The sequence below is a fragment of the Telopea speciosissima genome, chromosome 4 (genome assembly GCF_018873765.1).
Source record: "Telopea speciosissima isolate NSW1024214 ecotype Mountain lineage chromosome 4, Tspe_v1, whole genome shotgun sequence".
Lineage (NCBI taxonomy): Eukaryota > Viridiplantae > Streptophyta > Magnoliopsida > Proteales > Proteaceae > Telopea > Telopea speciosissima.
Genome location: NC_057919.1, coordinates 20,062,430 through 20,134,518, shown reverse-complemented (window position 1 = coordinate 20,134,518; position 72,089 = coordinate 20,062,430). Strand labels below are relative to the sequence as shown.

The 72,089-nt window shown below is 38.1% G+C and overlaps 3 protein-coding genes, 1 long non-coding RNA gene and 1 other non-coding gene across 6 annotated transcripts; 2 read left to right on the top strand and 3 right to left on the bottom strand.

The window, feature by feature from the left end:
• Positions 1-4,665: 4,665 nt before the first annotated feature.
• On the top strand, positions 4,666-17,844 carry LOC122660246. Of its 2 annotated transcripts, none has more exons than XR_006332654.1 (3): positions 4,666-4,963; positions 7,682-7,941; positions 17,222-17,844. It is a non-coding gene; the product is annotated as an uncharacterized LOC122660246 (long non-coding RNA). The 2 variants fall into 2 exon arrangements; XR_006332653.1 differs by having other exon boundaries at positions 17,068-17,844.
• Positions 17,845-18,766: 922 nt separating this feature from the next.
• Positions 18,767-21,159, bottom strand: LOC122660245. The gene is made up of 2 exons (XM_043855465.1): positions 19,823-21,159; positions 18,767-19,707 (listed from the first exon to the last, which is right to left on the bottom strand). Exons 1-2 carry the CDS (start codon positions 20,766-20,768, stop codon positions 19,214-19,216), a joined length of 1,440 nt encoding a protein of 479 aa, XP_043711400.1. The 5' UTR covers positions 20,769-21,159; the 3' UTR covers positions 18,767-19,213.
• A 12,387-nt stretch (positions 21,160-33,546) lies between these two features.
• On the bottom strand, positions 33,547-33,628 carry TRNAS-AGA. Its single transcript has one exon. It is a non-coding gene; the product is annotated as a tRNA-Ser (tRNA).
• Positions 33,629-47,702: 14,074 nt separating this feature from the next.
• On the top strand, positions 47,703-56,141 carry LOC122660583 (ethylene-responsive transcription factor ERF010-like). Its single transcript, XM_043855953.1, has 2 exons — positions 47,703-48,213; positions 56,132-56,141. The coding sequence occupies exon 1, from the start codon at positions 47,732-47,734 to the stop codon at positions 48,182-48,184; it is 453 nt and encodes a 150-aa protein (XP_043711888.1). The 5' UTR covers positions 47,703-47,731; the 3' UTR covers positions 48,185-48,213; positions 56,132-56,141.
• Positions 51,013-65,066, bottom strand: LOC122660581 (CBS domain-containing protein CBSX1, chloroplastic-like). Its single transcript, XM_043855952.1, has 8 exons — positions 64,773-65,066; positions 62,421-62,508; positions 62,276-62,340; positions 56,368-56,416; positions 55,225-55,277; positions 51,629-51,744; positions 51,413-51,470; positions 51,013-51,304 (listed from the first exon to the last, which is right to left on the bottom strand). Exons 1-8 carry the CDS (start codon positions 65,007-65,009, stop codon positions 51,230-51,232), a joined length of 741 nt encoding a protein of 246 aa, XP_043711887.1. The 5' UTR covers positions 65,010-65,066; the 3' UTR covers positions 51,013-51,229.
• Positions 65,067-72,089: the final 7,023 nt, after the last annotated feature.

Sequence of the window (72,089 nt, the reverse complement as noted above, 5' to 3'; positions counted from 1 at the left end):
GAGTACTCATGTAAGCCACATTCCCATACAGAAAACTGTTTCCCCAAAAATAATTATGTATGCACATGCGTCACGTCTCATATCTCATGGTTTTTCCACGACTTTTATGTGTCGCTGTCCACTAAACATTTGGGAAGCCCTAACTTTGTGTCTTCCTCAAATTTGGATCCTCTACTTTTCTAGAAACATTTCTTTGAAAGTTTTTTTCTGATCTGATCAATTACGTCATGCGTATAAATCATTGTCCAAACACTCCTCTTCGGAGAAAGTAGACAAGAAGTCAAAAAGGCCATGAAAAACATTTCTATTTCTCTCCTTTGTTTTTAAAATTTTTGACCAGAGAAAAAAACCAAAATGAAATCTGTTTATTAGGAAATAGGACCAAAAAAAAAAAAAAATTCCAATTTGAAACTTCTCTTCAAAAATAAGGGGGTGGGGGCGTTCGATTTATCTCGACACCACGGCACCACCTCCACTGCCACCACCACTACCACCTCCAGAACCACCTCCACCATCATCAGCGCCATCTCTACCTCCACCACCACTAATCCACTATCGCACCACTACCACTCCCCCAACTTCACCAAAATTTTGGGAAATTTTATTGAAGTTTCAGAAACAAAAATTATTGCGCAACAAACGTATTTTTGTTTCTTTTCTGGCCAAGATATGGAATTTACTATGCGTTATCATACACATTTTTTTGTCATGAAATTTAGCTCAGTATTAAAAATAAAAAAATTTATCTAAAATAAAAATATGACCCAGAAACAAAAGTGTTATCATGCAGGCCCTAATGCCCCATTGTTCCCGATATCCTCTGCACACTATATGACCCTGATCATGGGTGATTGAAAACTGCCTCTTTATGAGTCAAATTGTGCCTTCTGGTTAGTTCACTTTGTTCCCCTTCAATCCATGGGGAAGAGCTTGCTCTCTAAATTTTATGCACCTTGTTACTTTAGAATGAAACGGAAATCGTAATTGGCTGTTTAACCTGAATCAAATTGAAAAATTTTATTCGATTTTGATTTTAAAAAGTGAAATTTGATTCGATGTGGATGTTAGATTAAAAATGTGTGTTTGAATCTAACTGAATTGAATAAAGTGTGGTACGTATAAATCGAACCGGATACATACCACACTTAAATTATACTAAATCTTACAATTATGTGTTTTTGTTGAGTCGTGTGAAATAATTATATACTATGCATTTCTTAGTTGAGTTTTGTAAAAAAGGTTGAAAGTACTAGATTTGACATTGTGGGTTTGTATCTTCATGAGGTTGTAATTTCTTAGTAATTTTATTTGTTTTAGTCGATTATTTTCACTTAAATCGAATTACTGAGATCGTGTACAAATCGAACAAAACCAAATAAATACAAGCCAATTCAATATAGTTACAGTTTTAAGGTTATGAAAATTATTTGATATTAGTTTGATTTTGATTACAATATATAAAAACCAAACCCAAAACTGAACCAGTTGACAGCCTTTACTAGGGTGAGTCAACCCCCAATAACTAGTAACTCTTACTTCTTTCTACCTATCAATTTTCTACAAGCCATGACCATCAAAAGTGACCAGTCAAAGACTTCTAACCATGTCAATTTGGGATATTGTCACAGTCCAATTCTATCAGTTACTGTTGAATTGGATTCAACTTATTATGGAATGTGTTCACACAGTTAGCTTAGCCATCTTGGTGAATGGTTCACCAAGTTGGATATTTTTCACAGTTAGCTTAGCCAACGAGTTCAGATCTGCTATCCACATGGAGACAGGTGAGGACAGATCCGAAACCTCCATGGGGCGTGGGTCCCACACCCCCATGGTGGGTTCAGATCTATCCACACTCATCCCCATGTGGGTAGCAGATCTAAACTCGTTGGGGAGGTCCTTAATCTCCAGTTTTGTTTCTTATGATGTTTCAGGTTTTAACTGCTATGATCAATAAAGAAGTTGATAATCTCACATTCCTTTCGCACATTCTACTCTATTCTAAATGGTTGGACCAAATCAGTCGACTAATAATTAATATTAGTGTATTAGCCTAAAATCTCTCTAAATTAATATTTTGTGAAATTTTTTATAGAAGGTCAATTTTGGTGTGATCCTTTGTAATGTACAACGAGGCCAGTAAAATTATTATAAAATTAATATTAATTATTTTAGTCATAAAATCCTAGTTAGAATAGTGAAACCCACGTAATATTAAATTATGCAAGAATGTGATTTTGGGTATTTTAATGGTTTGAGAATTTTTTACCAAAAATAAAAAATAAAAATGGTTTGAGAATTTTAGCATGTACACCTTAACACAAAATGACGTTAATGAATCAAGTAATTGTTGTCTGTTCATATGAAATGTGAGATCCTAATAAATTAATGGGAATTTTTCACGTATTCCTCTGAGGTATCACGTAATTACAAAAACACTCCTAAGTTTTGGAAAATTTCACGTACCCTCTTGAGGTTCTTAAAAATTAACACATGCGCCCATTCTGTTAGTTTAGGACTAACGGTGTTAAAATAAAGGGGTAGAGTGACAAAAATGCCCTTGTAAGAAAAAAAAATCCTGCATTAAGGTTTGAAAAAAGAGAAGATGAGTTGCAGGTATCCTTCCAGGAAGCTGTTGGTGGGATATTATTCCTTAATTCATTAGGTGAAAGTACCTAATACTCAGAACAGAGATGCAGGTGAGTTGTAAATTGAAAGAAACTATAGAAAAGATAAAAAAAAAGAAGGGGAAGAAAGTATCCAACGTAAAAAGGATTTGCATTGAATTGAATTTAGCTCTGTTTACAAATGGCTTGTACTGAAAGGTACTATTGATAGTTGGTAATAGGTTTCTTCAATTCTAGACCAAATTTTGGTTGGCCAAATTAAGCTTCTAATTTGGTAAAAGAAAAATAAAACTGTTTGAAAGCTGTAATTGAATGCAAGCAGGGTCCCCCCTCCCTTCCATTCAACTAAGGTAAGAATCTCGGAGTGAAGTGATCATGTGAATATTAATTGCACAATGACACTAATTAATGGGGCCACTACTTCACCTTACACTCATTAAATTCAATTTGGTTTCCTTCCACTTGACTGTGAAAGCATTCATTTGAGTAATGGAGGTAAGTGAAATGAAATAAAACTCTTTCCAATAATGTCAAAGCAGAGTTTTTTCTGCAAGGGGAAAGCTACAACTTCAGCTTAAGCAGGAACGGGAAATCAGAAAATACCCTGACCCATGTTGTTGAATGGGATCACTGAAACATAAAAACGTAACGTATTGCAAATGGGTTCCTTTGATAGTCACCATCACTATCAGGGTATTAAAATTTCGATCTTTTTTAAGTTTTTACTTTGAAGAGACTACGAGTCTGAGCTCTTCCGCATTGAAGGCTATGGACCACCACTCTTCTGCTTTGGGTATAATCTCAGAAGATTACAGAATGTCCTTTATCATCTCCAGGCTCTCATGATCTTTCATTCAAAAGAGCACTCTATGCATAAAAAGCTTCTCTTAGCCGTGGTAGGGATCTTGTAAGTTCTCGCCTTTCATTACCATTAAATGAGAGGTAGAAATACTTACTCTTCTTAAGTAGGCAAAATTAGTTGTGGGGATTCTTGGTGAAGTTCTCCATTTGCTTGAATCCACCTTGAAAATGAAAATGAAAATGTTAGAGAGGGCCTTCCTTATGGGGATGGGTTTGGTTTGGTTTCCGAGGGAAAGCTGTATGTGATGGACAATCAACTTCTTCTCTGTTTCGAATTCTAGGAAGGATATTTATAATTCATCTTCTTTTTTTTTCAAATCCTAAACAATTTGGGGAAGATGAGTTGCTTGTTTTTTTCCTACTTACAAAGGCATTTTTGTCACTTTATCCCTTAATTTTAATATTGTTGGTCATAAATTAACGGAATGGAGGCATGTGTTAACTTTTAAAAACCTCAGGGGGACATGCAAAATTTCCTAAAACTTAGAGATGTTTTTGTAATTACGTTATACCTCAGGGGAGGTACATGAAAATTTCCCTAGATTAATTTAATATATGAATAATCAATTCGTAATTCAATTTTAAATATTGAAAGGCCATTTTATTCTATAGATTGTGGTAATGGGATTGAAATTTAAATCTTGTGAATGACAATAAATTCTATAGGAAAAAAGTTATTTGTGTGGGAAGTGACTGACACAGTGGAGGTCGAAATGATCACCCCGCCCATATGACAGGTGGAAATCCACACTCCCATGAAGCTTCTGCATGAACTCTCATTGGTCCCATGCATGTGCAAGGTCCACGCTTCCATATTAAATTGTACATGAGAGGATTTTGCTCCTCTACTATCGGCTGTCCATCCTACCTGTGTGCTTCCTCACACATGCAGGGCGCAACAACGGCCTTTATCCCATCGAGGCAGGAATCTTGGGCAATGGGTAAAGCGGTCATTGCGCCCCTGCCTATGTCAGGAAGGACACAGGCAGGATGGGCAAGCGGCAGTAATGAAGAAAAATATGACATGTGTTGAATGTGATGTATGATGATCTGTCTCTCGGAATTGGTATTCTTTGGTGGAGGTTCAGCTGCTTCGACGCACGTCTACTTGACGAATGAAAAGTCAGCGATCGGAATTTCTCTTCTTCTTCAATGGACACCGTAGCTGTGGGGTCTGCACAACTCTCACTACCCCATAATATTAGGATCCTCCAACGCCAGCGCCACCTCTCGGGGCGGCTGCTTCAGTACCTCCACCGTCGCTCCTTTCTCAGGTTCACCTACCTTAGCAATACCAGCCGCAGCCTCCGTTCGCCCACTATGCTACAAGCCCTCCTCAACCTCAAGATTACGTTCGAACCCTTTATATCGCAGGGCCTCCTGAAGACGTAAAACCTCGCGAGATTTTCAACCTCTTTCGGGAATTCCATGGCTACCAGTCTACCCAGCTCAGGAGCTCCACCCAAAGTTCACAGGTAACTAAAATCCTACCCTACCTCCTCGACTCCTTACCCCTCCACCCTTATCTGTCTACTTTTACTCTACTCACTTTATCGTTCCACGTTGGGTTCGATTTTGGTGTTCAAGTTTACATGAGTTTTTGCAGCTACATTGTGGTTGTACTATTATCTGACCTTGTTGGGCGGAATCTTTCGAGCTCTTGGAGTTAGGACATTTTAAAAATCCTCTTCCTGGGAGTGAAATCACAAAGCTCGATTAATGAACAGAAGGAAAAAGGAAAACGGGGATCCAATTGGGTGTTGGGTATTTCTTTAATTGAATACTAGGTAAACATAAATCAGTAATTGGCCTGCTGGCTTGCCTTAACTACAAATCAATCAGAGCGTAGTTGAATGAAATGATTGAACTACTTATAAATCCGAAGATGTGATTTACTTGCCTGCAATGCTGCAAAATTTGGGCTCATTGAAGCTACCACATTGCAGATATTTGATGCCAGGTGACATTTTGTAAACGTCCTCTCGTGGGTGTCCCGATAACACAACCCTCTAACATTTGATTTTTACTCTTTCTAGCAGACTAAGGAGAATTATCTAATTTACCTTCTGATAAGTTGTTCTAGAATGTGTGATGAACTAGTTCGTTATGTTTTGACTAAACCACGGGTAAAAGAGCCGTGCTTTCATGGACTGTTTGGACATCTAATAATGTCAAAGTTTCGGTCCGCACAATCTAGTCCTAGATCTTGAGTAGTCGAGGAACTGTGTGGTTTTATTGCTGCGTTGTTAGACCATTCAAAGTGGAACGCCAGACCGCTAGGCTGTGAACCATTGTGTTAGAGCATACACCAACCAAAACACGAAAAGAAACAAAAACAGAGCAAGACGACACGGAGATTTAATGTGGTTCACATACCAGTATGGTGTGCTACGTCCACGGGCGAAGGTGAAGCTGTTTCACTATGTAAATCGGAGAAAGTTACAATGGAGAACCCTCAAGAACACCCAAAACGGCGCTTCTGCTCTCTCCCTAAAACCCTAAAATGAAAACCCCAAATCTGACTATCTTTACAATAAAGCGGGTAAAGAATATAAATACTCCTCCATCAGATCGGGTCGGGTCAAGTCCTCCGCTACCATCACAAATCTCAGAAAAAGTTCCATTCGGGTTGCCACCAAAAATGTCGGAACGGGTCATTCTTCCAAACGGGTCCAAGAATTTGAGACATACATAACACATTGTGTATGTAAGATTCAAATGTATAATATTAGATTGGAGCAGGTTTCTAGCACCGATAATGGCACATGCAAAATTGCAGTGTCACTGTGTTTACAACATGGCAGTTTGGTTATAGCTCAACTTTGTGGGCATATTGCCCATGTAGTAATCTAGTTATGTGTTGATTTTCAGTTCAATCTCTGTATTCTGTGTCAGAACAGTGGTTTCAAAATTGTTTAAGAGAGTCAATTCTTTTTTAAGAAGTTGGACCATGAAGAAACAAGGGAAGAGTAGTACATCATACATTTTTGTGTGTCTGCAGCTGCTCTCCTATTTAACCTGTTCTTCGATATTTGGTAGAGTCTGTGTGCTAACAAGAAAATCACGCGGCTGTGAAAGCTAGTTCTTTCTTTTATTGAAATTAAGAAATAACTTTGTTCTTTTGAAGATTTTAGTTTTACTAAAGTGTATAGTTGAAAACACAACATTTTTAATTTGCACGATTTTTTACTTTTGTAGAGGAATTTGTATTTTGCTTGCATGGTACTGTCATTTTGTTTGTTGCTAAGAATGCTAGAGATGCTTGTATTTGGAATTTTCTTTCTTAAGTTAACCTTCTCCTCTCCCCCACCCCTCCCCACCATCCAAAAAAAAAAGTTCCACTTGGAAGATAACATGTTTTGCATTACTACCCCTAAAAAAAAAAAGAAAAGAAAGAAAAGAAGAAGCTGCTATGCTTATAATATTTCTTAAGAGATAGGTGCTGTTAATCTTTTCGTGTATTAGCTCATTAAAACCACTCCCAAAAAAAAAAAGGGAGTAAAATGAATAGAATTATGCCAAATAATGCAAGTGAAACTGCTTCAGTGCTTCTGGATATGTGTGACTTGACCTACTAGTATGCAGTAATTGTTTAACAACTCAGGCTGTTCCCAGAGCCTACTAATAAACAAAGGCTTAATGTCTAGACAAGTGCATTGGTTATATGTTGTGGGCTGTTTCATTTTCTCCATCCCTTGTTGCACACATGATGATCCTTGTTTCTTGATGAATATGTTGATGCTCCTTTGAATTTTGAGGTCACCTATTTGTGAAGAGTGTCTGATAATGGTTTTATATCCTTTTTTACTTAGGATATGGCTTTTCTAAGTTACTGTTTGGCTACCTAGTTCGAGAAAGAATATTTTATCTGAAACTGGCTGAAGAAACTAATAATGTTAATTCTAATTGATGGGCTTCTCTTGGTTTCAATCTTTGTGATGCTATGGTAAAGAATTCTAGTCCTACTTTTGTGGTAGGAAAAAGCAACCTATAATACCATCCTTGTTGGACACCTATCCAGGTTAGTTTTATTTTGGGCATCTTTTTTAGAGAATGCTGTTCTGCATAACACCCTCAGCTTATGGATAAAAACAAATTAGGATCATTGAAATTTTGCATTTGTCTACAATGTTACTTTATCTCAGTTCTCATTGTCTGGTACTGAGAGCTCTTATGTCTAACTCTGGTTGTAGGGACTGGTGTTTGACCTTGAGAAGAAGTCAACTTTGTATATAGATCTTACAAAATTGAATTCAGATCTAGGCGCTCAAGAACAGGTCTATTGCAAGTTGAATTTCTTCCGCTTAAATTACTCATTTTCCTTTTCATTTAAAAGAAAAATCTTCTCCAATGTTGATGCTGTCCTAAAACTAAGAAACAGATGGGCTGGTTCTTCTGAAAAGGAAGTTAGGGGAGGGATATGCTGTAATTCCTGGAAGAATTCCTGACTCTGGTAAGATAATTCTCCACACATGTTTAGAGTCTGAGGAGTTAGTGTTTGCTCAAAGTAGATTATTGCTGACACTATATATATACATATATATATATATATATTTTCCTCCATCTTGTTTTCATGTTTGATATGACATCTTGTTTTGCGAATTTGGGTACTTTTTGTATGTTTGGTTCCCAATTTTTTTTTCCAAAATTTTAGACTCACTTATTTCATTCCACCTTAGTTGTGCATGCTACATTTTCTTCCTTATGAGTTAGTGTCTTAGTCACATGGAAAACACATACTTCTAAAAGCTCACTTTTGCACATGTTTGGCACGCTTGACACTAACAGGTGTTGTCAGCAATATTCACATGCCTGGATTGAGTAATTCTTCTTACAACATAACTGGTTATCCATCTTCGCAAAGGTATTCTGCACGACTTAAGCACAACTTTCTTATTTAAGAGTGATTACTTCTCTGCATAATACGTATAATTGTTGTATATGTCCTATTAAATTCTAGCTGAAAGGTCTATGGCCTGGTAAAAGCATCTAATGCAAGCCCCTGTTTCCTAGACTGTAGTTTGGTACTGACCTTGTAAACAGAAACTGTGGCATTTTTCTAATTCTTTTGCCTATTTTTTCTTTATTTCTGTCATGGGGACTTCGCTAGTGGTGGTGTTGGTGAAATGGGTGCTATGAAATTGGTGAGGCTTACCTTTCAATCTGCAATTAGTTTCCAATTCAATGCAATTATAGGAAAATCTCTCTTTTTTTTTTTTTAATATTTTCTCACATAAAATGTACTAAGATCCATGGTAGTGTAAGAAAGATAAAAGATTATATTAATACCAAATGTCAGTACCATATAGGCAGGACTATGAAGAACAATCAACAGTTCAACACATGATATAAGTAAAATTTTATCTGACTTTGCCAAGTAAAGGATGTTTTTTATTGAGTCTTCTCACTATCACTTGAGGTAAAAGAATACTAGGGGCAAACAGCTAGTTGGTGATTGCCTATAGAAGAGGATGAAACACCTCAAGAGCTTTGAATCAGTTGATATATTCTTGCCTTTGGTCTTGAGCAGACTGTCATTAAACTGTAATTGATGTCTGATGAATAATATTATGAAAAGAAATGTTGATATCTCTGAAAACATAAGCTTGTCCAGAAGAAATACCAGGTTATTTCTGCGTAGGTTCTCTGACTTGGAGATTGATTAACAGGATTGCAATCAATATAGCACTTTGGGCAGCAGCTAATGATTATTCATAGTTTTTCTATGCCACCATGGCTATTGAAAATATTTGGCAACATCATCCTGGATTCTGAATTTGAATTTTAATAGGCACTCCGTCGGTAGCCTGGTTACATCCAGTATCAGCAGCATTATGATTATGGGTAGTTGGGTGGCTGGAGCCTACTTAATTGGGTCCTTCAGGAGAAGGAGATTATGCAAGAGCTAAGATTCTTTCTCTTCATTGGCGTGGACTATGTTCTTAGAAGGGGTTTGACCAAGTGAGCATTGAAGGCTAATGTCATTATGTGGATGAGCCAGTGTTTGATGCTGCCGGTCCCAATCCCGGATAAAGAAGGATGGTTGGTGCGTCAGGTCAGCGGTCGGCATCATAAAAACATTAGCCAAACTCTTTTGTATGGATCCTATAACTTTATATTTTCGACCTTATGCTAGGGCGTCCCTCGGAAGTGATGCATTGCACTATGACCCGGGTGTAGTGAATAGTGAGCAATGGGTTGCCAGGAAATCCCTGTAATTTACACTCCGCTTCGGTGGGTGAGGATTCTCGCACCATGGACAAGTGCGGGTAAAGAAGCTAGTCCAAAAGCATAGGATTAGATTAGTATCTTGGAACATAAGAACTTTAATGGGAGAGAGTTTAGAAATGATAGATATAATGAGAAGAAGAATAATTAACATAACTTGTATACAAGAGACTAGATGGAAGGGTTAAAAACTAAGGAATTAGATAACTATAAACTTTGGTATATTGAGAATAAAAATAATAGAAGTGGGGTGGGAATAGTAGTAGATAAAGATTTAAAAAAGGGAAAATTACACTGCCACCCCCTGAGGTTTGTACTAAATAGAGAGCGACCCCTGTGTTTCTAAATTATACAGCCGCATCTCCTGAGTTCCTACTCCGTTAGTTAAGCGTCATGGTGTTGTTTAAGTTTGCCCTCAAATGACTAATATACCCCTTTCAGGGTATGAGCTTACCATTTTGCCCATAGGGCATCCCTACCTTCACACCCCCCTTTCCCTATTACTCAAATCAGAAAGAGGGTTTAGGGTTCGAAGGAAGAAAATCGTTGCAGAAGAATTTCAAGCTCCAAAGCGGTAGGCGGTGTACAGAGAAAGGCAATCATTTACGTCAAAATGATACCTACGGTGGCGGATCTAGAAAAACCATCTGCAAAGAACATCATAGATATAATTTATAGATCTGTTTTTGTTGTGGATTTAGGGTTTTCTTTTTCACCATCTCGTTGGATTGATTTCTTGTCATGTTATCAGCTGTTTTAAGTTTTCTTTTGTGGAAATCCCATCACTAGACTTTATGAGCTACGCTACTCTCCTGCGTAGGATTGTGTTCTCCAGTCTTTCTCCGTCGTCTTCCTCTACTGGTTCTATGTTTTCTCATGAGCTTATTCTTTTCTGATTGATCTGTTCTTTCCGTTTTCTATTTAATATCAATTTTATATTATTATCGAACCCTTGAAAATTTGATTGTTTGAGAATACTAGGTACTGAAACAAGGCCATTCTGCTGCCTGATATTCTTTATAACAACAACTATTGTTCTACAAAGATCCTGCTTAGAATCCCTCCTTCAATATTGTTCAAATAAGCAGTTTTGATCATAGTTTTTTATTTGAAACACACCACTAGCAGGTCCGTCTACCAGATCTGCATCACTAGTGTTTTGATATCACTGCCTATTTGAGCCCAGTCTTTCTTTGTTTTATGTACTTTTAAAAGGAAAAAAAAAAAAATTAAACGCTTAAATTTTGGGCTGGATAAACCTGATTGATCACTTGGGGAAAGGAAAGTACCTCTTAGTGGAAGAGATAGTAGAAAGATAACAGTTGAAGAAGAGTAAAAGGACATGCTTCGAAATGAGAAATCAGCTGGGATCAAAATATACCATCTCTTACATCGCCCCAAATCCATCATTTTCCATGGAGAATAAATTAGCAAAGAAAGGAATCAGGAATGTCATCTGCGCAACCACTTACGAGTTCTGGTTTGGAAGGAGATCCGTAATACGTGGGGATCATACATACAACGACAATAGACAAAGTCCATATCAAAATCGCACGAGAGTTGCAAAGCCCTACCTTAAGCTCGGCGAAATTGAAGCTTCCACTGGTAATCTCAGTCTGAGGAAATGCAAAAACTCTAGAAAAATAAAGGGAAAAACGAAGGAGCCATGAAGAATCTCTTCCTTCCAATCCTAAACCCTCTGTCTGATTCGAGTAACAGTGGAAGGGGGGGTGTGAAGGTAGGGATGCCCTATGGGCAAAATGGTAAGCTCACATCCTGAAAGGGGTATATTAGTCATTTGAGGCAAACTTAACCAACACCGTAACACTTAACTAACGGAGTGGGAACTCAGGGGGTGCGGTTGTATAATTTAGAAACACAGGGGGTCACTATGTATTTAGTACAAACCTCAGGGGGTGGCAGTGTAATTTTCCCTTTAAAAAATGATGTTGTAGATGTTAAACAAATTGGTGATGGGATAATATCCACCAAACTTGTGTTAGGATAAGAGATAATCAATATAATTAGTGCTTATGCACCCTAATAGGATTAGATGAAAATTATAAAGAAACAATTTTGGGAACACATGGATAGATTAGTTCAAGGAATTTGTCAAGGAGAAAATATTATTATAGGGGTGATCTAAATGGTCACATTGGAAGAGATAGTAGATGTTATGAAAGAATCATGGAAGATATGGTTTTGGAGATAGGAATGAGGAGACTTTAGTTTTAGAATTTGCTATGACTGGTGATCTATCAGTAGTAACCACTTGCTTTGAAAATAGAGAAGAACATTTAATAACCTTCAAAAGTGGACAAATTAGTAGCCGAATAGATTTTTTTTTTTAATTAGAAGGACCAATAGGTTATTTTGTAAAGATTTTAAGGTTATACCTAGGGAGAGCCTAACCACGCAACATAGATCAATAATCATTAATATGTGTTTTAAAATACTGATTGTACGAAATGTGAGATTATTTGCCCTAGGATAAGATGGTGGAACTTAAAAGGAGAAAACCTGAAGACATTTGCTGATACATTAGTAAAACAAGTAAAGTGGGACTTCGATGGAGATACTAATATGATGTGGAATGAGATGACTACTTATATTAAGAATGAAAAAAAAGAGGTTCCAGGCAAATCTAAAGGAAAACGAAAAATTCATCTAAGGAAACTTGGTGGTGGATGAGCTAGGGCAGGCCTAAATTAGCCATAGGAGAAGTGGTGAGGAAAGACATGCATAGCTTAGGCCTCCTACAACTTTGAATAAAACTGAATAGAGAGCAAGGATCCATGTGGCCGACCTCATTTAGTTGGGATAAGGCTATGTTGTTGTTGTTGTTGTTGTTGGTGGTGGTGGGATGATGAAATTTAAGCAATCATTAAGGTTAAGAATCAAGTTTAAAACTTGGCAAAGGACTAAGGATGAGGATTTACAAATGCATAAATTTGCTATAGATGAAGCTAAGAAGCTAGTAGGAAAAGCAAGGACTAAGAAATATGAGGATCTCTATAACAATTTGAGCTCAAAGGAAGGGGAAAAAGAAATCTATAAACTAGCTAATATGAGGGAAAGGAAGAATAGAGATTTCAACCATATTAGATGCATTAAAAGTGATGAGGATATTAAAAAGAGATGGAAAAATTATTTCTACAACTTATTAAATGAAAACAACTCAATTAATAATGTTCTAGAAGATTGTAATAACCATAAAAAAAAAAAAAACCAAAAGTATTAGATATATATGAAAACCTATGGTGTTTGAAGTACAGGAAGTTTTAAAGAAGATGAAAATAGGTAAAACAATAGGTCTAGCTGGCATTCCAATAGAGGTGTGGAAGAGCTTAGGAATCTGTTGAATAACTTAGCTAACTAAGTTATTTAATAAGATTATGAGCATACGAAAAATGCAACATGAATGGAGGAGACTTTGGGGTTCCGATTTATAAAAATAAAGGTGATATTCAAAGCAGTAATAACTATAGAGGAGACTTTGTTTTTGGCTGATGATATTGATTTGGTGAATGAAACAAAAGCAGGGATAAATGCAACGTTGGAATTATGGAGATCGTCCTTGGGATCAAAAGGTTTTAAGATAAGAATAACAAAAATAGAGTATATGGAGTGTATCTTTAGTAACAATAGAACTGGAAGCATGGTTTAAAGTATCGACCGATACGATACGATACGGACCGATATGATGCATATCGATACGTCTCCTTTTTTTTTTTTTTTTAATGAACTATCTGGAATTGTATCGAAATGTATCGACCGATACGGGCTGATACAATACGATACGACCGATACGTATCGATGGTATCGATACGTCCAGTAAAGGGTTCAGTGGATGGTTTAATACGTATCGATACATATCGGCCAATACGGTTCGATACATACCGATACATCACCGATACGTACCGATACCATCGATACATTCTATAAAAAAACCATTTTCACTCACAGACTCGATACAATTCCTAATCTAACGAAAAAATGAAGGAAAACTCTCAACCAATAGTCTAAAATCTTGCATTTAATCTTGTTTTTTCACACTTTTAAACTAAAAAACGAATCAAGGAGTGCTACAACATCATCCTTCGCATCATCCAATACTCTTCAGGACTATAGACGATTACAACATGTGAGAAACTTCATCTTTTATAACAATTTCAATTTAATGCACTTGTTTGGTTATACATTATTCACCATTTTAGGTTTTATGCATGACACTTATTAAATATTGCTTATTTATATTGTTTTTTGTTCCAAAAGTGTATTTCCATGTGTATCTTGACCATTTCTATTGTTCGATACGTATCTCTGAAACGATACGATACGATATGTCTCTTAAAATCACCCGACCAATACGATACCCGATACCAATACTTTAAACCTTGACTGAAAGGGTGGTGGTGAAAATTGATGATAGAGAGATACCGGAAAGTGAAAATTTTAGGTACCTAGGTTCAATCATAAATAAAGGAGAAAATGTTGCATAAAGAATTAGAATAGTGTGGATGAATTGGAGGGGTGCTTCCGGAGTGTGGTCTGAATCGTGTGATCAATGAATCTTTTAAAACTCAAAGGAAAATTTATAAGACAGTTATACGACTAACAATGATGTATGGAGCTGAATGTTGGGTAGTGAAGACACAACTTATAAGCAAATTTAGCATTGCTAAAATGAGATTGTTGAGATGGATGAGTGGTAGAACTTTAAAAGATAAAATAAGCATATTAGAGCCAATTTAGGAGTAGCTCCGACACATGATAAGTTGTGAGAAAGTCAATTGAAATGGCATGGACATGTGCAATGGAGGCCTTCGAATGCTCCAATATGGAGGAGTGATTTGATTAGATTGAAGGAGCTAAAAGAGCCATTGGTAGGCCTAAAATGACTCTAGGAGAAGTGGTGTGGAAATACATGCATAACTTACGGCTAGTAACAAGTATGGCGTTGATTAGAGCTGATTGGAGAAAAAGGATCCATGTAGCCGACCCCATTTAGTTGGGATAAGGCCGAGTTGAGTTGTATTATGAATATCAAATCTCTAGCTACTTTGTCAAACTCCTTATTCCATGGGTAGTCTAGATTGACCAATGAGTTGGTAGATAGCATTGCCCAAGGTACTAAAACTCGGGTCTCGGTACCAACTCGGCTCTTGGAAAAACCAAGACGAGTCGAGATCTCGCCGAGTTGGTGCATTTTTTTTTCCAACTTGAAGCCTCAACTTTGGGTCAACCCGAGATCTGGACCCGAGATCCGAGATCTCGCCGAGATATGTCGAGTTTTGTCCAGTTAGGTAAGGTATTTAAGTGGTAGGTGGGTTAAAATAATCGGTCGAAACCGAGATCCAAACCGAGATCCGAGATCTCGCCGAGATATTGCACTTTTGAGACTCGCAGGTAGTCTCGTCTCGGCTTTTCCAAAAACCGAGAAACTCGGCGAGATCTCGCGAGTTCTCAAACTATGGCATTGCCAACCAAGGGTTGATGAGACCTAGATTATGTTGCAGGATTACTTTTTCTCAATGAACCTATTACAATCTCTATGTTTTCTTGTTTGTTATTGCCTGTTCTATTGTTTTTTTTTTATGACACACTTGTTACCCTGGATGGGCACTTTGGCAGGTTGTATCATCTCGTTCTTTCTCTAGTCATACGTAACAAGGAGATGGACATGTCTGTTGTTTGTCATGGAAGCTTGTAAACTCGACACAGACACACATTTGTTCATGTAAATAGTATTTTTCTTATAAGAGTAAGTAACAAGGAGATGGACATGTCCGTGTCTGTTGTCTTTCATAGAAGCATCTATGATTATGTTTCCTCTTAATGCATATAATATGCTTTCTTTCGGCAAGCAAGCTTGCTTTCTTTACCCATACCTCTTAATGGTGTCCGACCCAAAAGCCTGAACTTCAGGTTGGGAGGCCCTTCCAAGGCCATAAGCCTAGCAGCCGCACACTACTCAACCAATGTGGGACTAAAACCCCTCCCATTCCTGGCCATGGAGCACACTGGCCCCCTCATGGCCGGTGCATGGGTAATCTGCTCTGCTGCCACTTAATGGCGTCCAACACAAAAGCCTGAACTTCAGTGTGGAGAGGCCCTTCCAAGGTCATAAGTTTAGCAGCCGCACACTACTCGACCAATGTAGGACTAAAACCCCTCCCATTTTCTAGCCATGGAGCGCACTCACTTCATCAACTCCCCCCAGCTTTTGGCCATGGGCCCCCACATGGCCAGTTCATGGGCAATCCGCTCTGATGCCATTTAGTGGTGTTCAACCCAAAAGCCGAACTTCAGGGTGGAGAGGAACTTCCAAAGTCATACCTCCAACTTGGAATCTGGCACAGATCTTGCTCAAATTTGACAAATCTTCGATGTAGATGTGTTGTTATAGTCCCCAACATCTTGTTCCAAATGTAGGTGATTTGGTAAAAAATTCCAAATCTAGAGTTTTTTGGGCCTTTCTCCCTCTTAGAGTCGAAGTGCACGAAACTGTCGAAATGGGTTGAAATTGCGACCCATTTTGATCAAAACATGGTATCTAAAGCGTGCGGATGTATCGATTCTCCAAAACGATACCCAAACTTCCAACCGAAACCAAAAATTTTGGCCGAAATGCTGAAATTCCGGTCAACTCCCTCAATTCCTATTGACTCGCGTTCAATTTTGTTTCGGCCTTTGTGAAAACCAATTTTTTTTTTGTGAAATCCCAGTGGTTTTGAATGAGATTTTGAAGTTTGTGTTTGTGTGTGTGTGAGAGAGAGAGAGAGAGAGAGAGAGAGCACGTAGTGTGTACCTTCCCAATATTCATTTGTATCAATATGTTGTATACCAAGGCCTATAATATCCCTAAAGTAGCACAAAGACAAAGAAAGCTAAACCTGAATCCATTGAGTGTCAAAATTTAACTTGTTCAATGTGGATTCTTCATCCACTTATAAGAGGCCAGACAACATTGCATAGATAATTTCTATAGCTCCCTTATCACTATAATGGCCATTGGTAGGATGGTGTATTAGACTAAGTTGGATCACTTTACTTTTACATTCCTTTTATACCATTGCATGATGGGTCATGACATCTCTCAACCAACTTGTGCATTTCTGACGAATTTTCCTACATTAGCAGAGGAATTCATCAGCACCTCATGTTCTGCAAAATACTGTCCCTTGCCCAACACTTTTTGTGGCTAATTTGGGGCTAGCATGATTAGAGCAGGAGCTAACAAAAGTATTTTCAAGGTTTGGTGAATGAACTATTGTTCTATGTATTTGCATATGTAAGCTTGGTATGATTAATTCCAATTTTCTATTTTTTGTATTGGCTACTTTGGTAGATGCCAAACAGGTTTGGAGCTCCAGTTGCATGTACTGTTTTGTAACCTCTACTGACTTGTTTTGATTTGGAAATATCAGACTATTGATACTTCTTTGGCATGTTATTTCCAGATAGTCTCTTAAATGTTGTGCACTGGATTACTTTGCATGCAGGATGTTGATTGTTCTACCAGTGCTCTAAATCATCTTCAATGAACTCCTCTTTGCTCATTACTTGATGGCAAGGGCACGCGCTTGAAATATCCTTTTGAACAGAGCTGGAGCTTCTTTATCAATTCTCACAATTTCTTTCTGGTGTGGTTTCATATGGGTGTTCATTTTTTTCTCAACATCAAATCTATGTATGGGAATCACGAATGGGGTTGCGTACGAAGCCGACATAGATGTAACATAGAACTAGTGAAGGACGTATTTCCATCTACTATTTCATACACTGATGAGAACGGACATCAGAAGTTTATGTGGCAGCATTGGGAGAATAGCTGTTTCATGTGGAAATCAATGTATATTTGCGCAGGTGTAGGTGTATTTCCTTTCTCAACCATGGGATCAGCCTATTCAGTGCCAGTATGATTGGAGTGGCACTGACTGCTCCCTAACAATGTGGTGACATATTTCATTCTCTTGATTTGGTGGGCAAATGTGTCACAGATTTGAGCATGGAAATTATACAGAGGAATATTTTTCCTGTTCTATTATTAGAATTCAGGTTTTGGAAACCAACATTGCTTCTGTTATTGTAGTAATTACTTTTATATATCATAAAATGTTTCCAACGTTGCTTTTGTTATTGTAGTTATTAAGTTTGGAGATCCTAATATGTTTACCAACATTGTTTTTGAAATTGTAGTTATTAAGTCCTGATAAATTTACCAAAATTGCTGTTTCTATTGAATTCAACTAAGCCTTGGAATTCCTAATAATTTTTAGTGCAGAATTGTCGATCCAGGCCTTCCAAGGAAATACAAGTACAACTACTGAGTTGTATCATCTGAGTGAGCCATGGCAATCTACTCTCTATGCAAAAAATTATTGTAATGGATAAGTAGGTGTTGCATCTCCACATTTCATCTGTGCAACAAGGTGTGTGTATATTTTACTTTTACTTTGTATGGAATAAATGACTTTGGTTTTGCAGTTCAACCTGATAGATTCGTTCGAAAACTACATGAAATTGATTCAAATGATGCATTCCTATGCTTCTTTCTGATTCATCCAAGGCTAAACACATACCTCTCTTTAGGGTTTCTATCTGAGCCTCCTGGATTTGTTCTTCAAGCTAGTTTACTGTGTCTTCTTCATTCCCCCTTTTAACATTTGTGTGATAATTATCTTTCGATAGAAGAATGAAATATAGCCAACAAAGGAAATGAGGTACCATGTCCTTCAATTTGTCATCATCTTGATATCTCCTAAGTGGTTGTCTAAGAAACTAATCCCTGATGCTTTCACCAAGTGCAACTGAAACGCCGACTTCATCTGATGGTATCATGAGCATTTTACCTTCTCACAACTGTTAAAGACAACTATGATTTTGGAGTCTGGCATAAGGAAGCACTCCCCCCCGAAAAAAAAATTTACAAAGCCCTTGTGATAAGATGATATCAGGTTCCTTGGCTGTGCTTATATTGTATTGTAGAGTGTAGACTGTACTATAGTTAAACCTCGTAGGCACAGAATGTAGACTGCACTATAGTGAATGTTGTATCTTGTGATTGCATTACAATATTCAAGTATTGAAAATAGAATTACAAGTCTACAACTTGATCAGTAATAAACATCTAAAATATATACAAAATTGAAACCTAAATAAACAAGGAGAGTCAAAATCTGCCGGCAATCCTCAAACAACTTGAATTTGTATCTGTCTGGGAAATTAATAAAACTTGAAGCCAGTCATCGAATCAACTGTAGCAGCTCTTGACCTCAGAGAAAGATGGAAGTTTTTTTTTTTTTTTCCCCTCAGAACTTGTTGAATCCTTGTAATTGACAGAAAAAATTGGCTGCATTCTTGGATTTGGACAACATCTAAACCAACACCAGTGTAGCAGAATCTGAAGTATATAGTTCATGATTCAAGCTAAATTGGATTTGATAATTTAAGGTCGCTGGTTCATGACCTTGTAAAATCATTATGTCCCAGCATTAACTCATTACTGTGCCTGATCTGCTTGAGCTATCCAAAACTATTTCGAATAATTCAGCTTCAGATTCCCCGTCGAGATCTATTGAAATGTTATCACCATTGTTGTTGTTGGTCTTGGTGTTATTTCGATTAAGCCATTGAGGGTCAATCCTTCCTATGGAAAAGAACTCTCGGCTATCGTCATCGCCCACAGAAGCTGTAGAACCATTAGCAAGAGGGTCAATGAAACATGGATTTGAAGTTCTCTGCGCATTTGCCGGCAAATACTTGAAAGCAGTCTGTCCAAAATTTATCAAAACTGTAATGTCTACATTCGCAGCTAGAGTCGGGTAAAGTGGGTTCCCGAATTCCTCCGCTTTGCAATGGATTTCGTGCACCAATTCTGAATCCACAGTGAAGAACACCTTCTTCTGAGATGGATCAAAACCGCAACCGATCACCTTGTCTCTGCTTTCCAATTCTGGCTTATCAGATTCATAGATGAGCTTATTTCCTGGTTGCAGGACAAATTGTAAAGTTTTTTGAGTTGGTTACAGTCTTACAGAGTTATTAAAACAGTGTAATCAGAGAGATTCAGATACAGATGAATGAGACGGAGCATAACTTACCATCAAGGAAAACAGAACCATTGGAGTTGAATCCAATGGATCCAGGAAAGGTTCCGGGGAGTTTCCGTGGGGGATACCCACCTCCGCTGAGCCCCACCGACCATATCACCGGCTCCTCCTGCTTTGCTCCTTCCTTAATCCGTAGTTTCAATTCTTGGAATCTGGCACTTCCATTGGTTCCTGCAACATGGATTAATGAATCCGATTGAGCACTAGCATTAGCAGTCGGTGGAATGAGTTTCTTCAGCTCGCCTTCACCAGAGCTTCTCTTAACGCTATGGATAGAGTCGATTTCCTCCTCTGAAAGAGAAGACAAGATGGTGATTTCGAGATAAGCTTCTTGAGGGAAGGAGCTAATACTTCCCAAGGTAGGTCCTGGCAAGGGCAGCGCAGACTTGATAACGCATGAAGCACCCAAAGGAGGGATACCCATATCGATCTTCTTCATTCCTGGATTGAACCTGATCTTCTGCGTGTAGTCTACCGACCCTGGACTCACTTCCCAGCTAATAAACGCCTCTGTTTCTCGTCCCTGATCACCAGCAGCGCATAAACCCAACAGGCTCGGTCGAGTCGAAGGAGATGAAGTTTGGGCCGTGAAGGCAAATCTAGACCAGCCATACTCTAAGGCCTCTGAAACAAGCCAAGGATGATCAGCCCAACTGAAGGCTGGCTTCGACAAAACCCCATGTCGGAACTTAGAGAAATTTGCCCTTCCCTTGCTGTCTGGATGATGAAAACCATGGAGAGTCTTGCGGTCCCTGGATTCACTTACCTGGTGAAGCTTCGCAATCCCTGATTGTAAGTTCTGCCCTCTTGTCTTCGTTGTATCTGTAATCCGAGTAAGTCTTCTGGAATAACAGAATCTCCATATGAACACGATCAAGACGATTATAGCAACTGCAGCAGACGATGCTGCCACTGTAACTTTCACCCATTCTTGCATCGCCCAACCCTTTGATTGCAATCAATTTTATCCTCTGTTTCACTCTCTGTATCTCTCTCTATGAGACAACCCTTTTCGTCAATTTTTGTAAAAGGAGAAGGAGCTTATTGGATTTGAAGAAGCAGGTTGGAATAGTATTCATTGTTTTGAGAGATGATGCCGGTAAAGGCCCGTGGAATAAAAGACTCATTCAAGAAAGGCAGGAGCAGAGGCAGGAGAAGAAGGCAACTCTGAACAGTAAAATTTGAATAAGAACAAAGGAGGAAAAAAGATAACAGTGAAAGTCCAATTAAAGGAATTGATACAAAAAGAGGAATTTTCAGAGATGAGAAATTAACGGTTTCCTTATGGTCATACCTTTAATAATCTAATCTAACCAACACCCTTTCCAACCATTATTAAAGGCTTTTTCCCTACTGGTCTCAAAGGAGAGAGAGAGAAGATGAGCGGTGGAGTCTGCGAAGAGTTTGCTTATGCTTGCGTCCTCTAAACCCTTCTAGAAATACTGTTTTAGACAGAATTGAAGGAGAAGAAAAAACTATAATAATGGAAATTATTTGAATAGTTCTTCTTGTCTTCCTTGACCTAATATCATAAATGAGTTTACCAAATAAGAGTTGGGAACATGGTTTGAGGTATTGGCATCAGATTGCCCGATACGCTCAATATTGCACGGTTTTAATGTTGACTGATACTGGTACCTGGCTGATACTATATCGATGGAACATTACACACAAGAGTTAAAATAGTCAAGAAAACCCATTTTAAAGGAAATCTAAGGATAAATTTGTCTGATACAGCCAATTCATGCCGATACTGTATCGATTTTAAAGATGATCGATACTCGATCCGATACCGTGCATTAAAACCATGGTTGGGGGGGGGGGGGGAGAAAGAGAGATGATAGGGACACTTGTACAAGTGGGATATGGGCAATAAGGTGGATTGCTACGTATAGTTGACAAGAATTATAGAAACATAAATGTAGTACTTTTTTGGTTCAAACATAAATGTAGCGTTAAGCGTGATTAGAGTCGTCATGCTAGCTTAACAATCACTCTCCATAGTTTGTTTATATATAAAAAAAAGATTTTTTATTGATATCCATGAGGTATTGAATAATTTGTAATTCTATTTTTTTGCCCTTTTAGTAGGATAATTTTTTTTTCTAATGAGGGTAAATATTGGCATTTCACTTGTATAATCGAAATTTGTACATGGCAATGATATATTTTGGTAATGATACAATGATATATCACTCTCAAATTATTTTTGAAAACCCTTTGATATCCTTAACTTTAAGAATCTTTGAGAACAAGACAAGGGGCAATTAAAAGATGTCAAATTTTAAATACACCCTAGAGGTGTCGTTCAGACAATCTCTTACTTAAATGCATTCCTTTGTTTCTTTCTTAATTATATTTTGAGGGAGAAATTTACACGCCACCACTTGGTGTATAGGCATCTCCCACCCTAAGCTAATGGGCACACGAAAACAGGAGGGTGTAGTGCATCATCCTGTCCTCATTGGGTGGGTCATGTAGTCAAGCGCCTTTTTACCTTTGCATGCCTCAGTTACCTTTTTTTGGGGGAGCCACATGTTATGTCAGAAAAGAGAGAGAACAGAGAATGTCACTAAGGAGAGAGAATACAAGAGGACATCTACGAGGACAATGTGTACATCAAATCCTATTATTATTAACAGTTATATTTTACAGGAAGAGGTTCATGCAGCGTGGCGTGTACATGCGTTCAGACAGCCACACACAAAATGACCGACATGCCCCCCTGGAAAGGCGAAAAGGACAGGGTTTGCATCGATCACTTCGAACGTGGCTATGTCTGGGTAGGTACACACCACACTATGCAACCAATTAGCGTTCTTTATCCCATATTTTATATACAACATCCATGATTCACCTTGAAAGACACAAGAAAGAGATTATTTGAGATCTGTAATCATCCTCTTGATCAATTATGTTACATAGAAGTTGGGTCTACATTGGATTTGGAGAACTCTCACATCTTGTAAATCTAGTACATTTTTCTTTTATAATTATTACTATTTAATGCAAAAACAAGGCCTGAAGCACGCCTGTCTTATTAATCTAAGACAAGGCATCAGGATTTGGATTCATGCCTAAGAATATGGAATTCATGCCAATTGGTCCCCAATACAATACATTAAATTCAATTAAGATTAATATATTCATCTTACACTAATCTTATTGGGGGAAAACCTCCACCTAATGTGAAGAACACTTCACTTAATAGGTTCACAACAAGATATTAGGTGACAAATTATAAGACAGGTGTATATATTTGTCTACACATAAGTGTTGTAGATAATGTTTAAAAGTATTGTAGATAATGGTGGTCCTAACAATCTCCAAATGCTCATTAACATTAGTAAATAATCTCATAACAAAGCTATATAATAAGGCTGCTTTTTGGACAATCCACCGACCTTTCTTAGATGAATAGGTTCCTAACTTCAGTCTAGTGTAAGGGTTGATGTGGCTATTCCAACCATTGGATCTAGGGTTGACAAGGACTTATGTCCAATTTCAAAACTAAATGGTATTGACTTACCACCTAATTGAGTTTTCTTCCCCTTGTAACTTCCTCCTAGAATTAGCTACTTAACTACTTAGATCAAGCATGGACAAGGAAAATACAATGAAAAGAAGGAAATTGTAAAAAAACCAGGATTTGTAACCAGTACCTGCAAAGTAGAACAGAAGAGGAGAGAAGAAACTATGGGAGAAGAAGGAGAGATCTAAACCTACAATAGCTTAAGTGTGCCTATCATGGTCTGCCAATAAACTATTTATAATAACAAGCAAAGTCAGAGTCAAACTAAGTAGGTTAAAAGACATACACACACACAACTTAATCTAAGTAGACTTCAATTAAGAAAATTAAATAAGACCTAACTTATCACAATAGGGACACTTCTCTATTGTGACTTAACACAGTACATATCTTACAAGGAGGTAATACCTTTTCTTTTTCTTTTTGTGGTAAATACAAGGAACTAATACCACAAACATAATCTACAACAAAGTCATAATAAAAAAGAGGGAGAAAAGTTTTCTATGGGTAAGTGTACCGCCCACGTCTAGATGCAGAGGGGTGAAATGACCATCCTGACCCCCATGATGCCAACACGTGTACTCTCATTGGCCTCCGTGCACACAATGGCCAGACTCTCCCCCTAAAAACACCAACCCAAAAATCTTAATTAACCTCGCAGCCTATAGGATCCATGAAATAATTCTTGATGTGACAAGAAAGAAATTCAGCATATATACTTCAAATGGCTATAAGATGAAAACAATGGAGAGGAAGGAGGGGGGGGGTACGGAAAATTATCGCCCCAGCACTGGGGGCGGTCCTGTGCGCATCGTGCGGCTGGGCACTGCCCATGTGTGCACCACTGTGCACACATGGGCAGTGCCCAGCCGCACGATGCGCACAGGACCCCCTGGGGGCGATAAAGATCCAGGGGGTACATACATACATACATACATACATATAGTTTGCCAAATCACCACTCAAAGTAAAAGGCATTTGGTTGGCCATACATACACTCCAAGTTCATTAAAGAATGATGATTTGATGAGATGGTTGGTTTGTTTGGATACTTCCTCAATCAAGAGAAAAGGGAAAAGAATTAGATGCCACTTAGGTATAGTGTGAGTGATATTCTTTTCTATAACCCCCATTCCCAAAAGAATATTTTCCTGTTTACCATCAAGTAATAAAGATTGTCTTCCTCCATAATGTAATATATATATAATATTGAAGGTGCTAATCAAATCAGATAAATAAGCTCATATGCATTCTATGAAGATTCCCATATCACTCTTAACTGTTCTATTATGCTTTCATGAAAAAAAGTACATCTTTGCAGGCCAATGCCCACCACCTCCTATATTCAAAACAAATAAAGGGAAAGGGTTTTTCAATATTGAAAACTTGAATTGACCTAACTTGAAAATCCACTGAGCCGAGTTGATTTCTAGATGACTCACAAGTCAACTGGATGATTAATTTATGGTATATGACACATAAAACACCCATATGATCAGATAGCAAAAGGAATTTCTGTTTATCCTGAAAGTTTCTTTAGGTTTATTTTTTAGTGCTTCTTTTACATGATTCCCCCACCCCTTAAGTATTCACCGGAGTTTTTTTTACTCAAGAAGATTAAATAAAGTAGAGTTGAGTTGACTCATCTGAGTCCCAAATTGACTCATTGAGTTTGGAAACATAGGTTTGTCCTGGCTTTCCTGAAAGACATAATTTATTTTCTGTTTTTTCTCGCAAAAAGGCAAAAGGGGAAAAGAACGCTACTTGGTCGTGTAGTGGTTCTTGCACCTAGACACATAACTATGTGCAAAATTACCGCTGAGCCCCTAATGAACTAAAAATCCCAATCAGTCAACGGGAAAAGAAATGCAAATTTGTCGCGTGGTTCATACACCTAGACATAGAATCGTATGAAATTACCATTCAACCCCTAATAAACTGAAAAATCTCATTCAGTCAAAAGGAAAAAAGAATGCGAATTAGTCGCGTGGTTCTTGTATTTAGACACAAAACCGTACAAAATTACTGCTCAGTCCTTTGTGAACTCAAAAAATCTCATTCAATCAAACACTCCTACACGCTCTTATTGGCAGACACTACACAACCATTTTAAAATACAAAAAAAAAAAAAACATATGTTAATAGTGTAACAAGATAAGGGCCATGGGAATTGGGTAAGTTGTTGAAGTCTGCTACTAAATACTTGAAAACTGGACCCAATAATTTGTGTGAGGAAATCTGTCAAACAGCAAGAGAGACAAAACACATAAGGATTAAGGAATAGCTCTTCCTTCAATGGCTTTGCCGATTCCTTCTTTTTTAAGGCACTCTCTGTAAAGACTAAAGACAAAGCTCTCTCTCTGCTCTCTCATCTTCTCTGATCTACTCTGTCTTTCTGTGGGGAGTGGGATTGGTGTCTTATTAATTCAATCCTCCTCTTCTTCCTCCTCCTCCTCCTCCCACCATGATGAAGATGATGATGTTGTTTTAATTTCTTTCTTTTCTTTCTTTCTTTCTTTCATTCCTTCCACACATCTTTTATCCTTTGCGTCTTCTTTTTGTTTTCTCGTTTGAAGACATAATAAAAGTCCCTATCAAACTCATAAACCACAAATTTTTTGTTTGATCTTTTTAGCTTTTGTTTAACTAACTAACATTTAACGGACTTTCACAAGGAAGACTTGGGGTACGTTACCAAAAAGCAAGCGCATATAACGCTGTGATTATCGTTTCTTTTTTTCAACCCTCCAAAGGTCTTCCACGCTTGCACCTGAACCACCCCCGGCCCCACCTTCCTTCTCAACTACTAGTCATCTTTGGGGCCCTATCATCATTTTTTATGGTTCAGTGCGCATTGAATAGACATTCCCCTCCCCCCCCCCCCTCCTTCGAAGGAAAGGAAAAAGGTTGGGGAAAAAGAGAGCTTTAAAGCCAACTAGCCAAGAATCAAGTTTAAATTGTTCTCATCTAAGGGTGGGTTTCATTTGGTCCCGTTTGTTTGATGATGAGAATTGGTGGGAATGTTGTGGTATCGGGTCTCATAGTATAGTGGGTTGGATGGGAGTTTTATTTTTCCCATGATCAATAATCAAAATCTTTTGTTTTTTTTATTGGATTTTGAATAGCATAAGGGTCGGATTTTCAAGTGTCACGTCAACAGATAAAACATTTAATATTGTTCTCTGAGCTTTTGTTAATTCACTATTTCAGGTTAAATAAACAAGGTTAGGGTGGAATTTTGAAGTACCACATCAGCATTTTCTCAACTCAATTCTATCACCCCACCTAAATCCCCAACAAACACATACGACTTTCCTTGTTGATGATGTCACTAGCACTGATAGTAGCTGATAGTCACTGCTTGTTCTCCCACATTAGTTATCAATTTAGGGGTGCAATTTTGACTCTGCGAACCCAAGCCCACCCAAGCCTAATAGGTCCTAGATTGGGTGTTTTAACCCGATAGTTGGGCAAGGCAAAGATTTCCAGGCCTATGGTTGGGCTATGCCTGAGGCTGAGCCCGGCCTAGCCCACCCTGCTTAACCTTTAAACAGCAAAATATGAGCTGCCAAGGTCAAGCAGGGTTGGGAAAGATATCCCAGGCCGGACCCCGGGTTGAACAGTCAATACTACATCTATTAAACATTAAGAACATTAATCCATCTTCGTTAATATAACAACTCATGAAAAACAAGTAGATCCACAAGAGTATTATATTCTCATCTCAATTTCAATGTGACAAATATAGAAAAAATTGTAACACTTTCCCTTCTTTCCTTGAAAGTAAGAACGCTATGACATTGTAATCTAGATATGGGGAACATGATAGAAGAGAAAAATAAATTATGCTCTAATTTCTCTATTTCCTCCACTATCTCTTTTTATATTAAAAAAGAAAGAGGGTTCCTATGCTGCCAATGTAAGGGGAATCTCCCACACCACATCAATGATAACTCCATAAATGTATCATCTAAATTTGATTCACATGGTCAAGACAAGAGGGAGAAAATAATAGAAAAACCTATTGTGAGGAGACATATGGTACATCTGCAGTGTGGAAAACTTTTACCCAATAGAAAGGTAAGAAGAATGAGAAGACGTGAGAGAGATTGAGTTATTCACTTCTCAGCGCCATACTCATGTGGATCTTAAACCTAATAGAAGACCTCCCTCCATTGTAAATTATAATGCTACAAAGTTGTAAAACTGAAAAAAACAAAAAAAACAAAAAAAAGAAAAAAAGAAAAAAAAGAAAGAGACTTTCCTTGAGGAAAGCACAAATATCAAAATGTATTCTCATTCATATTTCATGATCAATTTTTTTTTTTTTGTCAGAATCTACAATTTTATTACGGATCACTGATGCAAGGTAAATCTCGGACTAAAGGATAACAAGAAATGATGAAAGGGGGTGGGGAGAAAGCCATCAAAATTGACACAGAAAGAAATGAGAGACACCTGTAGCTAAAAGGTGGGCCTCATGTACAACAGAACAAAAAACTAAAGCAAAGAAAACATAGATAAAAGAGTGAGATAAAATTAAAACATCATCCACAATGGCCATGATGACCTAGTCTAAGAAGACGAAAATCGCATAAGGGCCAGCACCTTAGGATAATAGTCCGAGAGAACCATCGGGGGGTAATCGGCAAACTACACCAAGAAGCAGTATGATGTTTGGAGAGACATAGTATTTGTCAATTGTTTAGTCTTAATTGAAAGCCCACCTCAACTTGCTCCCCAAACGAAAAAGGGTCCACCTTGAACTCCATAATAAAATCTCCTTAGCACAAAAAAACAAATTAGAGAAAATTTTCTCTATGCTGCTAGAGTGTAATTTCCCTCTCATATAAATTATTTTATTATTTTCTCTTTCCTATTCTAAACACGTAGATCCTATATATTTTTTTCAATGATTCCTTCTTCAGCACCCATTGGTGTGGTGTGCAGATTTCTTCCCACACTAGCAGTGTGAAAAACCCTCTCCCTAAAAAAATTAGGGAGAAACTTCTCAGTCCAGGATTGTGGCCTATGCCAGCACTCCCATGAGTTTATCTCTCTCTCTCCTCCCCCATTTGAAAGACACCTCTACCCCCTTGTTTTGAGGAAAAAAGAGAACCACATGGGAGTACTGGTGTAGGCCACACTCCGGGAGAGAAAAATATTTCCCAAAAAAATATTATAAACCCACCAGGCAACAAAATAAGAAAATAGAAAAGGAAAAATTAAATTCCAAAGGGAAATTTTCGGCGACACCCCCTCCGATGGACCGTGAAATTAATGCCACCCCATTAAGGGTCATTATATCAATTTTGGCCCAAAAACTAACGGGGTTAACTGAATTAAATGCAAATGACTAAACTACCCTTTACCTACTAACATCTTTTAGGCCATTGGATGAAATGGAAGGCATCCCAACCATTCAATCAATCTGCAAGTGTATCTCCCTCCCTTCGCCGCCACTGCTGGTCTCTCTCTCTCTCTCAACCTACCCACCCTTGTGCCCACCTGCTGCAAGCCTGCAACTGAGCGGAGAACAGGCTTTGGCAACCGCCACCATCCCCCACTTCTTCCCCTGGCTTGTTAGAACAGAGCCTGCAATCGATCTCTGCCTAAACCTTTTGATCCCAATAATATTCACATGCCACAACCACAAATCCCCCTCCGATGAAGGAATGCTTGGAGAATGGTGGAACAATGATTTGATCATGGACAGAACACCCGAGACAGAGCTGATGCCGGAGGTCAATCGTAAAAGTGATAATAAAGTTCTTGAAAAGAACACTTACAGTGCCTTCATAGGAATTGGATTGGAGGAGTATTTGGTGGAGAGAGGGATATAGGAGGTTGTAATTACAGGGGTTATGACGAATTTGTGCTATGAAACGACGGTGAGGGAAGCGTTTGTGAGAGTGATTAGGGTTTTCTTTTCGATGGATGCGATGGCAACTTCGGCAAGGGAGTTGCATGTGGCTACGCTTAAGAATATGGTTTATGGGTTTGCTTATTTGGTTGATTGTAAGAGGCTTAAGGAGGGTTTCTCTAAAAAGTGATGAGTGATTGAGGTAAATAAGGTCTTGGCGTGGCTCTTTGGGGGGTTTTGATGGCTTGGGTCAAGAGAGTTGCAGAGAGAGAGATTTGAGAATATCTGTGAACTGTAATCTGTGCTGTATTTAAGGTGAAAGAGGTGTTTATACTTCTTAGTTACAAATTTCTATGTTTTACACCCTCTCTTTCTCTCTCGATGTGTCTTCCCTTTTTTTTGTTAGTTTATTTCATTACTATCTTTGCTGCAGATCTTCTTGTTTTTCTTTCTATTTTTTGAGTGTTAATTTTGTGGTCGTATTTTTTCTTGGGTTTTTACTTGGTTATGAATGTGGTGGAAGATGCGGGACGAAGAATTAAACTGAAATGTCAAGTGTCAGTTTCGCCGGTGGTTGCAGATCAATCCCACATCTGAAATTCCAATGGCTCTGCTTTCTTCCGCGATCCACCACCATTGTAACCGCGATCTATCACCAAGAGCTCTGAGAGGGTTAGGGTTTTTCTGAGTTAACATCCTTTAGAGCATGGTGGGGTGGGAGAGACTGTAGAGGGTGGTGGTGGGGTTGCAGGGGAGCAAGAGAAGGAGAGCTGGAGGGGGTACGGGCGACGACGAGGCAATGTATTGCGTCGGAATATACAGTAGAAGAAGAAGGTGACGGCAAGAAAATGAATAAAAAAATAAAGGTATTGAATAAAAACAAGGGTAAAATTGTCTTTAAAAAAAAACTAACATGCTGACATCGCTAATTAACTGTTAAAAGACTTTTTCCATTAGTTTTTGGGCCAAAATTGATATATTGGTTCTTAGAGGGCTGACATTAATTCCACGGTCCATCAGAGGGGGTGTCGCCAAAAATTTCCCAATTCCGAACACCCCACTGGGCAGTTAGATTAGAAATGTCAAACATTCGGCCAGAGACATTGATCCACACCATAACATAGTGAGTTTAAAAAAAAATCTCGGTAGTTTCCAAAAACTCGTAGTCTCCATTTGTTTGTTTCAAGGGAAGAGAGAGGAATAAATATTGCATAAAACCGACTAGCAGGTTTTAGCTCTCAAAATACCGGCGACCGCCCTCCTTGGACTTTCTCCCAACTAGGGAGACCTAGTTAGTATGCCCTCGTTGTTGGTTGTTGGTCGGCGTTGTAAAGTCAATGAGAGCACATGCATTGACATGATGGGGGTAGGATTTCTGCCTTTTATGGATGGTGGATGTTCATTCGGCCTTTTTCTTTGTCTGAACACGAACGGTACTCTTCCCCACAGAAAACTTTTCTCGATAAGATTATTTGCTTCTCTCCCTATTCTCACTTTATTTTTCGAGAATTTCAGATAAAGCTAACTTTGGTTTTCAACTAGTCCGGTGTCAATTCTTCGAAATATTTTTTGCTGAAAATATTCCTGATCCCATTAATAACGAGTGGACCCAAATAATCTTCACCTTCTTGGCCTTGTTTCTCACGATCTTCGTTCTTCGACCATCAGTTCCCAGCATCACGTACAGCTCAAAAAATCTCACTTCTTATAATGGTGTGAGAGGAGATGCATGATTTAGACTTGACCTGTTGTTTCATTTTAATCACCAAATTAAAATGTTCTTGCTTTAATCACATGGATGGGTATATTAATAGTAACCCATAACCATTTACTAACTTTTATCTCCATATAACTACAAGAAATGCCTTGTGAGTCTAAAGTGGAAAAAAAATAATGCAAATATTCACTTTTGAAAGAAAAAAAAATTACTGCTACCTGTGTTGCATGAACTTTCCTGGTACGTAACTCACATATTTGCAGTGACAACATTGTTGATTGCCTAAATATAACCAAACTTGGGTAAAACTAGACAAACCTGTTTGAGAAAATTTTTTCTAGTTTAGTATAAGATGAGAGAGTATCTGTAGACTGGTACTATATTTAGCAGATACAACGGTGATATGGTAATATTGACCATATTGACATCTAGAGAAGGCCTAGATGATCACATTTTAGAATAAATAATCAAACCATATATCGTCCCGTGTATTGAGATATTAATTTTTATTTTCAATCATTCATTCTTTTTTTCTTTTTTCTTTTTTTTGAAGTTTTATCTCACACACAAATATTAATGTAGAGAAGATTTCTGAAGAATTTTTGGATAAAATGGATCGATAGATGTCCACTTGATCAGGGCAAAAATATTGAATTTTAGCACTATTTCCGATGACTATAACTTTTGACTCGGGTGGCGGGTGGAGTTTCATAATACCAATATATCCAAATGATAATCAATACTTTACGGCTCTTTAACATTCCAAATGACGAATCATGGGACCATCATAGTATGGGCAAATTCACACATTTAAGGTATGTACCGCCCTTCAAAGTTTTGTGTGTGATTAGGGTTATCGGATTTCTAGTTTATTTTCTTACTTTATTTTGTTTCTTGTTTATTTCAGTTTCTTTTTCTTTGTAATCTAACATTCTTATATAAATATCGTTTTGAACAATATAAAAACAGCTTGAAGTTTATAACAAAATTCATTTTATTTTTTACCCTGTAGATTCAAGGGTTCGTTAGTGCTAGAACAACATCTAACCTCATACTTCTTATTGCATCACACACACGCATGCAAGTGCGCACATACACACACACCTACCCAAACCCACATATATACAATGGAACATGATGCTATATTTGGTTTTCCAAAATGAAGATCTTTTCCAGTAGAAAATATCATGAAAAGTGAGCCTCATGTTCATTAGGAAACTCAATTTTCATGCGTTTTTGTTTGAAAAATTATATATTATGAGACAATTAATCATGACTTCAACTTCTAGTTGTCTTAAAAGAAAATATTTTATAAATTAATTTTCTTTAAAAAGAAAAATTATATAGAAAAATAAATTTGTATTATTTTATTCATATGCAATACAAAAATTTAGAATAAAAATGGGAGCAATGTTCTAAAGGGAGTTGGGTTGCTGATGATGGTGGAACTGATCAGTCTCAAGAATACTGTTTCTTGCCTTCTTCCCTTTTAAGAAATTTCTTGTTGAAATTTTAAAATGCCATTTTCCCAAAAATAAAAAATAAAAGGAAAAGGCTTTTATCTTGCTCAATTATCTAATTTCCACCCGGAGACATCATCTATCTCTATTCTACCATATGGTCAGATACTCAGATTCTTTCTACCCAAAAAAAAAAAAAAAATAGATACTCAGATTCTTTCCTTAGTCTCTCATTTCTAGGTGCGCTAGAAATGATACCAAAAATATGCTACACCATTACTCATGGGACATAGAATTTGTATACGTAGAAAATACTTCAAATTCAAAAAAATTCTTCAAAGAAGATTCAAGTCATACGTGAGATGTTGTCAACGTACAATCCTAGGCTTACTAGGGTACTAGCTGAGCCCAGCCCAATCATTTAATGGACAGGGCGCAGGCTTGGGCTCCAGACTAATGGGCTTTTATTAGTCCATTCTGCCCAAATATAACCCCATCTAAGGATTTGGCTCTCCTCCAGTCGTGGCGGAAGCTGGAGGGTCCAATCCAGAAAAAACACCCAAAAACAGGGAGGGGGTTGGTCATTTCATAGGGGGCCCCACTTTTGGCTCTCCTCCAGCCGTGGCGGGAGCTGGAGGGTCCAGCCCAACAAAAACACCCAAAAACAAGGAGTGGGGTTGGTCATTTCATAGGGGGCCCCACTTTTGGCTCTCCTCCAGCCGTGGTGGGAGCTGGAGGGTCCAGCCCAGCAAAACAAGGGTGGTTTTGGTCATCTCACAGGTGGGACCCAAGTGGGGCCCCCTATGAAATGACCAAACCCTATTTTTGGGTGTTATTGCTAGGCTGGACCCTCTAGCTCCCGCTACGACTGGAGGGAGGGAAAATGTTCTAGTGCGATCCCTGGAGGAGAGCTAGATCCATCTAAATCAGTTCAAATTCAATCAATTAATGATTTCTTTTTGAGTTCGATTCCTCTGCCTATATGTGAGAGGCAACCACCTATTCTATTTTTGTCATTTACAATGGGAGGAAGGGTATTACTACCCCAAAAAAAAAAAAGGGAGGAAGGGTACTTATGAAAGCAAAATAAAGATGTGGTCGTTTTAGAGGTTTCCATCATCTTTTTTTTTTCGGTGAATAAAACGTGAACGGCAGGATTCGAACCTGCGCGGGCAGAGCCCACATGATTTCTAGTCATGCCCGATAACCACTCCGGCACGTCCACTAGGTTATGTTAATGAATTTTAGTCAAGGCTATATCTGTATTTATCCAATTTATTATGTATTAGTAGAAATATTTGGAAGGTAAGAGACAAACACGATAAATAAAAAATGTTAAAAAACAATTTATGTTGAATTGTTTTGGATGGTTAAAGAGACAAGGGTAGATAAGCAATAGATTGTAGAATTCTCCAAATTTGACTTCTAACCAATACTTGAGGCAGTTGAGGGTATTCTCTTTTCATTTGTAAGGTTCAGATTTGGCCACTTCATAAATTAAGGGTCCGGTGTTGCCTTCTCTATCTATAGTAGAGTGATACCTTCTTTTTGCCCGTCCAATTATAAATGAGTTGGGCTCAGCCTCAGATATTTGGAGTATTCCTCACCTATTAAATTATTGGGCACTTTTGGGAAGACATGTACCATGACCCACCCGTGCCAAACTTGCTTGGTCCCCACCCGTATTTCCAATAAAGGGCTCCGATGGCATGCAGAGGATATTGGGGACAGTGGGAGAGTATTATCGACTTTTAAGAATTGAAAATTGGATCGGTGAATCAGCCAATTCATATTAGAATCAGTTGTGACCGACCCCAATTTCCACCAAGTCATAGCCAAAACCCCTAGAAATTACCCCCCTTTTTTTTTTGGATCTGAGGATCGATTAGAGGGTTCTTGAGCATTGATGTGGGCAATTCCGATTTGATCCAGATTGGAATCGCCAATGACCGATTCCGTCCCTGAATCCATGTTTTAAAACTCTAGGTATGAGTAAAAATGATCCTAGAAAAGTAGATGTTTCTTAAGGGTGTTAAACAGTGTGATTTCGGTTAAATGCTACGATTAGGTTCAGTTCATAGTGTTAGAGGTAGAAAGTAAACCAAACCATTTACTAAAGAGTTCTATGTAATGAAACCAAAACTGAACCGTTTATTAAACGGTTATACGTTTCCCAAACAATTTTAAGGACGAGAAAAACATACTCAGAGAAAAATACATAAACAATTATTTGATATAAACGTATTTTTCATAAAAGTATATAAATAATTATTTAATATAAATCTACTCTAGCTTTTTGAATTTTGAATGATTTTTTTAGAAAAAATAAACATATTCATCGATGTTAAGATCAGGCCACGAGTGGCCATGGGGATGTAAAAGATTCAAGAGGATATTATTTATTTAATGGGAAAAAGATCTCTACTTGGTGGTGTTTTCTATGCCCTCTCATAGGGCATCGTGAAATGACACCTTTGTCCTTTGGGTAAATATCCAAGCGTGCTCACCCATTGGTCCAAACACTTGTATAGAGACCATACGATCAAATAGAGATCTCTTACCCTTAATTAATATATAAATTAAAATGTAATCGATTTAAACGGTTTCATTTTTTAAATAAAAATTGAACCACTTAACTAAACAGTCTCATTTTTAAACCAAAACCGAATCATTTACCAAACGAATTTGCAATTGGTGTAAACGGCTCAGTAAACGGATTGATTTTGAACACCTTTACTTTCCTCCACTCACGGTGGAAGAAAACTTTTGCCTAAAGAGTTATGATTGGAGGGACGTGCTGGTGAGTGAGAAGAATGATAAATCAAAGTGAGAAAGTGAAGGATTCACCTCCGTGGAAACTGGAAAGAAGCTATAGATGTTTTAGATTGTAGTAGGCACTTAAATAAGCCCAAATTTGCAATGTAGCAGATCAACTAGGGTCAATCGAGACCGTTAGATCGAAAGAAGGCAATCTTGTTGGAATTTTTTTCATGAGAAAAAACATATTCATAAAGCTAATCAATGAAGTACAAGTACTATCGAATAAAGTTTGTTTAAGATGCTTAATTAGCTCAAACTCTAGAAGCCAATAAGTGAGTCAGAAAAGTCTTTGTCCTACCTTTCTTTATAATATTTAAAATACCACAAACTTTAAATAATTATCTAATGTCCCATAGAATAGGAAAGAGAGTTCACAATCACATCTTGACAGTCAGTCCAGATTTCGATATCGTGAACTATTCCTCGAGCTCTTTGCAATCCAATGAAGACTACTCTTGCCTTGAATTCCTATGCTTTCCGTGCAAAACCAAAATCCAAAATAGCACTGTCAAACAAATGATTTGCAAAACATATGGCTACCCTACTTGTTTCCTTAGAGGTTTGTTGAAAGTTGCCATGGCACACATACGACTGTTAAAAGGAGTCGGAGATAAAAATATGATGAAATCTTCAAAAGAGAAGGGTGATGCGGAATCATGTAATTGGGATTGATCATAAGATCGAGCTCTTAGGAGTAGATTCTATTGATCCCATAATTTGAAGGTTTGAAGCCCATCTATATACATTCTGCCAAATTCTCTGTAGGTTAGGGTTAGCAGGAGAGTAAATACATTGGTTTCGAGTAATCCAGATGCAATAACAAGTAATTGTAAAATTATCAAGAAATTATTTTTCTCCTTTTTAAATCCATGTAAATTATTAACAAAAGACTGGAGAAAACCAAGAAATAAGGGAGCAACAATAAATTCTGTTCGTAATCCCAGCGGGCCTAAGGCCCATATTCTCTTGGTAATCTGCCATAAGACCTAGGGATGTAAACGGATTGGATTTGGATCGGATAGTGCTATATCCGCATCCACATCTGATTAGCTTTCGGACGGATTCGGATAGTGCTAAACGGATACAGACACGAATACGAAAACGAATTTTGACTATTCATTTACATCCCTAATAAGACTAGCGCATCAAGGGCTGCTTTCTATTTTCTTCTCAAAATTTTTGTTTCTTTTCACTATTTTCAGGTTGTTAAGATTTGACAGAAATAATTGGAGAATCTCCTACAAAGCTTTGATCTTACTGGAACAAAGAGAGCGTCCAGCTCCCCTTCTTCTTCTTAGGCTTTTTCCGTGCTTCCATGGCTGCTTCTATCAAGGCAGGGGTGGGGTGGGGGGGTTCGCTTGGGGCAGAGATGGGGCAGGGAGCATGGTGTGGTGGGGCGGGGTGGGGTGGCACAGGGGGGTCGAGGTTGCAGGGGTTGAGGCGATAGTGATGACGGCAGTGGTTAGGAGGTGAAGTTGAAGGGATGGGTTTGAGAGGGATAAATTTGAAAATTTAGATCATTTTAGAGAAAGAGGCACCCCAAACATCAGTTTTCAAAAATTGAATACCAAAAACAACCTTTTTGTAAGAATTGGACACCTGAGATGTAATTTACCCTTTTTTTTATGGCTAAATGGTCGTGGGACATGTGTAAAAATAAGTATACAGGACGTTGATCAAACCCAATCGTTGATTTAGTTACACTAAATCATAGTCATTGAATATGTTTTTCTCAATTAACCGAGACAGGTAGTTACCATTTTTATCTTTAATTATTCTCTGCAACTCCCATATTAGACTGCGACTCCCGCTCAACCTATTACCTCCCTCCTTTACCGCTATACATTCTTTTTCCTAGCCCTACATCCGCCCTTTGCCCCACCCCCTTGGTTTTTTTGGTTTTCACGGTGGTGGTGTGGCATTCTACTTTGTTTCAGTGTCACCGATCCTTTGGGACCATCAATCTCCACAACAGAGTAGTTTGGGTTCTCATAGAGTTCCGTTTCTTGTTTTCTTAGCCCACCAACACAAAAATCCGATCTTGGAGCCATTAAACCCCCCCCCCCTCTCTGATTGATTAGAAACGAAGAGGACAAAAGTTACGAAACACTAAAAAAAACACCAAGAAATGGACCCCTAAAATGTTGAAATGCCCAACAAATGTTAAAAACCTAGAAGGGCTAGATCTCGAAAAACATGAAAAATATGAGAATTTATTTAAGGTTGCAATACCAAAAACCAGATCTCCTAATCAGAAATCTAAAGACCCTATTAAACTCTTATTTGGGAAAACAAAAAGAGGAGTTAAAAGTTTTTCTTTTTTTCTTTAGGTTAAGGTTCTACAAGCACCCAAGCAGAGGAAAACACCATCGTGGAGGAAGGTATTTGGAGTTGTGAAACTCTAAACCTTGTGTCTTTTATTCAATAAATCCAACCATTCTTTTTAAGGTAATCTGGGTTTGGTTGAAAATCTGCATCAAACATTGCAATGAACTTGCAATTCTTCACATAATCACAATTTATTGTAGATTTGAGATTCCTAGTTTTGTAACCAGTTCTAAACAATGATGGCAGCAGTAAATATTGTTATTCCCAACTTCCAGAGAGAAGGGGGGGGGGGGGGGGGTTAGAGATGGAACGGTGGCTTCGTTAGGTCTTTGCAGGACGGACAAAGACAGGACTCGGCATCAAGTGATTGGGATGATGAAGATAGGAGGGGTTCTCACCGGAACATCTAGGAACCAGTCATTGAGTCAAAATTCATTGGACAGTTATGATTACCCTCATCTCAAATCTACGGATAGAATACAAGAAACGTAAGAATAAGGTCGCGGAACGTACGCATTGCTACCATCTACCCATTTTTTATAACTACTATATCGATTTTTTTGTTAACTTTGCTGGAGAATCACCATTCACAAGTAAGATGACACGTGATTGAGACCTCCGTTGTATAGGGGTGCACACACCATTTAGAGATGGGTCCCGTGGTGTAATTGGGATGGCTTTATTTGACCCTTGTACTAAGGATGTAAATGGAGGATTTCCAAAGCAAATTTAGAACATACTAAAATCCTAGGAGCGATTTGTGAACCCTAAGATGGTTATTACCATATGAGTTTTCATATTAATCTAGTGACTAGGATAATTGATTGTATACTAATCTAGTGACTAGGATAATTGAGATAATTGATTCTCTCTTATCTATAACTTGATCTTAGAAATTATTTTGGATGATTGACCCATGTAATCTCTTGTATATATTGACATCTCCATATCAATGGAAAGTAATCTATTTCATTCAAACCTCATATCTTTAGTGTCTTTATGCCGTACGATTCTAACAATGGTAGGTGAACCGTCCTCTACGAATGAAGGGAAACTTAGTCCTTTATTTTTCTATTGATGAATCATTTATTCACTTATAAAGAGATGTATTCTTCTTGTACTATAGATTCTATACAAGTTGATTTTGTACACCATTTAGTTTAAGAAGAATAATTTGATAATCAAATGCAAATTATGAAACCACATGAGAAACAAAGCTGTTACAAGTAACAGGAGAACGATTTGAAGCAGTATGACTAAACCCATGCATGATTCTTAACAATCAACAATTATTGTACCTATCCCAACCCCAAAATTCAAATAATTCAAAATTACTTCCTCGGGTTCTCTGTAAAACTTGAATAATAATGTGAAAGAGAAAAGAAGAAGAAAGCTATGTAAGCTATTCTTAGAGAAAGGGGAAGCGGGTTGGGGGGTGGGGTGCTAGAAAGAAGAGAGGGAAGCTTCACGACCGTTTTACTCAACTCAAGTGGTTTCGCCAATATTATTGTGACTTGGGTGAAAAGATCGAGTCTCATTTGACTTAGATGTTGCTATCAATTCCTGTCATGTTTTATATCGATCGAAGCTACATAATTCTTGACTAGGTTTTTGAAAATTTTGACTCAACTCAAAAAAATTCACCCCAATCAAACCTGAGTTTTCAAGATAATTCACATAAATGAATCAATTCCTGTCATGTTTTACATCGACAGAGGCTACATAATTCTTGACTAGGTTTTTGAAAATTTTGACTCAACTCAAAAAAATTCACCCCAGTCAAACCTGATTTTTCAAGATAATTCACATAAATGAATTAAAATTGGCGCATGAGTTAAGGAGTAGGCATATCAACAAATTGGGCTTTCAGATAACTAATGATGAGGAAGATTTTGTCACTGGTGTAGCTGATGTTAACAACTCCCCTAGTGTCACTACCACTCCGCCCGTGACAATTAGAATTATCACAGATTTTGGTAGTCTGATGGGAATATGGAACTTGAGATGGTCCTTTTAATAATCATTGTCGGATTGGGTGTATCAGTCAATCCATAGTGGAATCGGCTTAGCCCAATCCCGATACTATACCAATACGAATGATCAGGTGAATTAGGTAAAAAGTAGTTCAATTGAAATTATGTTCAATACTAGGCCGATACATATCGTTTATATTATATCGGCCAAGATAAAGTTTGTATCTGAGAAAAGATCGATTTGATCTTCTCAAGGTTTAATTCCTAACAAGAACGTAAGTGCCTGCTTGATAATCGTACGGATGTTTCTGTTTTGGTTATATACTGAGAAACAGTAAAACAGTTTTTTCATTTTCTGTGCTGAGAAACCGTTTTTGACCCGTTTGGTAAACCTGTTCTTGGAAACAAGCAAAATCCTTTTTTTTTTTTTTTTTAAAAAATTAACAAAAGGATATGTTTGTCACACTTTTCCAATTTTACAAAAGAGCATAGTGAACGAATATAGAAGTTTTTATTGGGCACACTTTTCCAATTTTCAGCCAAGAAACGATGGACATATTCTATCAAAAGTCTTACAGGGAGCATAAAATTTGATTTATGTTTCAAAAAACAGTCACAAAAAATGCTTCGTTATCAAGCAATTTTTAAGTGTTTTTTCATTTCCCAAAACGAAAAAGCACCAGAAACTATTTCTTGTAAGGTTATCAAGCGGGCTCTAACATTCTGTTCCTCTTGCAAACACCAAGCACTTCCAGTGTGCATGTTATGATTTTTGTTGTCATGAACTCATCTAAGTGCTTTATATATAATTTTGTATGGAAAAAGAGAAGGAAAAACCACAAGCACATGCTATGTAGTATGGAAACGAGTTTTTCCTTATTTAAAGTTTGAGAAAATTCTCCCTACCTACTTACTCAATTAGGAATTTGGATCCTCTGTGGCCTGGGATTGAGCGGCCATCGTGTTGCGCTCAACTTACAGGCCACCATGTGGATTTGGTGCAAATCCAATGGTTAGTTGACAATGGTTCAATTCAAAGTTCAAAAATGCTAGGCCATCGTCTACCAACCATTGGATTCGCATCAAATCCACGTAGTGACTTCTGAATTAAGCGTAACACGATGGCCGCTCAACCCTAAGATCCAAATCCACTTAGTTTAATGTTTTGGATCTAATTGTTAAAGTCAGCCCAAGATTGAATGTACCCATCTTCTCAAACCCCATTCCAAATAAGTGCACATTGAATTGATCCAATTCCTTTAAAAATTAGGGCAACAAGTAACCAATATTCAATTCAATAGACACTAAATACTGAGGAAGGATTTAATTTCTATTGCCAATGCAATGATATCAATATTATTTGGGGACCCACCCTTCAAATTTGACTATGATTGTCCATGTTTCATTGGATAAATTTTTGTTTATTATAATGAAGTCATTTATTATTCTAAGGGTAAAGTTGGAATGTTAAGGAGAGAATTAGAGAAAGTATTATATAAGTCTAGGAATTTAGATACAACTGGAGAAAATATTTTATAGGGAAAAATTAGTCATTATTGGTATAATCCAAGAGAAATATTAAAAATTTGTTGATTATTGTTGTATATATAATCCTATGTATTCATTTGGTTTAATATGTATAATAACTACATTTCTCTTTGATTGGGTTTATTTATTTATATCAATTAGGAATAATTGTTATGCAGGAAGGTGCTAGCCTCTATCCTAATCAATGAATTTGTTAATTCTTCTGAAAATGGTTTATGACATGCCTTGATCAAAGAATATGATTATGAAACACAACATGGACATCAGTGCCAAGACTAAATTTAGATCAAATGGAGTGTTTTGGTAGTTTTTTTATTTTATTTTTTATTCTATTATTGCAATTGCTTTTATTATTTGATCATTCTGTACAGTCTGGGGTTTAATAAACATGAGGGAGGTTGCAGACTTACCTCCAATAGGACTATGAAGGTCAGCCATGCTGTCCAATTCTATATTCAGTTTCTATGGCAATGACGATTGTGATGGCGATGGTAGCGACAACATTTAGGTGCTTCTGGTTTCTATATTTTACTTAAGGGCTGCTCTGATGGAAAGTAATGCCTCTGTTATCAAACCAGAGAGCTGTGGACAACCACCCCTCATCAAGATGGTTATCCTAAAATTATGTAACTACCTCCCCTCTTCTTAAACTGATGTGGCAAATTTTGCCACATCAGCTTACAAGGTAAGGACTTCCTTCCATGTTCACATTATGGACTCTAGTCTCTACTTCTATGAGATATGATTAGTTCTTTGATTTGCGTTAATAAATATCTTGTAAGTCATAATTCATCTCCTTTATTCTCCTAGCTAAAGCCAGTTTTGATTAGGATTTAGGAATGCCAATCTTGATTTCATAGCGCTTATAATTGAGTTGTTCTAGTCAAAAAAATGTGTTCTAGTCAAAAAAGGGTGATTACTTTTTAACAATTTCAACCATGCCTAATAAAAATCGCGATTATTACTTGGATTTATCTGAAAACAAGGATGCTAGTTTGACTCTCTCAAGTTTAAGGTTTAATTTAATGAAGGATGATGGGCTCTCCAGGTGATTTTGTTCAAGATTAAGTTTTCTTTCTTAATTGGGAGTTGGGAGTTATAGTTCCGTTGACCACACTGTGTTTGTAGTTGTAGATCTTGCGACAAAGGCAAAAATCCTGCTTAGGTCGATGTTTGTACGTATATTCTCATTGGTCATCATGCACGTGAAGGCTCTAGAGGCCCAGGCAGTGTTCTTTCGTCCATTTATTTATAATGATTTTCTCTCTCATGTCATGAGTAGCTAACAAGGTTACAATGATTCATTGTGGCCCATATATATATATTTTTTGGGTCGGTGACTCGGTGGTCCATGGAATCAACAATTAAGGAGTGGCATGAGAACCACTTTCATTTTTTTATTTTTTTTTTGTTTTTTTGTTTTTTTTAATGTACAGTTTTGGGTTGGCAAGAGTCAACCACACATGAACCAACTATGAACTAACAAACCCACTTTAGTTATGATCCTTAATCACATCCCTTGAATCAAGCTACCTCATTAAGATACATAACTAATTTAATTAATCACAATATCACATCCCTTAATCAAACCACCTCCATCATTAAGATACTTAACTATGTATATATATATATATATATATATAGTAGGTAGAATTGATCTCTAAAGGGGGCCCATTTGTCGGCCCATGTCAATATCCACACTTATTACCGAACTAGTAAAAATTGGGGTTTACTATATTTTCATTTAAAGTCCCCCAAAACAGGTGGGGTTTCTAGAATCAGGTAAAGCAATCGGCAATTCCTAAATTAATAAGGTGGACAAACAAGCAAATCCACAATCTTTTCTTCTTACTTAATTGGATCAATGACGGTAGAGAAGAGGCCACTAGCATGGTGGACTATTTGTTTATAGGAAAGGATCCAAGGAACTAAGATGCCAAAGGAGCCTATGAAGGAGGCTCTATTCTTGGACTTGTGGACCCCAGTATTTTCCATTATAACAAAATTAATCATCATCATCATCATCTTCTATCTATTTAGTTTATATTTTTAGGGCAAGGGATTGTTGTCCGGTTGGGTGCCAATGAGAGCATGTGTAGGGACACCGATATGGATGGGATTTTTTATTTCATAGGGAGGATAATAATTTTGTGCACTCATGTATCTTCGCATAGTAGCCACGTGAGCAAGCAACGTTATTTCTCCCTTATGCATATATATAAGTGGCGAGCTTCATGACAAAGTTTTACAAGAAAGATAACTAACAAATTGAAGTTGGATATTTTGATCATTGCTCATCCAATCCATTGTGTGGGTCCCACTCCCACATTGCCAGTTACATTTTAGTTCTTACAATAATTAATTAATTAATAATTTAAAAGAATAAAATAGATAAATTATTATTGACATAAATGTTTGCTTTTTATTTTTTTTATCAAAGTCGAAGGCATCTATGCTACCATGTGGACAAATGATAATTAGTCCAATTTGAGAGTCAGATAGAGAGGACATGGTCTAAATTAGCCACGTGTCAAATTTCAAAGTTAAATCAAACCAAACACCCCATTGTATATTTGCACACATCATATTTATGTCCTTGCATGTGTACCAATATTCTAGACATTATAGTGCACTATCACAACTTTGAGTTGGAAACGTACGATTTAAATTGTAAAAAATATATATATAAAAATTGATGACTCATATTTATCTTGTAATTTTCGAAAACATCACCATTGTTGCATGGATAACAACATCAAACTCCCTTGTTTCCTTCTTATGTTATGGATAAGTAGTAATTAATTAATAAATTAATAATTTATTAAGAATAAATAACATCACTCCTTTTCTTTTCTCTAAGGTCAGTGTCGGTAGTTGAGGGGAGTACCCTAATGTAGAATGAAGTAGGATTGTCACCCAACTAATAAATTAAAACTATTATCATGATTAATACTGTAACTAAAAAAAATATACTAAATATGATAATTAAAATTTACTTCATCTCCACCCAAAATATGATTGATAACATATTTTACTTCCTACTTTTTCTATATTTTTCATAAAATTTTACATCAACTCTACTTCCAACCAAATATCTCAATTGATAGTTTCTTTTGTACATAATTTCTTTACATTGATCTCATTTAAATTTATGACAAAAAAGGTTCCATGTACAACAGTACACCATGCATGGTCTAGTCCTCCTCTCACAATAGGGTAAAAAATTATGGAATTCTAACAATCTCCCCCTCCATACGGGAGCATCCAAGATCACACCAGATTCTCATACCTTGGCTTTGCACTAAATTTGACCTTGCCACAACCTTGTCATTCTCAAAAGTTAATCGTTAAAGAATGGGTACCCAAATACCTATAACCCCCCCCCCCCCACACACACACACACACACACACACCCGCATTCTTAGTTTATATCTGATGTAAGACTATTTTTTTCCACCTTTCACGTGAAACCCCAACATTACAGGGGAGTTCTCCATCTATGATGTATCCAATGGTTAGAATGTCAACTTTCATACTCCCATGTCTCAACATAAAAGTAGTGAAGGTGTAGGAATAGTAACATACAACAAACTATTTGAAACAGTTTTTGTAATATTAAAAGAACCGTGTTCCCAAGGGCGTGGAAGCAAGTAAACTTGATGAAATATATAATATGCAGTTGTAGAGTTATATATAAAGGAGGTTGTATGGTTTAATCAAGATTATTGATTAGAAGAAGGTTTTGCACACCCCAAACCTACCATAGCTGTGATGAGTTTGAACAGCTCAGCAATTATATGGCAGAGCATCTCTTTCCCAAACTAAATAATGGCAATTAAAGTAATCAACTCATCAGTAACTCACTTGGATTGAAGGAAGCAGGTGGGCGGTTGGTACTTGGGTGAGGGAACTGAGAGGAACTTGAGATTGAGAGAGAGAGAGAGAGAGAGATTCCAAACAATAATCACAATTCACAAGAGGCATGAGATTGATTCATTCATGACAAGTCATAATCCCAACCTCTTACCACTTCTTCCCCGAAATTACTCTTTTAAATCCACCACCGACCTAACTCCCCTCACGTACACACTACTCTCTCTTTCTCTTTGTCTTTCTCTCTTAAAAAGGATTATTAAAGAGTAATAAAGCTGTAAATAATAATAAAAATAAGTTAATTATAAGATAATAATAGAGGAATAATAAATCGACTACGAACCTTTTTCTTCCCCTAATTTAATACAAGTAAATTTCATTCTCTACTCATAAAGCCGGTGTTGTACTGTGATTCGTCCCTTGCCTCCACAGGAGCCCATGTTTGGAATTTTTTTTTCTGCCATCCACTTGAGTTTGTGTTTGAAAAAACCAAAAAAAATCTACTTGTCTTGAATAGAAAATTTTTATCCAAAGGAGCCGGTGTAGACCAATGCTCTCTACTTCTCTCTCTTCTCCTAACACTATTTTTTTTGCAATAAAAGTCCTATGCTATGCCGCACGATGTGCACCAATTGTATCCTGCACTCGCCATTGGTTGGCTGTCTCACCCCTACTTGTAAAACCTTTCCTTAATTCAATATAGGGAAGAGGAACCCTAACTGGTGTTGTGCCTAGCCATGTACCTGAAAAGACAGAAAGAACCAAGGGCAATGTTGATCTTTTTGCGTCGGATTGTGTCTAGCGTTCTTTCTCCCTTCAATATATTAAAATAAAGTGAAATAAAATGCTAATTAATCGCGTGGTTCCTGTGTCCAGACATAGGATTGCATGAATTTACCACTCAACCCCTAGCAAAATTAAGAACCCTATTACAACTGATCTCTTACATGTGCTCTCATTGCCCCCATGTTGGTGCAGGTGCTACTCGACTAGACAATGATATTTTGCCCCTAAAATAAATATAGGAATTCAGTTCCTTGTTTGGTTGCATAGCTTACGCTAGTGTCTCCTTGTGTCTATCTCTCTTCTCCCATAATAAGGGGCAGATATGTCATATTACATGAGATAGGAGAGAAAAAGACATAGCTTATACTAACGAACCCTATACAATCTGTCAATATTCTTTTCTCCAATAAAATATTATCAATAAGAAAAAGGGTCTTTGACAAGTGGCATAGGGGAATGCACCAATAAGTCAGCAGCAAAATAATATTGTACAATAATGGGCAGCAAGATCATTTCATGTGAAAATATAAAATTAGACACAGATGTACTAGTTTGAAGTGATTAAAGGACCATACGATCAATATTTACAAGTTTGAGAAAAAAGGTTTGACAAGATATTTTTATTTTGAATTGATGTTCTTTGTGCCGCAACTCAGCCTACGCCCAGACACATGGGCTTGCTATTCAGGGGGCAGGGTGGTCGTTTTGCCCACTCCCATGTGTCTAGGCGTAGCTTGCGCCCGCAACACAGACAATATTTGGCCTTTTATTTCATTATTATTATTTTTTTTTATTCCTCTTTAAAGAAAAAAAAAAAAAAAAAAAAACCCTATGTTAACAGGTGTAGGGAATGCTGGCGGTTCAGAGATCAATAAGACAATAACCCTTGTATCTATCAAAGAAAGGTACGGAATGGAATACTCACTTCCATAAGTCCATAACCCATATTCAAAAGTCATACACCTCATCCTCTCCATTATAAAGTCCATTTTGCCCTTAGGGGATGAATAAAATTCCCCTAAGACGGTTAACAGTTCCATTCTGCTTGCCTTTCTTTTTGCGTCTTATAATGTGACAGCACACAATAAAAAGCTCTCAAAGCCAAAAGCCCAAAATACAAAGTGACTATGATGTTTGCGTAGGAGAAGCGTAACCGTTCATCCTTTCCACGTCGGCATCTTATTTCTATGCCAGCTGGCACTTAGTAACTACGTGGCGGCGCGGAAATCAACACTCCCATCCCTTTCAGATTCACTCAACTTGAGAGTTGAGAGAGAGATTTTATAATTTTAAATATATGTAAAATATGTCGGCGTGGCTTTGGATAGTTGGGGATTTTACATATCGGCGCTCGAGAGGCCAAGAAGGCTTGGGATTGTCAATAAAGAGCGGACAACGTGGCGGCCCACCCAACTTAAGGCCAAAGGAATGCATGCTTGATGCTTCTCTCTCTCTCTCTCTCTCTCTCTCTCTTCCTCTCCCTTTCTTTCTTATATATTTATAATCTTCTCAAAACCTCTTTCTTTCTTATATATTTATAATCTTCTCAAAACCTCCACTATTTATTCTTCTCCATGGATGGATGGATGGATTTAGATTGATACATACATAGATGGAATCAATGAATGACACCTATTAGCCCAGATTAGAACCCACCTCCCCTGATTCTTCCCTCTTCTTCTTCTGATCCTCTTCTGCTCCTTCTCCTTCTTGCTCCAGCCCTGTTGTTGTTCCTTTGTCTTCCAGGGCCACCTATCCCGTACTCTTCAGCCGCTTTTCCTGTCCACCTTTCTATCTCTCTCTCTATATATATGAATACATGGACCCTCAAATTTTCCTATAGGGAATCACCGACTCACATATCTTTTCATCTACTTTTTAGGTTTTTGATTGAGAAGCAAAGTTTAGGTTTTTGATTATCTAATCGTTTCTGCGGCCTAGAGTGATAAGGAGGAAGGAGGAAGGAGGAAGGAGGAAGGTGAAAGAAGAGGTTTTTGGTTATGGAGGGTGACTGTTGTACGAGTTCAGAGTCTGCAAGTTCGACATCATCGCGTAAAGGTTCTCAGAGAGATAATAAGCCTTACAGAGGAATAAGGATGAGAAAGTGGGGGAAGTGGGTAGCTGAGATCAGGGAACCAAATAAAAGGTCAAGGATATGGCTTGGTTCTTACTCTACCCCCATGGCTGCTGCTCGTGCTTACGATACTGCTGTTTTCTACTTGAGGGGTCCTTCTGCTCGTCTCAATTTTCCTGAATTTATAGTTGCAGAGGATGATCAGCTCCATGATATGTCTGCGGCTTCCATAAGGAAGAAAGCAACCGAGGTTGGGGCCAGAGTTGATGCCCTTGAGACTGGTTTGATTAGTTCCCAACACAACTCTTGCAAGCAACACTCCAACAAGAAGCCTGACTTGAACCAGCAACCCATTCCTGATAGCTCTGATGAAGATTGAAGAGCCCCTCTTTTTTGCAATCTCTTTAAGTCCTTTTCTTTTTAAAATATTTTTTTTCTTCTTATATCATGTATCCAGATAGTTACTTGGCTAGCTTAGCATGCAAGAGAGGTGTTTGATCTAAACCTCCTGAGAGAAGAAAGAAAAAACAATCAGAGAATTCAGAAAACTGTCATGGATATATGGAAGAAAGAAAGAAAGAATCAGTTCCAATAGATAGAAGCAACGGCAATCCTTTGCACTGTGTATAGGGTTTTTCAAATAAGTTTCAAAGTTCTCTTTCTTTCTTTTTTCTTTTTGTTGGGTTTTTTTCCCCCTTTTAGTTTCTTTTTAATTTCTTCTTAAGAGTTCTTAAGCGAGGCAGAGTGGAGGAAACAGGGTTGGCCTACCTCAGCTGTTGCTGCTGCTAATGGGTTCTTCAGTTGAGAAGAGAGAATAGACAGGAGAAGAGAAAGGAAGAGATGGAAGGATAAGATGAGTTAGGTATTCCTCCTCCTTTCTGGTCGGAGCTGTTGTGGATGACGTGCTTGTGGACACCACGGAGGGGGGTGGGAAAGGGAGAGAGAGACAGAAAGAGAGAAGGGAAGGGAAGGGAAGTTCTGTGGTCCTGTATCAAAAGCAACAATCCAAACAATGAAAGAAGAGAAGAGAAAAGAAGATATCACCATCACCGTCACCGTCATCGTCATAAATCATAGTGGGGAGCTTCCAGAAGAAGCGGCTGGTTTATGCGGTCTCTGCATTTATGTCTGAAGACAACAAAGATGGGTGGTTCATTCGGTGAACGGTGACTTGATGAGAGCAAATCGGTGAACGGTGACTTGATGAGAGCAAAATATGTATATATATATATATATTTCATATTTGTGTGTTTTCTAGGATTCTTATCAAATCTTTATCATAAATCTAAAAGAAGTCTTACTATCTTACCGAATCCGAATCCAATTACATCTGTACCCTGCTCAGAAAACAGAGATTCCTCTTTTTTCTTTGGTGGGTGGTTGAGAATTGAGGCTTTCTTCTTCCTACTTTTCTTTCTCATAACGATTTCAATTTCTTTAGGAACAAAAAAAGGAAAGATGAAAGAGCATGAGTGGAATCCAAATTTTGAAATGTCACTGTGCAGAGGTTTTTCTGTTATTATTTTTTATGTGGTGTTGGTTGTTCAGGCTCTGTTCTTGATGTTTGATGGTCAATTGGAATAGTAGAAAACCAATGAAACTTACCTATCTTTTAAGTTTATTGAATCAAACTCTTCAAAAAAAATACAGATTTTAGATTTCAATTTTTAAGGTTCTGCCAATTAAGATTTGGAGGTCAATTCCATACCCAGTTGCTTTCCTGCAAAACTAAAAGGATTAGAAACAAGTGGGGTGGGGCTAAGAAGACTGCTATGGTGGGCTCTGAGCTCGGCGAAAACGGAGGAGATTAGAAGAAGCACATCTCTCATAATCACACTACAAAACTTTACGTCCTTTTGATGTAAAAGGGTAAAGTACACCTGTTTATCACTTACTTTTGTTCTCCCTTGACGGCTGCAGTAGAGAATCCAAGTTGGTTAGTTCATATTACTTTCTACTTTGTGTTCACTTCATTATACAGATAAATAAGAACAAAAGAAAATAATAAAAAAAGGATCGAAAACAGTACATTCTCAAAATAAGGATAAGTATTGGTTGTTATCTTCATGTTGGTATCAGATGGGAACTCACAATGATATAGACTGCAGTAAGAAACTCCTACATTATAATGGAGGATCTATTATCATGTGAATGCGTTTATGCCCAACTTTGAATTCTGATCAGTGAGAAGATAAGGTATAGGGTTGATTACAAAATGACGGCGTCTCTTACTCCTGCACTAGGAGTGTCAAACCTTAGTCTGCCTTGACGAAACTGGATCGAACTGGCCTGAATCAGGACAAACTGAAAATCAAAATAAGGTTCATTTGATCGGCTTCAGATTAAGGTTTTACAAATTGAAACTAAATTAGACCGCATCGAAACCAATAAGACACCGAAACCAGATCAAAACTGAACACACCAATTAGAGACTGGTGAAACCGAACTGAAACTTGCCCAAACTGACTGATTGACGGTATCCTGCACAATCTCATTTCCCATCAAAGTTCTGTCAGGAAGTCTTCGATGGTAGATACTACCAAGGATTCAGAGAAGATCTGGAAGTTCTCTAATCCTTAATCACACATGGACCTTACAACTTATTATCTGAAGAAATCAAACTAAAATTATCCACCAACATGGATAAAGCTCTGAACTAATGGGGAAGATAGGTTATAGATTAAAGGGACAGTCCTTTTGATGTAAAAGGGAAAAGTTCCATCTTACCTTCTCCTGTGAATTGAAAAATCCAAATCATCCAACAAAGACAGAAGGGTTAACTCAGAAAGTTTGAGCTAACATGATATGCCATAAGCTATGGAAGCAGGTGGGCCATGCATGAAACTAAGATCAATTCCTAGAAATAGTCTCTTCTTGCATTTAAGATAATTCCTATATCCCCACCGGGGTCCAGTACTTGTGGTACTAAAGAATCAGTTAAATAGCTTTTTGAGCAAATGCTAGTTCCATGTCTTTACATGAGAAGCAAACTGCAACCAAAGACTAGTGGAAAATAAAATCAAGGAGAGTATAACGAACTGTTACAAAAAAAATGTCAATACCCAATAGTTAATATTTATAAAATGCCTTCTATATCTACATGCACTTTGCATCTATATAACATAAGGATAAGCCCATGCCGAACTGTATTTTTTGTTGATACCCAAGACAAACCAACCCCCCCCCCCCCCAAAAAAAAAAAAAAAAAAAAACCCTCATCTGTAACTGAGATTATACATATAAAAATTCCGGCAAAAATATAGATAAATACACGAGGTCAAAATGGAAGAGCCATTAATCTGCGGTCCGTTGAATGCTCTAGGTGGCCCGACAAATCTTTGAGACAACCACCTGGATGAAGGCCAGAGATGCTGCATTAACCTGCTAAAGTGGTTCACTTCAAAACTCCTTCCCATCAATGGCATTATTCCATTTTATGACTAGCACGTTTTATCTGAAGCGCTGCTCTAACAACACTTCCTCTTGTAATAATTCCAACCTTTTTTTTGAGGTGGTGGTGGATTGGAAAAGAGAATCAAATCACATAATTAGCAAAGAATTGGGTAGAGGATGCATGCTGAATAAACAAAAGCAGGAGATGTCTTACCAGCTTCCCCTCGCTGTCAACAACGGGAAAACGATGGTACTTTGTTTCAAGCAATAATCTGACAGTGCAGAAATGACAACATTATTTCAGTTTTATGTTTTCAACTAATGGATATAGCTGTATGAAACACAAACCACAAAACAAGTTGTTGCAGGCCAACGTATGAGGCACAGCCCCCGTGGGGTGGGACACCAAAAATAAATTAAGGAAGATAACCTGGCAGCATCTTCAAGGTTGGTAGTTTCACGAACAACATGTGGGGCAGATGTCATCACATCACCGATGACCTTCCCATTGGTCTTGCTGAGCAACTTCTGTATCTCGTTGAATGTCTGATAAAAATTAACAAGAATTAGAGATTCCAGCAGTTGGGTGAGAAAATTTTCCAAACATACATTCATATTTAGACTAACCCCAAATAAGACAGTAAGTAATGCATGCAAATATTATGCATATAAAACACATCAACCACAAGCACACAAATGTGCAGCATTTCTGCAAATTCTCAATGGAAACTACAGTTGCATCATCGATTTTAATAATTCCATCATTCATATGAAGCAAAAGAAGTTGCACAAATTCTCCATTGTCTAAGCTTGTATGTGTGCAGATGCACTGGTCATCATTTCATATGTTGGCATGTAACTGAGCAACAGATGCATGTCCACGAATTTTTTAAGTACTCCAAGCAGTTTCTACAATTTTTAAGCCTCAAAGCATACTTCAAATCTTACTTTAGAATTGTTTAACATTGGCCCACCAGCCAGCATTTCAGTATGTTCAATTATTGGCAACAGTACAACTTCTCACCAATTAATTATGTTAGTTTTATACAAGCAGGACTTCAAGTTATGTAATGCCAATTTAGAATATTTTTATTGATGATGTATCATTTTATCCTAACTGGGCCAGTAGACCCTTTTTTCCTTTTCGGGATAAACCAAGAAAGGTATTATTAAGAAGGGAAATGCCCAACGTGTGTATGGTGACAATGAGGATTGCAGCTGTAGTATGTTGGCCCAGCCCTGAGTAGGTAGGAAGCCCACTGTAGAGCAATAATCCACTCTACTGTCATATTACGCACACATTGGGAGAGCATTCCCTCAATAAGAAAAGAAGGAAGACTGACCATAGAATAATGGGCTCAGCAGCCATACAAAAACCATATCTAGTAGTCAACCATGAAAATAGTATCTGCAATTTCACCTAAATGTTATTCGTGCCAAGGTTATGGAATTCATTGCAGTGGGAGGCCAAAGTGGTCGTCTTCCGATGGTTCTCTCTGTACCCTATCATTTCAACCATCTCTGTAGCCTACCATTTCACTAACCTTTCCAGCCAAATCTGGATGAGCTACTCCCCAGGTGTTTAAACTATTTACAATTTTCTTTTGTTTTTTTTTTTTTTTTTTTTTGGGGGGGGGGGGGAAACCAAGGTGTTGTTTACTTTTGGGGAAAGGGTTTTTTGAGCAAGCAGGGTAAGTATAAACCCTTTCCCATTGATTATTTTAATCATTCTTTCTCTTTCTTAAAAAAACGATATAATAATCCATATGAGGAGGCACAGTTTACACCTTAGGCTCAGAGAGCCGTTTCCCTTACTTTTAATGTATGACTTGTGAATTTGTATGGGTTATTTTGGTTGTCAATGCATCTCCCTGCAAGCTTGTAGCATCAGGGTGAGAAACCCCCTCTCCCCCAATCCCATTATACATGTTTGTTTGTTGTAGTGATTTGAGTGTTTTATCTTCTCTTTTCCAGATCTCCAAAGGATCCATTGCAGAATAGAAAAAAAAAAATTCCCTAGGAATGCAAAAGATTTTGTATTTTTAAATCCCCATGGAAGCCTGACATTTTCAAACAGACAACCTTGTCACTGAGTTCTGGATCCAGGTCCATGGTATCCAAAGTGACAGGCTTACCACAAAAGCCAGCTAACATCTTCTGAGTAGATCCTCAAGTCTTATCCCAAAATGGGACTTCCTGATTCTATCTAGTAGCAAGTCTCCATGAATTAGTGAATTCCAACTTTGCAACAATAATATGCAATTTGTTCAGAACAAAAAGATCAAAAGATCACACATCTCTATAAGTCATTACAAGTCAACATAGCATCCAAAGTAATGTAGAAGGGGTTCAACTAAGAATCACTCTACAGTAGGATCGATAATAGTTGCAGCAGATCATCAATAATAGAAGCAAATCAGAATTAGAAGGTAACATATACTAGGTAACCCAGCCAGCAGTTTAGTGTCAAACTGGGATCGAAGGAAGGCCTGGCAGCAATAAGAAACTCCTCTAAATCTCGGTCTGATCTGGTCAATGGGTGCAGAGACATGAGGACCAGAAGTTGCAGCAACAGGAAATTAGGAGAAGGCGCAACTGCAGGTGTGGAGATGGGATTCTTTGTCTCAGATCAGAAACAGCAACTTCAGCAGTCAATTGGATTGATCTCTGGTCCTTCAACAGTTGCAGCAGCAGTAGTGTAATGTTGTCACAAGGATAGCAACAAAGTAAGGCTCGATTGGGGGTTGGAGGAAACAACAAATAAGATAGAAAAATAGAAGATAGAAGGAGGGGGATAGGGTTTCGGCTTTCTCAGCCCTTCATCCTCTCGTCAGGACAATAACATTGCACAAAACCAACTTCATTCATCTATTCAAACTGTTGTGAGACTCTTAAGAACTCATGCATATTTATGGGCAGCTATTGCTTGCCTTACAAGTATGAGAAAATTAGAAACTCACAAGAAAATGAAACAAACTGAAAATAGAAACTTAAGGAAATAGAAACTTAAGCCTACTTTCTAAATCTAAAATTAGAAACTAAATTGAGCTAAGGTTGCTTAATAGACAAACACAAAATATCTAAGGGAATAATTCTGAAAATAGAAACTAAAATAAATAAAAAAAAGGGAGTACTCAATGCACGAGGCTCCCACCACTGCGGGGTTTGGGGAGGGTCATAATGTACGCAGCCTTACCCCTGCCTGCTTTCGCAAAGAGGTTGTTTCCAGACTCGAACCCGTGACCACTTGGTCACAATGGAGCAACCTTACCGTTTCACCAAGGCCCGCCCTCTACACTAAAGTAAATAGTAACTAAATCAGCAATAAATCTGCATTCTCTTGCTATCTTCAATAGGGCCCACAGAATCTCAAATATTTCCTTGGACTTCCTTCTCCATGCAAGGTTTATGGACCCAAAGTACTGTTCACGTGAACAGTAACTCGTGGTACTGTTCACATGAACAATAACTTTTCCAAAAATTTATTTCTGTCACTTTGTTCTTCATGCTTTGATCTTCATCAGTAAGAGCCTCAAACCGAATTTTTAGGCAGCCTATGTTTCCATTCAATTCAGTACTGGATGTGTCTCTCAGAACATTAAGCTTAAGACTAGAGAAGAATAATATCCAAAAAGGGGCGTCTAACATATTATTCCTCTTTGGGTCCATTGTATCCAACTAATCCGATGTTAGTTGTTGCATTAATAGTAGCCTAAACCACCGGAAGCACAATGGATAGAGGCCTATAATGAATATAAGTGCAATGGATGGCAATGTCTTAGGATTTTTGGCAGGCATTCTTAAGAATTTGTTATTTACTATGATTTTTAATATCACAGCACTTCACAGCTGGGAAAAATTACAACTCAAACCTCTCTCACTTAGCAGAATGTTACTATATGGCAGTCAGAAAAAGAACAGCATAAAGAACAAAGCAATATCATGTGTTAATCAATTACAATTTACAAGTTCTATCAAATTATAATTAACAACAATATAATGGCAAGCAAAATAGTGCTTACATACTTTCCAAGAGCTATCAACTTCAGGAAACATGCTTGTATCAGATAGTCCACTACCTAATTGACAAACAAGGACAAAAAAAAGTCATAGTCTGGATTCACAACTAAAGCGACAGTCTTTGAGCATAAAATATCTCCTTTTCATGAAATGCTTCAAATGCAACCATACATAACCGAACAATGTTTTAACCATACAAAGGCAACAAATATTTCTCACTGCAATCTCCTGTTGTTTTTTTGCTTACATCACAGGTTTACAGCCCTGTAACTTCATATGAAGACACCCTTTCTATCCCCCATCTTTTCTTTTCTTATTTTTTTCCCCACCTTCTCATGAATTATATTCTCTCCTTTTTCCCCCATAATGAACAAATGACCAACTCTTTGTTTGGAAATGGGAACACGAATAAGAATTAATCATAAGCTAGAACCCACACACTTGGTAATCTATGAAATAACAAGCTAGCAACCATAACAAGAACAAACACCTTAAATTACAAGAATTTGGCTGCAATTCATCTTAGATCTAAGAACAGAAGGCACAAGTGTCCCACATCCAAGTAATTGCCACAAAATTATAGCTGAATTTTCCTTCAGTTTACAGAGGAAAAGTGTAGAGGAGTTATGTTTCCATCATCATACAGTATAGCTCCATTTTTAACCTACACAAGTGTCTTTTGGGGGAAAAACAGATATTAGAAACAGCTTTCTCTAGTCTATACTCAACATTTTTATGTGGATAGGGATTTTAGTTGATGATTATGATGCATCTACTCCTACTTTTCAAGAGGACATAGTTTCAAATGATAAATGCCAACTCCGTGAAAACAAGAGTAGAATGATACTAATCCTCAACAAACCCATCGGTTTTGTAATGATAAGGGATCTCTAGCTCAAGCCATAATTTACAGCTAATTTTCCCTTTAAAATATATACATTCAAAACAAACCCTAGCAAAGTAACTATATCATTGAGATTCAAGTCAAGGAGGGTGCTTTGCATTAACCTGGTAGTTTGCCACATTAACTTTTATTAAAAACGTCAACGAAGAATAACTGTACTAAAAAAATTAAAATAAGGGTAAGGAGAATCATTTTCCCTCAGCTTAATTGAAACAACCAGGATTATAACTTTGAAGTTCAGAAACCTGATATGGAGTCGAGCGCTAGCAAGTCATAATCAGAAACTACACCAACCTGCAATAAAAGGGGGAAAGAAAAAAAAAAAAAACACTGATCAATGTGTTGCAATAGCACAATGTAAGGAGTTTAGTTAGAAACACAAAAGAATGAGCAGACCCTCAAGAAGGTTATATATTTATTGATTAATACAAAAGCATAGAAAAACTGTATCGCAAATAAGAAGGGTCCTGGTAAGTAATCAGCTGGTTTATTCTTTCTTTGAGCTATATATATCCAAGTTGACCAGAATAGCATGGTCAGTGGAGTCTGCCAATCCAGTGAGATGACCTGGTCGACCCAGTAAACGGGATGATGTTTAATCCATTCAAACATTGAAAATTGCAACTGTTTAATCACCCTATCTATCCTTATTAGCGTACAAATTCACTCTTTTGAAAGTACAAAGAATTAACAGCATTGGTGTTATCTCAACCATTGTTTCAAAAGTCGCTATTGGATCAAATGTGTTGGCTTATTTGTATCAGAACCGGCCGACCCCTATACCGATACCTAAGTGATATGGAAGCACTGGAACGTATCGGGTAAGGAATCAGATAGGACCGGGAATCGGCCAATGATTATTACAAAAAAAAAAATAGGAAGGCAAAGAGGGAGGGGAGGGGAGGAGGAGAGAAGAAACAAAGAAGGGGGCTCGGATTTACAGAGGGGAGTTGCAGGTTAGGTACTTGACCGATACGCCAAAAGCTCCGAAGTTGATGAAACGCATTAAATCAAGCCCCTTAACCTATCCCATACTAGGCTGGCCCAATCTAGCGCCCATACACTAGAGTGGGCCCTATTAGGCACATAAGAGACCATCACGCTTCCGCAACCGTCGTCCTAGGAAGCTCTCACTCTGGCGATAGGTAGCCCTTTCCAAGTAGCTCCACTCTGCTCCAGGGTTTTTGCATGGCGACAAGTAGCCATTTCTTGACGGCTGTCACTCTACTCCAGGTAGCCCTCTCCTAGGTAGCCCTTTCTGTGACTCGAACCCGTGATGTGGTGCCCAGCTCTGATACCAAATTTTAAGTACTTGACCAATACGCCAAAAGCTCCAAAGCTGATGGAACACATTAAATCAAGCCCTTTAACCTATCCCATACTAGGCTGGCCCAATCTGCAGGCAGGAGAGGAAGAGCGAGAGGGAGAGGGAGAGGAACACCATTCTCCGTTGGGACCATTCACCCCCTGAACTTGCGTTGTGAGAAAGTCCACCAGTTGGATTAAGATATTGTTGTGTTGATGAGGTCTTTTGCTGAGAAAACTGGGCCTTGAAAGCGGAGGTCATGCTTTGGCTATTACTTTCTCAAGTTGTTGTGAATCCCACAACTCTCGCCAACATTAGATATATGATACCAAATTTTAAGTACTTGACCAATACGCCAAAAGCTCCAAAGCTGATGGAACACATTAAATCAAGCCCTTTAACCTATCCCATACTAGGCTGGCCCAATCTGCAGGCAGGAGAGGAAGAGTGAGAGGGAGAGGGAGAGGAACACCATTCTCCGTTGGGACCATTCACCCCCTGAACTTGCATTGTGAGAAAGTCCACCAATTGGATTAAGATATTGTTGTGTTGATGAGGTCTTTTGCTGAGAAAACTGGGCCTTGAAAGCGGAGGTCATGCTTTGGCTATTACTTTCTCAAGTTGTTGTGAATCCCACAACTCTCGCCAACATTAGATATATTTTTTTGGATGAGTTCTTTGTGATTTGTGAATACCACCACTCACCATCGCATCAGTCTTGGACTGCTTGTCGGTGGACAATGGAGTTCTTGGCGGGCTCTACAACATGGATGGCTGGAGTTGCAGGGATGGAGGCGGGGAGAGAGAGAGAGAGAGAGAGAGAGAGAAAAGGGCAGGAGAGGGGTGGGGGGAGGATGAAGGAAAGTAGGGGAGGGGTGTTGCAGCCGGAGAGGGAGGGGGAGGGAGAGGAACAGGGGGAGGGGAGGGGAAGAGAGAGGAGAGGGAGCGACTGTTGAAGAGGGAGAGGGGCAGTCAGCAGGGGAGGGAGAGAGTGAGGTTGCAGGGGTGGGGAGGGGAGGGAGTACCGTAATCATGTTTTTTTTTTCAGTATTTGAAGGGGGAGATTCTCTGGCTGATCCAAAAAAAGGTGGATCAGACAGGAAGTAATGGGTCACATCACCTGATCCGTATCAGAAATAGTACCAGAATCGACCGAGGCCAATATCGGTCCAATTTCCGATTCCTATAATTGTGATCTCAACTCCATGGGCATCAAATGTTAGAGTTGTTAGAATATTTTGGATAAGGGTAGTTCTGTCATTGTCTTGTTATAAGACATGACTAAGTTGTATTTTTCCTTTCTTTTCTTATTTCCATATACCTCCCTAGAGAGGTCTGTGTAATTCCTTTAAGTTAATTAATGAAGCTATTATGTGTGTTGAGAATCACTCCACACATTCTCAACACACATAATCGATTTCTCTCAAACCCCTCTTCTTGTTCCTCTCTTCTCTTCTCTCCTTCTTCTCCTTCTTGCTGTAAATCTCTTCTCTCTTACTAGAATCGATCCATCTTCAAGTTCTAACTTCAAAAACTCTAGTCAACCGGAAAAAAAAAAACAAAAAAAAAAGGGACAAACTTGCAGTTTGGTGCTTTGTCCTTGCTCCATTGTTACTAACAGGTTTACTAAGGCAGATGCTTTGCTACTTGGGTTGAAACCATAGTTATCAAGGCAGGAAGGCGACCATGGCGATTCAGAGGGAAAAAAAGCAAGGCGACACCACCATGGCGGCAAGGCACCCGCCATGGCGTCCAAGGCGACCAAGGAGTCTGAACGCCATGGCGATGCCATTGATAACTATGGTTGAAACCACACATTGGAGTCCATTTAGGCACGACTTGAACAATTGGACATTAAATACATTTCAAGATTGTTAAGCAACCTGGGGGGTAACCAGCAACAGTGATCCTAGCTAAGTGATAGCCGGAAAACTTTTACCATCATATCTTTCTTCACCGTTATCACTGTCAACCATCTCCCTGTTTTTTGGCTGCATTTGTTTGATGTTTGTTAGTCTAGATCCTCCACATTGGTTTATGCAACAATTGTGCAGCAACAGAGGTAGGAAGAGGAGGAGTTCAATAATATCGTTCATGCTAAACCTTTCTTCTCCTAGAATTCTGACTTTATTAATAGAACATCTTTTTTCTTTTGGCAGCAGCCCTTGACAAGTTACTAATGAACAGTGGACCATCTTATTTAGCTGTAAGTTGCTATTGGATAATTAGTACACCTCATTTCTAACACATGGCTAATGATCGGAGAAAAAAAAAGAAATAGAAAGACGGGGGGGGGGGGGGGGGGGGGGGGGGGGGGGGGGGGGGGGGGGGGGGGGGGGGGGAGAAGGGGGGGGGGGGGGGGGGGGGGGGGGGGGGGGGGGGGGGGGGGGGGGGGGGGGGGGGGGGGGGGGGGGGGGGGGGGGGGGGGGGGGGGGGGGGGGGGGGGGGGGGGGGGGGGGGGGGGGGGGGGGGGGGGGGGGGGGGGGGGGGGGGGGGGGGGGGGGGGGGGGGGGGGGGGGGGGGGGGGGGGGGGGGGGGGGGGGCATAAGGTGCTGGAAACCAAAACCCTCCCCCCCCCCCCAAACATTGTGTCACTTCCACAGTTCCATGGCATAAGCAATATATTCAGTACCCAGGATATTAAGAGTTCAGGGTGATGGAATCAAGGCATCCCTACGCAAGTTTCAGATTCCAGCCCACAGGTAGAATTGTAGGGCTCAAAAACAGAAAGCTAACACCAGTGATAACTTCCAATCTGGGACTCCAATTAACTCCAAACTCAGGCAACATCTAGGTTACTAGCAATAGTTCAATTCCTCAAAGTAAGATGAAAACCCAACGGTCATATTTCAACTTACTTACCGAAGATTGACAATAGAAATTAGTTTCCAGATTTAGAAACAACACCGTATCTCATCATCCACATGTTGGTTGCAGGTTCAAAACTTGGAAACAACCTCTGCTGTGAAGTCGAAGCAGGGGGTTAAGGTTGTGTAGATTTGCCCCTCCCAGACCCTGCAGTAGCGGGAGCCTCATGCACTGGGATGCTCTTTTTTACCATATCTCATCATCCACATGGCAGAATAACACAAAAACATTATTATAGTCATCCCTCCATGAGTACTTAATCAACCCAAACCAGTGGCTAAATACTTCAGAACAACATAACACAAAATTGGTAACTTAGATTCAGACTTAGTAACCACCAGCACTTAACAGTACGTAGGGCAAAATGCTGTAAAATTACAATCGAATGACAGGTGTTACTAGCACCAATCAACAAACAATACCTCAATCTGATGGCCAGATGTGGGAATAAGGATACCCCATTGCCTCAGGCCAGTAAAGGTATAAATAGAAACCAAGCTTATGTAACTAGTACTTAGATAATGGCAGCATATGAAGTAGCTTCAACAGTCTTCACTCAACTACAGCACAGCAGTATTCAACTTCGAATAAAGGTTGATTACATACCTCAGTTCCTGAACCATGAAAAGAATATGGAAGAAGGAAAAGGATCGGAAAAAAGAAGAGATATGACCAAGGGCTCTCACCTATGGCCTTGGTTAATCTCTCACCAATCGATAGGGCATCACAACCCCACCACTGTCTCTCACAGCAAAGGCAAACAAAGCCAGTCTTTTCTTTTCTGTTCTTTTTTTCAATCTCAAATCGTGGGGTGTAGTATGCAGCCCCTCCTTTTATTAATAATAGTAACTAGGGATCCCCACTTGCATGGAGAAGGAATCCCCCTACAAAGCAGAACAAAGTAAAATAGAAACTAGCTTAATATAAGACCCAACTTCTCCAGATACATCTCAAAATAGAAGGGCGTACCCAGTGCAAAAGGCTCCCACCACTGCAGGATCTGGGGAGGGTCATAATGTATGCAGCCTTACCCCAACTTTCGCAAAGAGGCTGTTTCCAGACTCGAACCCGCGATCACTTGGTCACAATGGAGCAACATTTACCGTTACACCAAGGTCCACCCTCTATACATCTCAAAATAGAAACCCCTTAAAAATAAAAAACTAGTAAGGCTTTATTGAATCCATCCGCCAAAAACATACATGGACACTTATAATAGAAACTACTTTGCAAACTACTACTAAACTGGTTGGATTTAAAAGAGAAACAAATAAATAAAAAATTTTAATAACCCCCCACGCAAGTCATGAATTTATGTTATAATGGGCCTAACCTGGCCCATGATATTGGACCAAAAGATGGGCCTATAGGTCTGGCTGGCTGGCAGGACTTTTATTCTCTTCCTCCTTCGTCGATCTACATCACAGGGCAGTTGAAATCAAGTACACCCGACATATACCTATAAATCCAAGCAATGTCTAAAACAAGGACACCCCATCTCACTGTGTTTAGGTTTGCAACACAGATCATAAGTATCTGTATCCAAATTCCATAACACAATTAGAAATCTGTACATAGGATTGCTTCCAACCAGAAATATACAGTTAGATATTCGCATATAGGATTGCTTCCCACCATAAAAGTAAGTTTCTACTCTCCGCACAACCTTAGCGTTAACAAATTACTTATCCGTGCAGGCTACTTCAAAATTAAAATTAATGCCTTATATTTAGCAGCAATCCAAAGTTCAAAAAACTCCACATGAAATTAAGTTTGAATGACAATCACTTATAAAGAATCTTAAATCTCCCAAAGGAAAAGGGCTGAATATAGAACATGATATCATTGCTTAAATCACACTAATAAGATCCAATGCTCAAAAATAATTGTTTCAAAATAGCTTAACATCTTAGACACAAGCATATGTTAGTAGGGTATATGCAAGGAACACTGTTTAAAGATGGCTAATGAATACATACCAAATTCCACTCATCATCAACCACAGGAAAACCACTTATCCTGTTCTCAACAAGAACCTCCAACGCTGTTGACAAAAAGATTGAATGTAAGAATCTGAAAGAATTACAGTAGAGCTGATGACATATGATCTAGGTATCACTATACCTTCATCAACTGTTGTACTAGGCTTAACGACAAGTAAATCTGCTTTTCTGGTCATAAAATCACGCACCACATACTCTCCATTTCTTGGCTGTAAGTCAACAATCAAAGGGGAAATAAGCCAAAAAATAAGATAGAAATTAAGGCAGCACAAAATAAAGATGGAAGATTAGCAAAACAACGCCTACACAAAGCATTCAAACTAACCACCCAACTAATTAAGTCTCTTATTGGCTGGTATTAAAAGATTAAAATCTCATATTGGCTGGTAACCACACGACCTTGCCTACCAGTTTCATCCAACTAATGATGGGAAAGGTTCTCTATATGAGTCACTAGCAGAAGCTTCTCCAATTGGGTAAAGAATCTGCAATATGACAGCTCAGTGGGCACTCTTAGTAATAATTAAAAAGGAAGAAGAAGAAGAACAAGAAGACGGCAACCACAAAAAGAATTTCAGAGGAAGAAAAGAACAAAAACAAGGAGTAGAGCCTTGACGACCATGCAAAATTGCAAAGTCTTAAACAACTAGGTAACAGCTAAATCAGGGTTTTTATTGTGAAGAAAAATGTAAGGATATCTGGGGTTTCAATTTCAGACTGAAAATGTAGGCTTTGGTGGGAATATGATGAAATTTTTGTAAGAACAGTGGCAACTATAAAATTATCATCGTTGTAACGGCATCTAGGCGGCCCAAGGCGTTGGAGGGGTCCTGGATGCAAGGTGCCTAAGACGACCAAGGCACCTAAGGCGTCGCCTATTGAAATTATAGTTTCATATTGGAAGAAACTGGAAGACAAGGTTGTGGTTTTTGAGCATGGCAACGCAACCAGCCTGTGAAGGGTTGCAGAATAAGTTTAAATGGAAAGGGGACTGGCAGAGGTTTGGGTTTTAACAGGGAGTGTTCAGATATAATAATTGAAATCTAGGGGATTGCAGCTAAGAGGATTCAGGGTTTGCAGTTGGCCGAGGGCTAGGTTCAAGATAAAGGGTTATAGAATTTGGATTAGAAAATCAAACAGTTGAGGTATTTGAACAGTTTAATGGGCAGAACAGAGTCACTTGACGAGAAAATATTTGCAGAGAATCCCAACAAAAATGAGAAGAAGTTTGCCTAGGTCAACTTTTCTTCTGCCTCTACCAACCGTTTATGCAAGCTTGCTTTTTTGATCAACTATTTAAGAGATACTTAGCCATACTGCATCATCATTCTTATATCAAATCAGATTATGAATAAAAATAAAGTATAAAGTTTAATAAAACCCAAATAATTTTTAAGAAATAGGCTCCATCATGTTTGGGTTTGTAAGCAAAGTTTTCACTTCGCATGATATCATTCTTCCCACATAGAATTCAATTTAAAATGTAAGGTTTATCTCATTACTAGAGAGACCATTAAGGAAGAAAGAAGCCCCACTCTCCAGAGTCTCATTGAAAAGCTAAAAAAAGAACCTGGACAATTAGAAGCACAAAAGAAGACAAGTTTCTCTGCTCCCTGTGAGAAAGTTTAGTGTAGTTGTCAGAAGTATGACTTTCAACAATAACCTTTCTATAGTTTTTCTATTTCTTACCTCTGAGCTCAATAATCAGTTTAGCTTTATATATTGGATTTTGACCCATCAGTGTAAATGAAACTCATACATTAGTTATCAACCAAAAATATAATAACAATAGCCTCTCTTCAACTCTATTAGAACAGCACTGTCCAAGGCAACAAATCAAAGAAAATAGTTGTCTGCATACAGGAAGCTAGTGAACACCTTGTAACTGACCATCGTGAATTCGGCATTAGAGTGATGGATAACAAGCACCCACCTCCTCCTCATCTTCTGGTACCAATCAATTGAATGGTGAGGAAAATAGGTACCATAATCCAATTTTATAGGTTCCCACCTATTTGGAAAAGCTTATGTCTCCATGCCAACAAAGAATCACACTCCAATGTCGTGACAGTGAGAGTCTATTCTGTAACTCATCGTATTACAATTTTCCAACCTAAAAGGAACCACAATTCTATTGTGCAACGAAAATACCATAAAGCATCATTATATAACTCGTAATTCATGGAGAACAACAAGAGCCCCTCATAAAAGCTAGTAATTCAAGTACTAAAGTTTGTTTGAATTCCAGTAACATATTGGACTCTGTTCGTTATCATCTTTTCTTGTTAACCCAATTATGCCATTAACAGAACTCAAGGGGACAGCTTCAGTGCAGATCCTACTTTAAGTTCATAGTATTTCAATCATGCAAGCTGAAACTAGTGACTTGAAGCTTAAACCCATGAATTGAGAAGAAAGTAAAGAGACAATTCAAGAAACCGAAAAATCATGGAAAACAGACGAGGCGACCTACCGGCACAGAGTTAGACATTAAAGCGCCGCTCCCAGCAACAGCACAGGGATTGCGGAGCTTAGCTGAGCTGTCATGGACATCTTGACGACGATATAGGGCAGAAGTAAGAAAGGGAGGTCGAGTGCAGGGAGAAGAGAGGAGGCATGGCAGATACTGAGGAAGAGTGGAAGAAGAAGCAGATGCAAAACAGAGGCGGGCGGCAACGAAAGCGTCGGATAGAAGAATGGAAGAGTCCATAACCGAAAACTCTGATCTTCTCTGCTCTGCTCTCACTGTCTCTTTTCCCTACAGACCCTTTTGCCCAGAGATATGACTATTGGATTTACAGACAAGTCAGTCACAACTCGCTGGAGCTCGATTGGATCAGAGATTATGGCGAGTGGCAACTTTTTTTTTATTTTTTTGCTTCAAGACTGGCAACTTATAAAGGAAACAGTAAAACAACCCCCTCCGGCCCTCCCAAGCTTGGACTATTCCTTGGTACCGACTTTTCCTTTGCCCAAAATATAAATCCATCTTTTTTTATTTTTTTGTCGTTTTTCGGTAGGAAAAGATCCTTGTTCATAATTAACGTGAATAACTTATGGCTCATGGCTGGAGTTGAGTACATCTCCTGAAGTCACGGATCGAAATTGGGTTCAATTGAAATTTTTATCTGTTGTTGTGCGTATCATGTGGTGCAGCAATGGTCATGTATAAATAGTAAATTTTACTATACACATATGACCGTTACTGCACCGCATGATACGTATAATAATACTCCAACTACAACAGCAGATAAAGGCCCGTTAAACTGTCGTACACGCTATTGACAATGCCTCTTATTATCAAAGAAACATGAATGTTGTTTAACTCCTTTAAAAGAAGTCGGATCTTATCTTTAAAGACGAAATTGAAGATTGTCGTTGAAGACAAGTGACAACGTCTTTATTGTCAGACTCAACAATCACATTATCAACTACATCATCCCCCATCTCTGCTATCTATTACATCACCTGATGATTCGTTGATTACAAATAACTACACTTTGACCCAATATGTATCTAACCATGATATATATTGCCTTGTTTTAACTTTTACCTAGGCATTTCTGACCCGCAACTAAGATTAACTGGTCAGATTTTTTGCATTTTGATGGCTAGCCTTTAGTAAGTTTGGGAATGGTAATTGAACGGAAACGGATATGTACGGTAATTAAACGGATTAGACGGTAATAATACTTTTTAAAAGTCCGGCTTCATAAAACACATACGGTAATAATATGATACGTATTTAATACGGGTATAATACGGCATAGACGGCAATAATACTTTTAAAAAAACGGACATATATTCATTATATAACATGCATTCACCACCTAATAAACAAAATAATATCATGATTTTATTAACTAAAATAAACACAATAATATAATATGTTATATAACATCTCTAAGATTATCATTTAACATACCAAAATATCAATAATCTACAAGAAATGAATGTAGATTGTCTGAAAATGACATGAGCAAGTTGATTACCGTATCATTAAATCATTCTTCCAATATTACATTTCTTTCTATCTACAATGAGATAACCATATATTTTTAACCAGATGTGTTCCTGTGAAGGGGGATGAGTTCCCACTAATTAACCAACACAAGACAAGAGGGAGAGTTCCAGATATGGATCTCCACTGTACACATTAGCTACAAGAGACAGAAAAACAAGAATAAAATAGAATAGAGATTGAGCCGTTCTCGCCAATATCACACCAGATTCATTTGCTTCACTACCACCATCAAAGTTCAAAGACCAGAGAAACAAGAGGAGAGTACAAGACTTAAGTGCCGCTTTGTTGAACGGAGATGGCGAGGATGATTGGAGATGGAGGACAGCTACTATTGCCTGCTACGGTTGGATGTTCAACGCAAATCGAAAGGGATGAAAGGGAAAGTGAAATCGTTTCCCTAAATTCTAATCTTTTGGGTAAATTTTTTTTTTTAAAAAAAAAGTATAATACGGGATCAAGTAAAAAACACTTTTTTTATAAAAATATGGGAAAATACGGGGACGGGAGTATTATACGTTTAAAAATACAGGGACACGTATAATACGCGTATGATACGTGAATTTACTAACTAAGGGCTAGCCAGAAATTTCTTACTTCTGCAGGTTACCATACTTCAGACAAGAAGGAAGCGGAGCTAATAAAAATAGTGAAGGGATGGAAATTCGTCAGAAAAACAAGGATCATCTAAAAGAAGTGTTAAGAAAAATAACGCCCAGAATGATGATTTGCAGAAGAAAAATAGAATAGAAAAAGCACACATAACGCACAATACAAAGATTTACGTGGTTCACCCCTAAGGTGGGAAGTTACATCCACGACTGAGCAATAAAACAAATTTCACTATTTTTTTGAAAATGTTATAAACCCTCTTAACCCCATCTCAAAGAAATAAGAGCATTATATAGAGAAGCCCTAACCCTAGAAAGTATAAAAGTGCCCTTGGCCCAAAATTATCAAAAAAACAGAGCCGGATCAAAACATAATAAATGACTCAAAAGTACTCATTTCGAAAATCTCGACGAGCCCAACACAACTCCCCGCCTTTGACAAGGATGTTCGCCATTAATCCGAGGTCATTTTGAAGCCGAAAAAACCTTCCAAAAATCTCAACCACACTTTCTGACCAAAATCAGGCTTCACCAACAAGAAGTTTGGAGCAACAACAAAGATCTGAACAACTAAATTTCATGGAACCTAGTTTCTATTTTTCTTGAGCTAGCAAACTTAATTACTGACTTTACCAAAAGTACTTTTAAATTGTGCAGTGATGATAAACTATGTGTTCTGTTAAAAGATCTAGCTTATAAGGTAATGTTAGGTAAATATGATATCCTCCCAAAGAACAATATTGTAAATATTTCTAGTTCTTAAGATCAAAAAAAAAAAACCAATCGCATTATCAAATCCTTCAGAAATTTATTCCAGTAAAACTTGACCGATCATTAATGATTCACCAACACTCGGACTGTTTAATGTAGATGGAGAAGAGAGTGCAAACAGAGGCTGTCCAAATTAGTAAACTAAATGGGAATATTGGAAAGAAAATGTTTGAGATTTTAGATGAGACAATTGATGATCTACTCAGTCAAATAAAGACATTTTAAATTATTGCAATTTTTCTTTTTTAAATGAATCTATTTTATGTTAGGGAGATCTTTGTCCATAGTGAAGGGTGAAATTGACAGTTAGGATTAAATCCTAAATAAATTGGCAGTTAAAAGATTTGCCAATTTTGCAAGTTCAATGGAAGTTGCCTTTTTGTAAATTCCATAACGTTCTACTTATGGTTTTAGATATTGTATTGGCCGTGACAGATGAGAATAGGTCATTTGCACGTTCCAACAGGTGAACGTGCATCTCAAAGTCAATCACATTTTAATTTTATTTTCTTAAAAACCCTTTTCTCCCCTTGTAAATGGCAAATTTAGGGAAAGTGGTTGGCTCTCAAATGTATGTTCACCTGTTGGTACATGCAGAGGAACCGAACTCGTGACAGATATAGATATGAAATCAATCCGAATTGATATTAGTGGTTAAAAAGGGATTGTGGTACGTGTAAGGTTTCTCCGCGTTAACCTTTTTTGGACAAGATAATAGAGAATTATCAAAGAGAGGAAAATTAGGAGGTTGTTGTCCTCTATCTCGCCAAGAGAAATAATTGGGGTTTAAAACTTCACTTCTTCATTAGTTCTCATCTTATTAAATAGTAGAAGATAGAGATAGAAATTACAAAATATTGTTTTTGAATTTTTCATCTGTTATTGTTAGACCAAATGTTTTCTGTGCCAGGGCGTAGGCTGCGCCCAGACATATTGGGGGTGAGCAAAATGACCACTCTGCCTCCTTGAATGGTCAGCCCATGTGTCTGGGTGCAGGCTGCGTTGTGGCATAGAGAACATCAACCCATATTGTTATTAGTATCGACTAATACGGATACGTTGATATTGATAATGATGCCGATACTGTGCACTAAAACCTTGGCTCTACTTGATCAATAAAGAATTTTTTGAATATCATCCAAACCTTGTCATCCAAGGGAAAAAAAAAAAACATCTATTAAATTTGCTCTTCCAACAAAAAGATTTGAAACAGGAAAACTCTTCTAGAATTTTTTTCTACAAGAGATCACTCTCTAGTCGTGTAGTACCAACACCAACATTGGGGTCAATGGGAACGTACATAAGAGTATCAACATAGGTGGATTTTTTTTTTTAATTTCATAAAGGATAGAACGGTAAATTATCATATTTCTGTCTCTGAGCACAAGAACCACGCAACCAAGTAGCATTCTTATTCCCCAAATCAAAAATATCCAATCAAAAACAAAACACAACTGAGTGAAAAGCTGTCTAGACAATTCAAAGGTGTGTATGGATTCCATATGGGCATGCCCGTCCTTAAAATCTTAAATCCTGTTTCGATTAAGGCCATCATTTTTGTTTTCTTTAAAACTCAGAAGAAGCATCAGCCATGGTTTCAAATATAGGTATTAGCTGTTATTGTATCTACTTAACCATCGGTGGTAAGAGAAAAATATTTTAGAAAAAATCAATTTTTTAAAAGAAAAATGAGGCAAAACCATCAATGCAGGTTGATCAGGCATATCTGTACCATAGTTTGAGGAATTGGTATCGTATTGGTATTGGTGGATCGGTACAGACAAGGATATAAATGTAGAAATTTTTTTTTAAAAGAAACAGGGGTAAATCTGTTCAATCCGGAGAGACCAATTGAATCAGTATCAGTTGAGACCGATAACAATATCGATATTGATTACTAAAACCATGATTGGTACCAGTATTGACCGAGACTAATACCAATACCAATATTTAAAACCATGGCACCAGCAGCATGACAGTGACAATTGCTAGAATCCAGACATTCTGATTCCTACAATTCCACAACTACCCCAACCCCCAAAACCCATAAATAAAAAAAAATCCAAAGTATTTTGTTCCTTTGGCTTAGGTCAATGTCGAGCCTGAAACAAAATTCAATTTTGGTTTCTCTATTTCATATGAAACAAATCATGTTCTTCATGTAAATAGTTGACTTTTATATTCTACACAATTTATTTGTTTCTCTCATTTTTTTTTCTAATCCAAATGTGGTCTTAGACATTTCTCATAGACTCGATGTGAAGAGAATAATTTCAGTGTTCATGAATATGGTGCTTTCATAGTTTGGTTTTTTCTACCAAATGGTAGGAATTGTAGGTTTGTCAACATCGCCAAATCAAAATGAGACTTCACATGGTCCAAGCAACACTATTCAATATTCCACACTGGGCTTCAATCTATCAACTTCAATCCAAGCCCAGTCTTATGGGCCACAAAGACAGGCCCAACCCAGGTCTGGATCTTGTACCAAGTATAATCTCAGATAGTGTATTGGAGGGCAAGGATCCATGTTGTCGATCCGATCTAGCTGTGATTTTTTTGGTTTCTCGGGCTGTCTCTTTTCTCTTATTTACTTTCTTTTCTCATTTTGTTTCTTTTTTTTTAACTCTGTTTTGAAAGGATCCATGTAGCCGACCCCATTCAATTAGGATAAGGTTGAATTTGTTGTTACTGTTGTTGGTTAAGTTGCGGAGTTTGAATGGCCCGGTCTGCCAATTGTCATGATCCTTGGAAATTTACTAGTGTCAAACCCTAGCCTGAACTGGTAAAACCATATCAAACCAATCGAAAAAGCCCAAACTGAACCGTATCCTTGTTAATGGTGTAGCTTTTTAGCGATGAAGCCTTTGAAATTCTGAAAATAGGTTATGAGGAAGAAGGAAGAGTCCTTGGGAAAGAAATCGCCTTTGTTGGTAAAATTACATAATTAACCATGATAATGCCAAAGTTTGCTTATATTGACAATTTAAAGCTCAAAACTTAAATGACATATTACCCTTATTTTGAGCTGCTACCTTGTTATACATAGGGACATTTATGGGATCGTGGTTCGTGGATATGGCAGACGAAGACGAGTTAGTTTTGTAGGAAGTGAAAGTTATTTTACAATTATACCCTTTCTATCTATCTGATTTGGAATGTCAAGCTGACATTGATGAAATGACTTATTTACCCACAAGACGACCAAAAATGGGGAAGTATGCTCTTTACATGGTCCAAGCACCACTATGCAATATTCCAGACTGGGCTTCAATCTATCAACTTCAATCCAAGCCCAGTCTTATGGGCCACAAGGACAGGCCCAACCCAGATCTAAATCTAAAGTAAGGCTATACGCCACGGAGTTTGGATAGCTCGGGTTGCCAATTCCCACATCATTAGTCTTGCACTTTGTGATGTCGTCAAACAAGCAACGCCAAGATTAATGATTCTTGGAAATTGAGGGTGTCGAACCTAATCGTACTGAAAATCGGCCGACAACAAACCAAACCGATATAAAATCGATACCAACTCGAAAATCATGAAAAACATATTTCTTCCTATAATTAGGTATATATATACATTGTAAACCAAATCTAAATTGGACCAAGCCCGATATTAGACTGATAACAAACCAATACGAGGAAACCATGATAAACTGAATCCAAATCAGACCAAAACCAAATCTTCCTTTACTGGTTTGGTTTTGGATTAACCCATTCTCACGCCAAAACCAATTTAGCCTGATCGAAACTGAACTGTACTGGCCGATTGACACGCCTACTTGGAATTTGCGGAGGGTGGAGATAGATGATCAGGGTTTCTGGGGATGGAAGTTAAACTTAGTTTACAATTATACCCCCCTTTCTATTTGTCCGACTCAGAATAACAAGCCGACATTGATTAAAAGGACAATATCCTAAATCTAGGAGATAAGAAAAAAAAGTTACCAGACAAGTAGATTTACGAGATAAAGTAAAGAACTAAATTTCCCTCCACCCATAGAGGAGGGTTCACCCACCATCCTAGGGTTTTAGAATGTTCCTGACTACCTCCTCAATATCCTTTCCTACTCTCTCCAGCTCCGTGGTGAATCGGATCCCATTTATCATGGGTGGAGAGAAACTCGATCCGTGAAGGACCAAGTTTCCCTTCATCCATAGAGGATGGTTCACCCACCATCCTAGGGTTTTAGAATGTTCCTAACTACCCGCCCGATACCCTTTCCTACTCTCTCCTGTCCTGCGGTGAATCGGATCCCATTTACCATGGGCAAAGGGAAATTCGATCTGCAAAGGACCAAGTTTCCTTCCACCCATAGAGGACGGTTCACCCACCATCCTAGGGTTTTAGAATGTTCCTAACTATCCTCCAGATATCCTTTCCT

Bases quoted from the DNA above. Each gene is read 5' to 3' on its own strand.
- LOC122660581 (XM_043855952.1), bottom strand. From the start codon at position 65,009: ATGGACTCTTCCATTCTTCTATCCGACGCTTTCGTTGCCGCCCGCCTC. The intron at 56,417-62,275 runs GTATGTATTCAT...CTTTTATTGCAG, and splicing joins TTGATGATGAGTGGAATTTG to GTTGGTGTAGTTTCTGATTA. The intron at 51,305-51,412 runs GTAAGACATCTC...CTCAAAAAAAAG, and splicing joins TTGACAGCGAGGGGAAGCTG to GTTGGAATTATTACAAGAGG.
- LOC122660245 (XM_043855465.1), bottom strand. From the start codon at position 20,768: ATGCAAGAATGGGTGAAAGTTACAGTGGCAGCATCGTCTGCTGCAGTT. The intron at 19,708-19,822 runs GTAAGTTATGCT...TCCTGCAACCAG, and splicing joins TGGTTCTGTTTTCCTTGATG to GAAATAAGCTCATCTATGAA.
- LOC122660583 (XM_043855953.1), top strand. From the start codon at position 47,732: ATGGAGGGTGACTGTTGTACGAGTTCAGAGTCTGCAAGTTCGACATCA.